General features: G+C 46.1%; 3 protein-coding genes across 4 annotated transcripts; 2 read left to right on the forward strand and 1 right to left on the reverse strand.

The window, feature by feature from the left end:
• The first annotated feature begins 31,665 nt into the window (after positions 1-31,665).
• On the forward strand, positions 31,666-35,739 carry LOC101782467 (protein SMAX1-like). The gene is made up of 3 exons (XM_004973027.3): positions 31,666-33,094; positions 33,397-33,673; positions 33,760-35,739. Exons 1-3 carry the CDS (start codon positions 31,866-31,868, stop codon positions 35,338-35,340), a joined length of 3,087 nt encoding a protein of 1,028 aa, XP_004973084.1. The 5' UTR covers positions 31,666-31,865; the 3' UTR covers positions 35,341-35,739.
• Positions 35,740-50,346: 14,607 nt separating this feature from the next.
• On the reverse strand, positions 50,347-59,889 carry LOC101782873 (thioredoxin domain-containing protein 9 homolog). Of its 2 annotated transcripts, XM_004973028.2 has the most exons (4): positions 59,744-59,889; positions 59,377-59,649; positions 50,902-51,060; positions 50,347-50,821 (listed from the first exon to the last, which is right to left on the reverse strand). In XM_004973028.2, exons 1-4 carry the CDS (start codon positions 59,762-59,764, stop codon positions 50,636-50,638), a joined length of 639 nt encoding a protein of 212 aa, XP_004973085.1. In that variant the 5' UTR covers positions 59,765-59,889; the 3' UTR covers positions 50,347-50,635. The 2 variants fall into 2 exon arrangements, with proteins under 2 accessions (XP_004973085.1, XP_004973086.1); XM_004973029.3 differs by lacking the exons at positions 50,347-50,821; positions 50,902-51,060 and adding an exon at positions 56,791-58,912.
• Positions 59,890-67,057: 7,168 nt separating this feature from the next.
• On the forward strand, positions 67,058-70,587 carry LOC111257690. Its single transcript, XM_022827729.1, has 2 exons — positions 67,058-67,441; positions 70,564-70,587. The coding sequence occupies exons 1-2, from the start codon at positions 67,058-67,060 to the stop codon at positions 70,585-70,587; spliced, it is 408 nt and encodes a 135-aa protein (XP_022683464.1).
• Positions 70,588-72,089: the final 1,502 nt, after the last annotated feature.

Raw genomic sequence — 72,089 nt, forward strand, 5'->3', positions numbered from 1 at the left:
TACTTCCTCTCCCCGTAGGCAACTTTGACCAATGAACAAGAAATGTGCTAGCAGAACGACGACAACAAATGCACTATATATTCAGTGCCAAAATCTTGTACTGATGGTGTACACGTACGGTGCTAGCCAACAAAATTAGATATACAATAAACTGCAAGGTCTTATGCAAACGTCAACAAAACAGTAGTCGACATTGTTATGTGCCTTACACGAGCATCAAAGTCAACGCACTATATCGAGTGATGCAACATACTTAAACCCATACTTTGTCCACTCGTACAGCCCCGTTATTTCAACGAAATGTATTGCGTCGTTGAAATTCTTTTCCCGCCTCAACGAATCCGTTTCCCGCGTACTGCCAAAGACGACCTTCACAGTTTCACGGTATCATTGGCCTATTATTGCGCATATTTGCTGATGCAATGACCAATTTATTCGCCGGAGAGAGGGAGGGAGACCAGAGACCAATGCCAATCGATGAGGCAACAATGTGCATGAGGTCAGTCTCAATGATGTTTCATGTGAGTTTGATGAGCATTAAATTTGTTGCCATATCAGTAAAATTGCTAACTTGGCAAGGTCATTATGATGAAGAGTTTCATCAAATGATAGAGGAGTTTCGTCTCCATGACACTGAGCAGGTACAGTTACCAAATTCTCAATCTTGGATAATAGTGTAATAAAACTATGCATTGAGACTGGCACGAGAAGATCTACTTATTACTTTTGCTATTCGTCGGGTTCCCGCTGTAACTTATCCCTTACCCATCTAGCCAAGCCAAAAAATTCTTTGGTGCCCTTGTTCATAATTCCATATGTTCACAATTATTACAAATAAGTACTTCCTGATGGTTCCGTAGGCAACTTTGACCATTCAACTAATATGCTAGTAACAACTATAACAAATACAATACGTAGTGTCAAATGAAGTAATTCGCATGGAATTTTTTCTTAAACAATGCTTCTCATTACAAACTATAGGTGCATCAACCGTGCCTTAATTAATGGTTCGGTATTGATGTCTAACTAGCTAAGTGCATGGTCCAAGCCTTTTGCAAGGGATGAGATCTGCGTACGGTGCTAGCCGACAGAGTTATGATTTCCAAAATAAACCGTACACTACAACGACTAGTCATAAACACATTTTTTTCATCATAAAATATGATTTATGACACAGGAGCGATGAAAACCTTTCATCATTAGTCGAGTGTTATAAACCGTAACTAGTGACGTTCCTTATTTGGGTGCGTCACTAAGATAATGACGAATGAAAATCTGTCCCACATATCGTTATAAACCTGTTTCAGAGGTTGCGCCACGTTGGACAAGAATCCAACGTGGCTCCGACATGCACTAGTGGAAATCCTAGCTTCGGTGACCAATAGTTTTCGTCAATGTGAAGGCCAAATTCGTCACAAAAGAAGTTTTGCGACGAATTTGTGATGAAATTCAGTCCGTCTAAAATGGAGCGTCAAGTTTGTACTTCCGTGACAAACTGCCCAAAAACATCATAGAACTGGTTCTATCCGTGATGAAAAATTTTCATCGCGGAACCATGTTTCATTCTATGACGGGTCATAAAAACGTCATTGATCTTTCAGATCCACGTGTCCCTGTCCATGCTGGCAGGTGACATGGCGCCATCCACGCTGGCAAGTGACATGTCCCGGACACGCTAGCAGATGACGTGTCGGGCCGCACGTGTCGCAAAGAGGACAGCCACATGGCTAGCTAGCATAAGACCACATGTCGAGACGACGCAAGTCCACGTGTCATTATTCTATTCACCCACATGTCGTCATCTCGTGTTGACATGTGTCGTCCTTTCAATTGGTCCACATGTCACTTTCTTAAGTGTCCACGTGTCATTTTTCTATGTGTCCACGTGTCACTGTCCCATTTGTCCATGTGTCCTTTCCCGGTTTGCCCACATGTCATTTTCATATTTGTCTACATGTCATGTTCCCGTTTGTCCACGTGTCCTTTCCTGTTTGCTCATGCATCTTATTTCTATTGGTCCATGTGTCCTTTCCCGGTTTGTCCACGTGTCATCTTCCTATTGGTCCATATGTCTTTTTTTTTTCCGGTTCCATGTGTCTATTCGTTAGCGTTACACGTGCCATTTTACTATTGGTCCACGTATCATTTCTGATGAGTCCAGGGTTTAGGGTTTGCAATTCTGTTTATGATGTGTTATTTTCTATTTGGTCCACGTGTCAGTTACTGATTAGTACACGTATCAGTTTCTTATTGGACCACCACGTTCCGTTATCTACATGTTACACGTGTCCATATCATACAGGTCCACGTTCGTATAGAACCATTTCATCACAGACACCAAATGATACAACATAATTCATAGAAAGTTCACCACAATGTAGTTACAACCAAATAAGTTCATGACACCACCACAATTAGTTCATTGACAGTCCAGAACCACATAAGTTCATAACACAAGTACCAGAGGTCACGACGGAATAACAAGTGCTAACAACAGTTCCACACACATAGGATTAGGGCTAAGAAAAGATACCAAGGGCGTTCAGGTTCAAGATCTTCATAAGGATGAACTATCCAGGGGCTGAGAAGCGATACCAGGGGCATTTAGCAACAGGTTCTACTCGCATAGTTTCCATTGACGTCTAGAACATCAAAAAATGAACTATTAGTTTACTAATTATAGTAAAAAAAGGATTATATTCAACAATCTGGGAACAAAGGCAGATTGGATAACTGCTACTAAATAGTGTTAAAATAACACACCACTGAAAGCCAGGGCAGCCATGAATGTTAAAACTATGTGATGTAGCATGTAAAGAGAAGTATTGGAGAAATAACAAAAGTCTTGAAGAAGGAATTGCTAAATGGTTTAAGAATCATGTAAGTTTGGCTGCATAAAGAGAAACCTAATGAACATGGATAGAATTGTAGGGAAACATGTATATTATATGGATGCAGGTGAAATGACCACGTAGAGATTCAATGCTGGTACGGACTTGTTGAGCATGGCAACCAACATAAATTAAAATTCAAAATATCGAGCAAATTAGCTAATTACTGGAAAAGCAAATAAGCATGTACCGGGACTTACAACTGCTTCTTCCTCAATTTGACCGTCAACCTATTCCTATAGTTCTTGTTCTTATTATGGATGCTTCTTCTTGTTCTGGACTTGATATACCAAAATGATGGTCCTGAGACATTCCGACTGGTCTCATCTCCACTATTATTTTCTGCAATTGGTGGCAATTCTTCCTGCACAACATTGTCATCATCAATATTGTTTTTTGCAACTGGTGGCAATTCTTCCTGCACATGCTTTTCACATGGTCCTAATGTTTGCAGCCTTTTCAGTAACCTTGTTGAAGCTCAAGGAGTGACATCTGTTCACGGGATTGACCTCACCCTATTAGAATGTCTACCTCCAGGAGCCATGGCACCACTTGTTTTCCTCTTCTTCGCACAAACTTTCCTACACCCAGTCCGCACAGGGCCCTATAGATTTCAAAAAGAAGAAGTTGTAACATGTGAACAAATTAAAAGAACTTCTAAGCATTGGAGATATGTAGTCCCTACATCGGAAATATCTAGTGCTCCTTCTAAGCATTGGAAATATCTAGTGCTCCTTCAAAGCATCCCTCACCCCCGGCCAAGATAGAAGATGCACCTCAATTGCTAGGGTTGTCAGCTCCTCTAAGTCTGTACCATCGGGCATGTTCGCTACTGCTTTTTTGCAGCAGCTTCAGCTGCAGCTGCAAGCCCAAGCAGCTAGAGCTGCTGCCCAGCTGAATAGCTGTTTGAGTACCTATAACTTAATCAATTATTACTTCATTTATATTGGATCCTGCTATCTTTTCTTAATTGATGCAACAATCGAAATGCTACTGTGTGGGCCAAGTTAAGAGCTGATGATAAACCTCACTTGTTTTGAAGGTTCTAACATGTGTAAACATATTTGAAGTATTAGTGACCTAGGTTGATTACATATTTGTGACTGGAATTAGAATACAGACCCACTGCAACCTTCAACCCTGAACCATGGACGAATGTGTCACTACCAAGAACCCCAGAAGGTAGATGGATTTTGCATACCTCTTTCTACGGGGCGTCAACGTCTGACCATTGCTAATCGTCAGGGTAGCTGCTTGTTGAGGATGGTGAGGCTACTACAATATGGCAGTCGTCGTCGACGTTGTAGCAGATCTGGTGCGACGGGCGTCATAAAGGGTAGCAGATCCGGTGCAGCGATGGTCGTCGATGGGGTAGCAGATCCAGTGCAGCGGGTGTTGTCGATGGGGAAGCAGAGTCAAAGGGGTAGCAGATCCGGTGTGGCGGTAGTGTCCGACGGGGATGCAGATCCAATGTGGCGGTAGTGGCCGACGGGGAAGCAGCTCCGGTGCGCTCAGCAGTTTCGACGAGGTTGATGCTCCGATGCGGTGGCCTTCGGTGGAGCGTAGGGGTTGAGTGCCGGCGCGTTGGAGCCTGCTGGCGTAGAGTTGAAAGGCGAAAGTTGGAGGGGAAATGTGAGAGCTGGAGGCAGATCTGTGCAAAGGGATAGAGATATGGGGTGCGGGGGGAGATTGTCACATATACCCTTGATGGATGGGGTAGCGGTGTGTCTTTTGCTTGAGGGTACACGGAACATTTCGCGGGAAATGTTTTTGGCTTCGGTGGCAAAGTTGGCGCCCGGTAAAAATTTCGGACCGTGATGTCCAACTGACCCATGAACCCCACATGTTGGTGATCTTAGAATTCCTTAAGAAAAAAATGAGCCTACTGCTCCACGTGGTAGCACGTGATTGGCTCAGAGGCATAAGAACTCATAAATAGTCCAACTTCTCTTTTTAATCTGGAATTAAAACTTATAACTGGTATTTCTCCCTTATAGGAACTCCGAATTTGATGATTCTTTTTCCTAATTTTATCTAAATCACACTCTTCCATTTAGTTACTATTTCTAAGATCTTTTACATATCGCTTAGTTTCTTACACCTAAGCAGAAAAATAAACAAATGATTTTGCATAACAATTGCAAATATAACTTCATATTTTCTCATACTAAGGTAAATATGAGGTTGTGTCCAAATTTGAGGTGTATATGAGTTCAAAGTATTTTGAGCTATGCAAACTTGAAAGATTGACTTAAGTTATTGGAAACTATGTGGGAGACCAATGTATAGCCCCACTTTATTAAAACCATTTGAATTTTTTTATGACAAGCTTATGGAACTAAAATATGTTGTTGTGTTAGTTTGTAGAATTTCCTAACAAAATTTAGATATTATTATAATTATTTTGTAGTAGCTTAGACTTGGATGGTTGAATTATCCATATCAAATAATTGAATTTTGCATCTATCTCTAGGACTTGAGCTATGATGGTATATATGAGCCTAAATATATTTCTTATGTAAATTTTTGAATCTTATTGGAGGCAGCTGTAGTTCAATTTGAAATACTTTTGAAAATGTGATAAAGACGATGAATGTTTCTGTTAGATGGGTCAAAAAACTTACCGTGGGCCTTTTCCTACTAAAGCCTGATTCCTCCTAGCCGTTCATCTGCACACCAACGATTCAAATCCACTATTCGATACCATGGCCTCCGGCGGTTGCCATCCCGGTTCCTGTTCCTGCGCACATTATTCGAGGAGCTGGTTGCCATCCCCGAGAGGCACCAGTTGCCTTCCTAGGGAAGCCGGTGAAACTTCCCATGGAAGGCGAGCAAATCTTTATTTAATTACCATTTCCCCCACCATTTACGTTGTCACCAGTTCCACTACCATCTCGTCCCCGACGCGCGCGCCTCACACCTGCAGCACCACCAACACCATGAACCGATCCATCTCCCTCTCGACCCCCGCCTCTCCCGGCTCCCCGTCATGCCGTTGTCTTTCCCCCACCGGCTCTGCCTCGTGCATCAAGCGATCCTCCAACGCGTCCTCCTCATTGTCGTGCTCCAGTGGAGGTTTCTCATCGTGCTCCTGCCACGCCGGCCGCAACTTCTTGGCGTCGTGCTACGATGAAGCCATCGACGTAGCGCGGTCATCCTGCTATAGAGGCAGCTCCGCGTCGGGATCGCGCTCCAATGCTGTTGACCTCAATCCGCCAGCTTCACCCACGGATGGTCGCTGCGGAGCCGCTAGGGCTCACCGGCCCGTTCCCAGCCTGCTCCGGTGGTGAGGGTGGCTTCCACCACCCCCGCGCTCTTGTCGCCACACCGGAAGTTGACTTTTACGGTGAACCTTCCAGTTGGTGTGATCGACTCCGACTCCGAGTCCCAGACTGAGACGGACTCGTCTGATGATCGTCGCCGTGGCTCATGCCCTTCTGCTAGGGCGACACTCTGCATATCTTCCGCAACGCTGACAACACCTTTGCATGCCCCGTTTGCCCTGCCAAGAGGCACCTGTGGAGGATCCTGAATGAGGTCAAGGACCACGACGTGGGAATGGCAATGTCCGGGCCCCCGAGGAAGGACAACAAGAAGAAGTAGAGCCGCCACCACATCATGGCCAGAATGAGGAGTGGATGTGTGCGAGCTATGCTGCGCCCAACTGTGCCTCACTGCCGCACCGTGTCATCGTCATCGTCGTCGATTGCCATTGTGTGGAAACCTACCGCACTCCACGTGTGCTAATTAAGTTCACACGGGAGCTAATTTTAGTTGAAGTAGTACTATGTATATAGTTGCAGTGGGATGGCACTCTACCTGTGTTTATGTACTCGATCCAGATGTGGAACTTGTGCTCTATTCGTTTAATTGTTTGTTTTTGGTGTTTAATTTGTTCTATGTTTCCGTGTTTCTGCATTGTGGCATGCGTCATTGTTCGATTACTTTGGTGATGGCGTCATCATCATCGGAGACCAAAGGACAATGCAACGGCACGTGCTGCTAGCGGGCCTCCACCGTGCTGGTCAGAGGGGTCCGAATCGCTAGAGTACCCCACAAATTAGATGGGTAGGGCTTTGTTATGACGAAGGGGATCGGAGGAAGGCGAGGGTTTTCTTACAAGGATGGTGAGGGTTTTCTCGTGAGGAAGGCGAGGAATTTCTTGTGCACCCCTTGGAGGATTCTAAGACCTTGGATCCTAACCCAATGGCGACGATCCCAGACAACCACTTGTGGTTTGGTTGACCCAATCCCAGTCAAGCAAAGGCCAGCATGTCCCAGTCAGCCAACCACATGGTAGCGCGTGATTGGCTGAGAGGCATAAGAACGCGTAAATAGTCCATGTTTCTCATTTTAATTCGGCACTAAAACTTGTAACTGGTATTTCTCCCTCATAAGAACTCCAAATTTGATGATTCTTTTTCCTAATTTTATCTAAAATCACACTCTTCCATTTAATGGTGTTTGTTTGAAAGTTAGGTACTATTTTTAAGATATTTTACATATCGCTTAGTTTCTTACACCTAAGTAGAAAAATAAACAAATGATTTTGCATAACAATTGCAAATATAATTTCATATTTCTAATACTAAGGTAAATATGAGGTTGTATCCAAATTTGAGGTCTATATAAGTTCAAAAGTATTTTGAGCTATGCAAACGTGTTAGATGTGCCGAAAAGCTTACCCGGGGCCTATTTCTACTGAAGCTTGATTCCTTCTAGCCGTTCATATGCACATTGACAATTCAAATCAACTATTAGATGCCACGGCCTCCGGTAGGTTGCCATCCTGTCACAGATGAAGGTGTAGTTTGTAGGTCTTCAAATCCCCATTCGTACTCGGCGACAGGCAGATCCCAGTTGATGATACCGGGGAGGTGTCCTGGTGTCCCCGACGCCTTAGTAGGAGACATCTACAAGCCCCCCCTTTCCTTGTCGCCACTAGTACACTGTGCAGGCGTGCAGCGTGGAGGCCTCCTCCAGCGGTTCCAATCCGGCCACTCCCTCATCCGCCCTCCAAGAAGTAAGTACCTCTTCCCCAACCATAAAAATCTGATTCCATAGATAGATCTAAATTTAGTCACATGAAATTAGTTTTTCATATGTTAGTTTTGAATAGAAGTTTGGATCGATGGATTGAAGTTGGATAACTAATGGGAGAAAATTCACACCTTCCTACACCCATGGAGTGGAGAAATTCATGGAGTTTGTTAAGCAACGATTCACCGAACACATCCATATACCTTGCCCATGCACCCGATGTCTTAACTAGAGTGAATCGGCTCAGGCTGATGTTCATGACCACCTTTTCTGTTTGGAATATCAGCTTCATATACAATGTGGACTCATCATGGGGAATCTGCAAATGTTGCGATTTGAGTCTTCAGAGCAGGTGCATGGACATGAATCTGATTATGGGTTTGGGTTTGAAGAAAATGAATCTGACCATGATGATGGGATCGATGTGGATGAGCAAGACAATAATGATGAAGAAATGCAAGATTTGGAGATGATAACAGAATTGTACACAGCCGTAGAGGAGAATGGACAGGAGCCAAAGTTTACTAGAGTGCTCCAATATTTGAAGTGGACTCTCTACCCAGGATCTAGGAACTCAAGATTGTCCTTTGTTGTGAGGTTGCTCCGTATCTAGTCACGCTCTGGAATCAATAATACAACATTCAATGCAATATTGAAGCTAATGTCCTTATCATTCCCTCAGTCCCAATTACCTTCAACATATAATGAGGCAAAGAAATATATTCATGAACTGGGCCTTGGATATGACATGATCCATGTGTGCTATAATAACTATATCTTGTTCATGAAGAAGTATGCTAAAATGGATGTCTGCCCAAAATGCAATGAATCTAGATGGGAAGATAAGGATGGCTACAAGCGTATTCCTCGTACGGTTTTGAGGCATTTCCCACTAATGCCAAGGTTGAAGAGGATGTTTGCTTCAAGCTGAACAGCTAAGGACGTGCAATGGCACAAGACGAGAAGGGCACCGATTGATGTCGAAATGAGCCATCCAGCAGATGGGAAGGCATGGAGGCACTTCGACTACAAGTATAAAGAATTTGCAAGGGATGCAAGGAACTTGAGACTTGCCATCGCAACAGATGGTTTCAATCCATTTGGCAACTTTAGCATGACATATAGCTTGTGGCCAGTGCTTGTTATGCCCATAAATCTTCCACCATGGCAATGTGTCGATCCTTCAATCTGCTTCATGTCTTTACTGATCCCAAGTCTAAGATCTCTAGGAAACAATTTTGATTTATTCCTGCAGCCTCTTATAGAAGAACTTCTTGACCTCTGGAGTGGTGTCAGTACATATGATGCTCTCAGACGTTCAAAGTTCAATCTACATGCAGCTATGCTTTGAAGCATAAATGACTATCCAGCATTAAGCACCTTGTCAAGTTGAACTACAAAAGGTTATTATGCATGTATTAATTCTGACAAAAACCCATTGTCACGGCTACTAAGGAATAAGTTAGGCTACATTGGCCACCGTCGCTACCTTCCAATGACACATGCTTGGTGGAGAAGCATAGCTTTTGATGGGAACCGTGAAAACTAGGAGGCACCAGGAAAGTTCACTGCAGATGAGGTCCTTGAGCAACTAGAGAGGGTCGGACATGTCGGTCCAAGTTTAAATGATGAAGGTAACAAGAGAAAGCATGGAGAGGATGGATAGCGAGTAATTTATAACCGCAAAGCTAGGTGGTGGAAGCTGCCCTATTGGAAAGACCTGTTGGTGCCCCCACAATCTTGATGTGATGCACACAGAGAAAACTACATGTGATAACCTTATTGGCACATTGCTAAAATTGGAGGGCAAGACAAAGGACACCATGAATGCTAGGCTAGATTTGGCTGATATGGGCATAAAACATTATTTGCACTGTTACCATGATGGTAACGTGGTGAAAACTCCATAAGCTTGCTATGTTTTGAAGCCTGCACAACGAAGTGTATTTGTAAGTTCCTCAAAGGTGTCAAGTTTCCAGATGAATATGCAGCCAACCTAGGAAGATACATTAGTCCAGATGGTTCAAAGGTTCAAGGCAAGCTGAAAACTCATTCTTGCCATGTCCTTCTACAAAGAATCATACCTGCCGGCTTAAGAGGGTTTGTGTGTGATGATGTATATGAAGCAGTTGCAGAGCTCGGGAACTTCTTTTTAGGAGCATTGTAGTAGAAATCTGAGGACAGTTGTCGTGGAACTCCTGAAAAAAGAGATCCCACTGATCATATGCAAGCTTAAGAAGATCTTTCCTCCTGCCATCTTTGATGTGATGGTGCACTTGGCAGTCCATCTGCCTGATGAGGCACTGCTTAGAGGTCCTGTACAGTATGGCTTGATGTATCCAATTGAACGGCGGCTTGGCACATTGAAGAATCTTGTAAGGAACAGGGCTAGGCCTGAAGGATCAATTGCTAAAGCCTACATAGAAAGTGAAGTCTTGGCATTTTGTTCTATGTACACGGACGATGTTGACACAAGTCCTAAATTTGATGGGCCATTAGATGGTGACACCACTATTTTCATGCATGGTGTTAAATTTATTGGCAAGGATCAGGTACAATTCATCCATAAAAAAAATCTTTCACAAGCTAGTTTGGTATGTACTAAAAAAATGTGATGATGTTGAGCCGTATTTGGAGTACACATCATTTACTTTGTGCCTATTTATATTTATATCTAGACACACAGATATATATATATACACACACATCTGTTTATTCCTAATGTTTAAACTTTTTCATGCAGCATGCACAGAGAATTGTTGGAGGATGAAGGGGGATGTGATGTTGACAAAAGGCAAGAGAAAAAATTTGCTTCATGGTTTAAGAATCATGGAAGTTAATGGCATATTATCATTTATGGAACTCACTGACATTGCACTATACTCAACTTTATATGTTTAGTTGTAGATCGTGAAGCTACGTAAACATAAACCTAATGAGGTTAGCGAAGGATTGTATGCACTCTCATGTGGTCCTGATCTCCGAGTCAAGATCTGTGCCGCTTCCAGTGTCAATGGAGTCCGCTATAGCACTGTTGACTTTGAGAAAAACCTAAAGACACAGAATAGTAGAGTCATGACCAAGGGGACACAAAGATGCACTATTGTACTGGAATTCATGAAATGTTGTTGAATTATTGATGATGACTGTTTTATTATATTTTATGCATGTTGTGTTGAAATTACTACTTTTTATGGTAACATAAGACCGACCTTCATTAATCATATATATATTTACATTGGCAATATATTGGCTACAGGGTCCGCCAACCAGTCCTGGACCTCATCAAGCAAAAGCAATAGAAAAGAAAAAGCTACACTAATTTACAGTTGCATGTAAAGAGTGAATTAGTTTCCTATTCCAATTGCCCATTAAAAAACTATTTCACGGCGAATCCTATAGTCCTCACTGCAAAACAAAGTCCTTTGTTCCCATCCTTTTGGAACACCACAGTAGCCGCCTGTGCATGGAAGATCACCGTGCACCGGTGCCAGCGGTAGCAGTTCGCCCCACTTGGACCATGTCGTTTGGTGGATCACGTTCACAGCCTGCTCGCGGCACAGCCGACACCCTTTGTTGGTTAGCATCCTTGTCCTTCGTGGTCCGCCGTTGCCGCTGCGGCCCACGATTCTTCCTCGCCCTTGACTCGTCTCATGTACCACCTCCCAGTGTCGTTATCACCAACGCCACCATTGTCCCTGTAGAGGAAGGGGGCAACCAGATTGGCCTCCACATTGTGCCCACCCGTGGCGGCGCATGCAAGATCGTCGAGGAACGATCGGGGGCTGCGGTTTTCCCCGAATACAACTTGTATCCCGGTGAGGAAACATGCCTCCAGGTTGTCAACTTAGGTCTTGCTAGCAAGGAGGACGCCATACCCGTCGGGCTCGTTCCACGACATTACGTGTCTGAACTGGTCTAGTGCCATGCACCGACTGACCGTGTGATCACTGCACAGGCAGCACATGAACGAAACCAAAGAAATCTCCCTTCGATTGGGTCTGCTTACTACTTATTATTCATCTGCACATTGGCAATCAATCATCATTTTTCCCGATTTGATTTGCTAACTACTAAATCATGCGTACATTAAAGATCGAACATCCTTCCCTTTGTTGCATGTGCTTACTTACACACATGTCAACATTGGAAACTAAAGAAATCTCCCTTTGATTGAGTGGGCTTACTACTTATTCATGTGCACATTGGCAATCAAACATCATTTTCCCCAATTGGATTTGCTAACTACTCAATCATGTGCACATTGGAGATCAAACATCCCTCCCTCCGATTAAATGGCTCCCTTGGATTAGGAGCTCCGGACATAGTTTTGGGTTACATTGAAGATTACAAATAAAAACACTATGAAGGTAATTTTGGGTTCCTTGTATCGATAGCATCACTCATTACATGATGGCGAGGTCGGAGAAGTCTCCTTTTTTGGTGGCAGAAGACTAGACCCTGTCAACTTGTATTCCCGCATGTATCAATAATCTTAATCCACTCCATCTGCAACTTGAAGACGACGTGCCAACCTATCCACTTGGTCATTCTACACCCCGTTGGTACCAAACGAGTTATAAGACTCATCCAACTTTGGTAAAACTCTACCAGATCACCAATAGTTAAAACCTAAGCACAAAGCCCAGGCAAATATTATTACAAGGCTCAATGAAATAGTTGGTTCGTACATGACAATGAAACATTTATTGTTCAAATCGAATACAACAATCAATGGCAATGAAAGAATTATTTAACATTCTACCTTTTGTCATCGGGGTTCAAAGAACATGCCGACATAGCAGGATTGGTTGACATAAGAAGGTCATCAAGATCTAGAGATACATGATTATTTGGAGGAGGAGGAGCAGTAGTAGCAGGTGCAACAGAGCCTTCCGATGTAGTTGGAGAAGGAGCTAGTGCAGCAGAGCCTTTCGACGTATTTGGAGCAGGAGTAGGTGCAGTTGAGCCTTACCACATAGTTCGACCAAGAGCAGGTGCAAGGGTGCCTTCCGACGTAGCAAGACCAGGAGCAGGTGCAGGAGAGCCTTCCGACGTAGCGAGACTAAGAGCAGGAGCCACAGTAGGATCTTCCTGAGCTTGCAAAGTAGTGAGACCAGGATCATCCTTAGCTTGCGAACTAGTGATACCAGGATCATCTAGAGTAGCACCGGTTGACACTTCACGATCATCCAGATCTGTAGTTGTTTCCACCACAAGATCTTCCTTTTGTTGTTGCGAGGTAGCAATATCAGATAGAACCATGAGTATTGATGCATTTGCTTCCTCACTGTTGCCACCCTTCTTTGCGGGAACAAGTGTGGAATTCCAGCTGAACTGTGATGCGGCAAAGAGACCTCAGAGGTTTTACCCGATTCAGTCGAAGGCATGATTAGAAGGGGGGTCTGACCAGCATGTAGGAGCTGAATTTGTGGTGGTAGTAACCCGACATGCTGGTGAAACTGATTGAGGACGGTAGAGATGGTGGTGAGCACCTGTTCATGTTTTGGTCTCCCCTCTGTGCCACCTGCTCTAGCTATGCGAATTGTCTCTCCTTCTGACGAACCATTCTCTCATCCAACAATTTCTGTAGCTCGGCCATACGGAGATTATTTTTGGCTTGTTTTGCCTAACCATCAACCAGTCTCTGAAGAATTAAGGCAAGCTCGATCGGCTGACTGGCTATTTCCAGAGTGACTAGTACTGTTTCTTTAGCAGATCGCGATGCACCTGCCTCCTGGTACATACGTATTTTCCTTCTCACTGCCTTCACTGTCTGAGCAATAGTTCTCATTTTTGTCCTCATCAGGAGATGGCTCATTCCTAGCCCTTAGGCCACGATGTCTATCTCCTGGTCTCGCTAGCTTGTATACCTTGAATTGTGTTTTGTCATTGCTGTACTCGTGTCGCCAATATTTGGGTCCGATTTGCACCTCTCTACCATTATCATCTTTTTTAGTAATATGACTCAGGATGATGGAGATCCACTAAGCATATGGCATTTGTCAGGCCATGATCAATACATCATGGATAACATCTTGAATCTCACAAAGAATAAACTCCACAATGTCGAATTCCTGGCCAGTCATGATGTGAAGAAGAAGTCACTGCTAAAGACTAGTGATGGACTCTGCATTGTTGATCCGTGGCAACAATGTCTTCATTAGTGCCCGGTGAACCACATTGGCCTCAAGGGTAAAGATGTCAGGCGTGCGATATGCTCGGCGAAAAGGGAACGGCTCCACAAAAAGTTCAGCCATATTCTCGTCTAAAGAGAACGATCCACCAAGCAAACTACGGCGAGGTGGTTCATCATCCCCATAGACAATGTAGTGTAGGGACACGTCACATGTATTGACTCCAAGACTATTAGCAATTTGGTGTTGCCAAATTCTATATGGAGCTCCCTGAAACATGACCTAAATGTACTCTCTGCTCTCAGGAAGGTACACCATAGCATAGAAAACTCGAACCCAATCCTCAATATGCTGATGACGCCCTGAGACCAAATCAGCCAATCCGGGTAGCTGATCGAAGTATCCCTTAATATTCTCTCCTCCCGCAGCCATATTCATATGATTCCAGTTTATATTCTTGTCCTCAAATAGTTTGGTGGACAACTTTTTTTAGTTATAGTAGAAAGTTTGTTGAATGACATTCCTAAATTTTGGTTCAACCCGTCTATCATGGGAGTTTTCAAACCACATATCCTCAGACACAAATCTAAGCCTTTTAATCATTTGGTAGCTATGCATGCTTAGGTCAATCATCCTTAGCGGCTCTTCTAGTGGAGGGTAAAGAGGTACCTCGTTATGCTCCCTAGGGTCGACATCACGTAGATTGTTGTCACCCAGAAGGCGCCAAGGTTGACCCACCCGTGTGCGGCAGGAAGGCGCCGAGGTTGACCCACCCCGTGTACGGTAGGATTGCGCCAAGGATGACACCGTGTACGGCGGAAATAGGTAGGGGAAGACTCCCGTGTAATGGACCTGCCCCTTTGCTATGTCTGAGCACCAGACGTGCCTGCAGAATTCGCCTGTGACTTCCTTTGTCGCTTCACCAGAGGCAGGTCAAGCACCTTTCCATTTGTCTTGCCACCATCTCGACCCATCTGCAAAATCTTTCTCGAATCAGCATCCTCAATGATCTCAAAAAATTTAACGAATCCCCCTTTCAACAATGAATACCTGTGAAATCGGGGTGAGCAGCGATGGATAGTGGTAGTGGTGGAGCGAGGCCGCGGTGGTGGGTGGTTGTAGCAGGCGACGGCGGCTAAACCCTAGCATGGGCGAGCGTCGCAAGTGACCTTGCAATAAATGGGGAATGGGAAATGGCGGGTCAGCAGGAGTGACACAATGTTGGATGAAGTCATAAAGGTATAGTGTGCACCAAGACAAAAAAAGATAACTAGGAGTTTATATTGGAATTTCTTAACGTTCATGAATAAATCCGCAAGCGTATGGATATACCGTTGTAGCACTTCACTAGGAGAGTATTCATGGTGTCAAAATGCTTGTTGGTATTTATTAATGTTCAGGAATAAATCCACAAGCGCATGGATATACTGTTGTAGCACTTCACCCCGAGAGTATTCAGGGTGTCGTATATTTCTGAGGGAACGGAGGTGCAAAGATCTTCTAACTAGTTTACCTAGAGAAAAGGAGAAAGATAGGTTGGCCTGGGTAGTGTGCTTGCCTAGGGGTAGAGACTCTTAATAAGGATAAACTCTGCTACTACTCCCTTACTTCAGGCATCAGTTTACAGCTAGTCTACCAAGTGTCTAGCTATTAGCTCAACGCCGAACCCAAACATGGTGGGATACAAGGGATGAACAAGGCTGTTGTAGGGTATTTTAGCGATGCGCAAAAGAATCCGCAAGCGCACGGATACCATTGTAGCTTTCACCTCAGAGTATTCCAAGGGTATCGAATCCAAGGAACGTGTGTGTATACCTATGACTCTATTATCCAAGGACAACCATGACATGGTAGGCAAAGGGTAGAGAGGATTCCTAAGATTAGTACTTGACGAAAGTTAAAGGTCGATATCTCGGTTAATGATACTTCCTTCACCGGCTTACTCCTGGTCTGCCAGGTGACTCCAGCTAGCAGCTCTATGCTATATCCGAATATGGAGGATTACAAAGGGCCAATAGGGCTATCACCACCTACGGCCGACCTCTACTAATCCATAGGATATAAGGCAAACGAAGGATAACCCCTAGCCTAGACACCACGTCTACACTATTGATTACTACCGTAGTCTAACTACATCTATCGACTAGTAGTAAACTACGATACTCTGTATAGAAACAGAGCGACAAACCCACAAGCAGAGAGACTAGATCTCACTTAGATATGAGTACTAAACTAGACAAGAAATCACGAATACTCACTTACTTTACTCAGAAGAACTCAGCACTCCGCCAATCTACTCTCCCTCTCTCTCTCCTTATACTAGAACTAGCCTAGATAAGGCTTCGCCATGGAGTGGATCTCTTCTCTTGATAGGAGTGAGGGACTTCACAAAGTGGAGGTGGAGTGGTTGTTGTCCTCAAATGAGACCCCTTCCCTCATATTTATAAGCACTTGGGGTTGGTTCCGAGTAGGAATATTCAGGAAATCTTCCACAACCGCCTTAGGGACACCATCAACTACCGCCACGCGTCAGCTGGGGATGAGAGAAGACAACAAGGGTTCAGCTGAACCAAGGGTTTGGCCAACCCCCAACAACCGCCTCTCGCATGGCCTTTCCTCTAGGTCACTCTTCCCTGTGGGTCCTTATGTGGGTACAGGGTGCTTGGCGGGGAATGTAGTCAGTTTCCTTCCAATTGTGGGCCCATGGATCCGTGTGCTTGCTCCTGATTGTTTGAGAGTGTGTTTCCTTGCTCTTGAGGTGTGTTTTCTCTCTTAATGGACTTGCATACAAATATTCACCAACACTTGTGGAATTCGTTAGTTATAACTCCTACCACTAATGCTGATGCTCATTCTTTATGTGTTTATGCAGGAGTTGACAGCCTAAATTTGGTACTTCAGAGCCATCAAGAACACCCCCACACTTAGCCTTTGCTCGTCCTCGAGTGAAGGAGAAAGGACTAAGGTGAAACATAACTTCCAGAGGTATGAAATGAGCATAAGAGATATTCTAAGCCATACCTTGCACTTATGAACTTTGATGTCTCTATCATGCCACCTTGGGTAGTTGAGGAATGGAACGGTTTTGAATCAAGTCACTTCCGCTCCTCATGTCAAGTAACTTGGGATTTTTTGATAAGTTTTCAAAATCAAGCCTTGCTTAGCTCCTCATTTGATTCTCTTGGATCACTCAATGTGTATATATCCTCACCAAGGCATTTGAATTACCTTTCTTCATCCTACTTCTAATGATGGTTGTATGTGAGCTCCAGGTAGGGTATGAAGGATAAGGCAGACTTGAATCACATATATTGCAAAATCAAAAAATTGGATTCAAGGAGAAAAGCAAGTCATACAATCAGATCGAGATGAAATGGAAACTCCCTTTTGTATAGTCTCTCTCCCTTTGTAAATCTTTTTGAGAAAATGGCTATCTTTCCCCCCTTTTTTTTCTTGGACCTTCATATGTCCAACTTTTTTTTCGATAGCCCATGTCTCTTTTGTAACAATAGTTGGAGAGAGAGAGACCAACACATATTGTGGAGCATTTATTTTGTGGAATGAATGGACGGTACAATGCTAACTCTCATATGAGCATAGCAAGGGGAATATGGTGTGCACATGAGTCTTGATCATGAAAGTATAAAAAGAATTCTTCCGAGGGTCACAACAATTTGATAAAGCCGAATGCAAAGACAAGCAGCATATGTGTATAAGGTTTTTAAGATAACTCTTCATATGGCCCTGGTAGGAGTTTTCAAATCAAAGAGGAGCTCGCAAAAAGGCTTTTTAAATTTTCAAATAAATTTTTCCAAGCACTTAAACATTAAGAGCAAAGATCATATCATCAAACCATATCACAAACATCATCTACTTAGATGAGCATGCTATCCTAAATATGTTTGTTCACAAGCATCAAGATGATAAGCATGGAATAAAACATATGCAAGATGACCTTAGAAAGTATGTAGAGCAAGTGGAGCAAGTTGATTCATTTTATTTGAGTTTGGTTTAGGGGATCAGAGTTAAACTTTATCAAAACTCAGGAATCAGAGAGATCAGAGATAAGGAGACACAAACCGACGCTATGGATGAGGATGGGCCTGAGTGGGCCACCCTTGGGTCGGCCGAAACCCCTGTGGGTCTGTGACATCCTGGCCCAAGGCTTAATAGGATTGATAGAATATTCATACCAACAAGTTGCAACTTCTTTTTCGGAAGCTCATCCTTAAAGAACTCCGGGGTTAAGCGTGCTTGGCCCGGAGCAATTTCGGGATGGGTGACCGACCGGGAAGTTCTTTCTCTGGGGTTAAGCGTGCTTGGCCCGGAGCAATTTCGGGATGGGTGACCGACCGGGAAGTTCTTCCCGGGTGCGCACGAGTGAGGACAAAGTGCACAGAAAAGACTTGTGTTGGTCTGTGAGGGAATTCTTGATATTCTAGAGAGCTGCCAGGTGTAAGCGGGCCCGGCCCCTGGGGGGCGGGACGCCACAGGGTCTAACTTTGGTTCCCCTTTCGCGTACGTGATGGTGCAGCGCGGTGTGCTTTGTTTGTGGGTGTTTGTGCATCATTTCAGCTCTAGAGAGGCTATGGCTCGCCCCCACACTTACTTGTACCTAGGTTCTTCTTCCAAAAGACAAGTAAATGATGCGGGGACTCTACCGGGTTGGATGACCGGTGAATCTACACTTTTTTAAAATCAAATTAGAGGAGCTTACAATTCTGAATTGGAAAATAAAATGAAGGGAAATAAATAAACCTATTCTAAAAGTGCCTAATGGGAAAGGATACAAGGGGCACGTCTATTGAGCTGCATCGTAGGGATCATCATGCCCCGTGGCCTTGTACAAACGCTTTATCTTAGCGCAAAGGCCATGGTGGAGAACATGGAAGTCATTCTTAGCGATGCGCGAATGAATCCGCAAGCGCAGAGATACCATTATAGCTTTCACCTTAGAGTATTCCAAGGGTATCGAATCCAAGGAACGTGTGTGTATACCTACGACTCTATTATCCAAGGACAACCATGACATGGTAGGCAAAGGGTAGAGAGGATTCCTAAGATTAGTACTTGAGGAAAGTTAAAGGTCAATCTCTCGGTTAATGATACTTTCTTCAGGCACCGGCTTACTCCTGGTCTGCCAGGTGACTCCGGCTAGTAGTTCTATGCTATATCCGAACGTGGAGGATTACAAAGGGCCAATAGGGCTATCACCACCTACGGCCTACCTCTAGTAATCCGTGGGATATAAGGCAAACGAAGGATAACCCCTAGCCTAGACACCACGTCTACGCTATTGATTACTACCGTAGTCTAACAACATCTGTCGACCAGTAGTAAACAATGGCACTCTGTATAGAAACAGAGCGACAAACCCGCAAGCAGAGAGAATAGATCTCACTTAGATATAAGTATTAAACTAGATAAGGAATCACGAATACTCACTTACTTAACTCAGAAGGAAGCTAGCATCCATAGAGGTACATGATTGGAGTGGAGTGCTGAAGAACTCAGCACTCCTCCAATCTACTCTCCCTCTCTCGCTCTATACTAAGAACTAGCCTAGATAGTGCTTCGCCATGGAGTTGAGCTCTTCTCTTGATAGGAGTGAGGGACTTCACAAAGTGGAGGTGGAGTGGTTGTTGTCCTCAAATGAGACCCCTTCCCTCATATTTATAAGCACTTGGGGTTGGTTTCGGGCAGGAATATTGAGGAAATCTTCCACAACTGTCTTAGGGACACCGTCAACTACCGCCACGCGTCAACTGGGATGAGAGGAGACAACAAGGGTTCGGCTGAACCCTTTGGCCGACCCCCAACAACTACCTCTCACACCGCCTTTGCTCTAGGTCGCTGCCCTATGGGTCCTCATGTGGGTAGAAGGTGCTTGGCGGTGAATGTAGTCGGTTTCCTTTCGATTATGGGCCCATGGATCCGTGTGCTTACTCCTGATTGGTTGAGAATGTGTTTCCTTACTCTTGAGGTGTGTTTTCTCTCTTAATGGACATGCATACAAATATTCACCAACACTTGTGGAATTCGTTAGTTATAACTCCTACCACCAATGTTGATACTCATTCTTTATGTGTTTATGCAGCAGTTGATGACCTAAATTTTTTACTTAAGAGCTGTCAGCAGCTGTCACCACCTGCCGCCTCACTCTCAAACCATGGGAAAAGGCAACAAAGAAAGGCAACCTCAAGCCTAGACACCATGTCTATCAATTACTGCTCTAGCTCCGACCAGACTACATCTAAAGACTCAAGCCCTTAAGCTAGAACACCCATTATAAGAACGGACGATGAACCCGCAAGCTAATACTACAAAAGCGTAACCTTACCAAGAACTCACCACCATAGACGAACCCGGATACTTACTAAAAGTATTCATATCCGCCGAGGTACTAGTAGAGGGAGGCCTACAAGTCCGACTCTCCTCTTGATCTTCTCCTCACACACTCCCTATCCTACTCTACAATAGTAGTCTAAAAGGTGGAGTCCTCCTTATCTTCTTCTTCTCTCTAATGTGTTCTGTTGTGAGAGGGGTATTCTCCTCCTTTTATAGGTGAGTAGGGGCAGTTCTGGAGAGAATATTTAGTGGAATCTTCTGCCACCGCCTTGGGGGAGTCACACGAGAGTGCCACATGGAGGATAGGATCAAGCAGGCACCTCCATGGTTCGGTCGTACCCCTAGTTCGGCCGACCCTAGTTGGCGTCTACTCGCCACCGCTTCCTCTGGTGAGATGATAGGTGGGCTCTTGTGCTAGGCCTCGGGGTCCTGCCTTGGTTTGGGCCGATTTATCCTATCATGTGGACCCTTCTTCCTCTTGGGCTTGTGTGGTTTGTTGACTAGTGTGTTTCTTCTTCATTCATGCCTATTTTCTCTCTTTATGCACCTATGGGTTCCTGCATACAACATTTCACCAAAGCTTGTGGAAATAGTTAGAGAAAAGCACCTATCTCTAAGTTTGGTGATTATTATAATATTTCTTGATACAAGAGTTGACGGTTGGTTTTGGTGATAAGGACCGTCAACAGTTTCCTACCCAACCTTGTTCTAGCATCAGGATGTAATGGTATCTGAGAATACACCGAACCCGATAAATAGCCAGCCAAATGGGCATTCGAAGGTTTTGAAAGTGGTCACATGATGTTCCCGTGTTTGACAATACACTGAAACGGATAAACAGCTAGCCAAATGGGCGTTCGAAGATTTTGAAGACATCACAAGATGTTCCGATGTTTGATAATACACTGAACCGGAAAATTTTCTCAAGCTTGCGCAAAATTATTCGGATATATGTTTTTAGTTTCTCCAAAACATTCAACTTTAGAGTTTTGCAATATAGTTGCCAAAAGAAGTTTCCTAATTCCGAAACAGCTGAGTATGTCTCTTTATCCATTAAACCTCGAAGTGAAGTAGGCAAAATCCTTTGGAGTAGGATATGACAATCATGAGTTTTCAGTCTTTGGAGTATTCATCCATCAGTGGCAATACATCTTGATAAGTTAGAAGTATATCCATCTGGGAACTTCACCTAACTTATAAAATAAAAGAACACATTTTGTTTCTTTTTACCCATTGTATATGGAGCTTCTGTTATTTTGCATGACTCCCCTTCCATAGTATTCAGCATGTGTAGATGTGTTCCAATGCCCATCTCTTCCAAATCAACCCTAGCAATGATCATGTCCTTTTGTCTTCACAGCAATTTTAAGCAACATTCGAATAAGGTTTTTGCATATGTTTTTCTCAATGTGCATGACATCAAGATTATGTGGCAGCTTCAAAGTTGTCCAATACAGCAAGTCAAACAAACAAACCCTTCAGCTCCAACAATGCCTAAGTTCCCGCTTCCTTTTCTGACCTTGAGGAGGCTTTCCTTGTCTAATGTGTTTAACCTTCTCCAGTTGCTGTTGAAGCTCCTCAATAGTAAATTGCTCTGGCCTCTCTCGGTTTTCACTATTACCATCAAACTCTGCTTTCTTTCTTCTCCATGGATGGTCAGTTGGAAGGAAACGATGATGGCCAATATAACATATCATGTTCTTCAATCTCCTTGAGCAAGGATCCTTGTCACAACACACACAGGCATAATAACCTTTCGTGACTTGCCCCGCCATGTGCTTAGTGCTGGATAATCATGTACGCACCAAATAATCGCAGCATGCAGTTTAAAGGATTGTTGAGTACAAGCATCGTATGCATTGACACCCTTCCAAAGGTCCAACAGCTCATCTACGAGAGGTCGCAAGAAAACATAAAAATCCTTTGATGGAGAACTTAGCCTAGGGACCAATAATGCCATCATGAAGTTTGATTCTTCCATACATACCCATGGTGGTCATCTTACCAAATGGATTGAAACCATCGGTTGCAAGGCCAAGTCTAATGTTCCTAGCATCGTTTGCAAATTTCGGCCAATTTTTATCGAAGTCTTTCTATGCCTCACCATCAGCTAGATGGCTAAGCTCATTGCCCACCGGTTGTCGCTTCAACATATTCCATTGTGCATCATTTGCAGTTTTTGATTAAAGAAACATCCTCTTCAGCCTTGAAACAAGCAAAAAATGCCTCAATACCTTATGAGAAACACGCTTGTTGCCTGCATCTTTCCATCTTGAATCCGCTTCACAACACACTGGACACACATCATGTTCTACTAGATCCTTACTAAACAATACACAATTATTCTTGCAAACATGGATAGATTCATAGCTGAGTCCTATGGCATGTATGTACTTCATTGCATCATCGTAAGATGTCGGAACACATGCTCCTGGGAAAGAAAGGGATACCACCTTCAGAATCGCATTGAATACGACATTGCTGATCCGATAGAAAGACTTGATATGAAGTAACTTCACAACAAATGTAAATTGTGTATATTTAGATCCTAGTGACACCTTACGGTTTATATGTTCCTTTATAAATTCTAACATTTTTCCTCCAAGCTCTTCAGTGTGGCACATGTCAGCTATCATTTCAGGAAGTCCATCTTCAGTGCCTTCATCCTCCTACATACCCGATATGTGTTCATTTTCCTGAACCATTTCTTGAACACCACCATCCTGCAGAACTGCATTATCCACAACCCCCTGATCCGACAGAATTGTAATTTTCTCAACCCCATCATCCTGCAAAATTGCATTTTCCTGAACCCCATTATCCTGTTGATTTGCAGTTTCCTCAACCCTATCCTTGAATGTTTCTCCATGATGGATCCACCTAGTGTAGGTGCTTGCCATCCCAGTCAGAAGTAAGTGTAGGTCCACCTCATCTACAGTACATCTAGACTAATTCAGGCATCCACGACACGGGCATGGTATTTGTTCATCATCAGAGTATCTACTCTTAACAAATTCCATGAAATCATTGACCCCTTTCTCATGCTCGGGGGTAAATAGTTGACAACCGTGTATCCAATGTCTATCCATCTAGGAAATTTTGGCGAATTCAACTCAAAATTGTTAAACAGATTGAAAGACATTAATGCGAAATGAAATTTTGATGAATTCAACTCAAAATTACTGACTAGATTGACACGTCGTAGCAGGAGGCACCAGATTTGTGCTGCCGTAGTGTCGGTATTTAAACCCGGCAACCTACCCAGGGGAGTACTCGGGATAGAGTTTTGTTGGTGGGTGTCACCAAAATTAGGAACTTGATGGTGTACGTAAGCACGCGATTTAGACAGGTTCGGGCTACTAGATTGTGTAATACCCTACGTCTTGTGTGTCGTTTTCTTGTATTGGATTGAACTTACTTGGAGGGAGTCCCTGCCCGCCCTTATATATCGGGGGAGCAGGGTTACAGGTCGGTTACTTACAGGAATACTAGTTGGATTCGACTAGAATGTCCTACTCTAACTGTTACGAGTAGTTTTTCGAGTCCTTGACTAGTTCCTGTCCTCCACATAGATTACGCCACCCTGCACCGTAGTCTCCATGTCTGACAAGTCTCGGTGCGCAGCCTTGTATATGGATCTGTCCAAACCCTCTGGTAGGTCCATAGATGTATGTACGACAGGTGGGCCCATAGATGTATGTACGATACGTAGGACTGAGCCGCCGCAGGGAGGCGCAAATCTCTGTCGGAGTGCTCCGTCCTAGCTACTTTTTCTCTATTCTTCTTTTTCCATATCGCGGGAGCACGGTAGTGGGAAAACTATTTTTTAGCTGCAACGCAGGCTTTTCTGCCACTAAATACCACACTTACCTGAAACTTACCTTACATGTGGGATCCGGTCACGGTAAAGACTTCCCATTCGATCGGTAATAGTTCGACCCACGGGAGTACATTTTCCATTTTATTTTACCGCCCTATTTATCAGCTTAAACTTACACGTGGGACCCTCGTTGGTTTATGACATTTTCGTAGAGTTTATATCGTCGCAAAACCACCATGTAAGAGCGAGTGACGATTTCTTACCACCATGTAAAAGCGAGTGACGATTTGTTTTTAGCTACAGTGGCAATTTCTGTAACTTTATCACTAAATTTGCTCGGATGTCAAACTTTATGATCTTTTCAGCCAGAAACGTCATAGATCTATGATGAGAACAAATATGTCATAAAATTTTTATCATAGTTCAACATATTTCTTGTAGTGATAAGTCCTAATATACTATACTAACAACAACAAAATAGCAGTCAAAATTGTTACGTGGCTTAAGCAAGCATCCAAGTGATCGGACTATATTTAGTTATGCAAAGAAGAAAAAAACATATGCGTTGAACCATATATATATATATATATATATATATATATATATATATATATATATATACATACACACACATGTCCATTAACGAGTATGGCTGCAAATCCCCGATATTTCAATGGAACGTATTATGCCGTTGAAATCCTTTCCCCACCTCAACGAATTCGTTTCCTGCATATTGCCAAAGGCCTTCAAGGTGTCACGGTATCATTGTCCTATTATTTCACATTTTTGCTGATGCAATAATTGATCATATATTCTCAAAAAGAGAGAAAATGAGTAAACAACGCCGATAGGAACGTGCATGAAACCACATTTCTATAGCTTAAAAAATAAAACCGAGGCAAACGTCATACGTCATTTGCCTTTCAGTCCGTCGATCTGCCCCCTCCTATCGGGGATAGATCCCTAGTACCCACAAGGAAGGAAAAAGGCAGACTCCTACTAGGATTCCCCTATAATCCTACTAGGACTCATACCTTGTAATCCTGCTAGGAATCCTCCTTGTAACCGACTAGTAATCCCACCCCTTGGAGCATATAAAGGAGGGCAAGGGTCCCTAAATCGGTAGGCGAAGACCTCCTAAAATCATAACAGAGGATCAAATCCTCAACACCAAACAACACCCAAGCGTCGGACGCAATATACAACACCCCAAACAACACGTAGAGTATTACGCTACTCTGGCGGTCCGAACTCGTATAAATCTGTCTCTTGTATCCTCGGTTTACCTTTGAGTTCCAGGTTTGACGATCCTCCACCAACCAATCTACTATCTCAAAATACCCCTCGGTAGGTTGTCGGGTATAAAACACCGACATCTGGCGCGCCAGGTAGGGGTGATCTTCGAGATCATCGGGCGAGCTTGAAGGACCTCATCATCAAGATCAATCTACTCGACAAGAAGCAAGTCATTGAGTCAGAGTTCCGAGCAGACAAATCTACATCGAGACAAAATTGATGCGCTCCGCGTTCCAATCAAAGGCCGAGTCGGTTTCCACCACAGGCTGCTACATACGCCTCATCGATCAAGTCACGCACAGATTGAGGCAAATAAATAAGTCTCTAACGACTACTTCGACTACTCATCTCGACTAGAAAACTAGTTAAGGACGGACTACTTTGACTACTCATCTTGACTAGAAAACTAGTCGAGGGCGGGTTCCACATGATCAACAACTAGTAAGAATCGACTCCGACTAGTTGGCTTCATCAACAATCGACACGGCTTCGTCAACAATCGTCCACGAATCGAGCTAAGTCACTTTTTAAATTATTTCATATAAATTGTTCGGCTTGTTTTCCTCATGCAGGGCAACATGCCAACTATTTATTTGTGTACGCCTCTCAACAGGAATTACCCTCCAGATCTACACTTTGTCAATTATTCCTAGGGCATGTTGACCAACAGCCATGGGCTTGGTACACCAAATTATTGAGGCTATCGCCATAGGTTTGGTGCACCGAGTTCCGTAAGATCCGCCACAGGCTTGGTACACCGAATTAGGAGGCTCTGCCACGAAGTTTGTTGCACTAAGTGCTGGAGGCTCGCAGCGGCTACACCCTAAGGAGGCACAAATCCTATGCGCGGCAACACACGCTCTTCTCGCCAAAAGGCAGAAAAGTCTCAACGACTACTTTAAGCATAATCACGCTCTCTTTTTGTCGCAATGCCAACTACTTATTTTAAATGTCTTCTCTTAGCGGTCGCCAATATCCTTGAGCAAAATACGCCTCAACTCGTGATAGCCTCGGATCTTCTGTCATGCCTAAATGCTAGGACGCGAGACAAACATCTCCGTAGCAGTAGTGCCAGTATGTGTACACGAGACAAAGATCTCACACACGCAATGGCAATGGCTAAACAGGGACTGAGAGTCTAAACGTAACAGGCTACTACTCGGGAAAAATATGGCCAAAATAAGAGCATGACACACAACATTTACATTATATTCATCACTGAATAAATTTCAGTAGTTTCAAATTGTACAAATATGCTACATAATGTATGCATTTCTTTTTTTAGGTCAAGTTTCGGTGACGACTCTCCAGGACGCTCAGCATACATATAATGGCTCCGCTAGCTCTCAGACTCGAGAGCTAAGCACCAATTACTACTCGAAATATCTCCAGTGGCTCGGCTAGCTTCCAAGCGGGGCCTAAGCGTCAAACAACTACTCGATGTGGCTTCTACAAGATCACCTGGCGCATAAGCTTGGGGGCTGGACGCCGCAATACAACTCGGATGATGACTTGCATGAAGATTAAAGATCCACGGATTGATTCATTAATCATTCCAAGGCTCGGGGGCTGATAAGCTACACCCAACAGTTGATTTTTTTTTTCAAGATGAAAAAAGAAGATTGAATATTTTATTGACCCTCAGCCTGATTCTTCGATTCAATCTAAGGCTCAGAGGCTACTCCATATGGAGTGCGACTTCCACCACCCTCCATATCACATTCCAAAGATAAAGATTATAAAATCAAGACGATCAAAGGTTTGATTTTAGGCAGTTAATGAAATGGATCAATATTGAACACAATATTATTCTAATTGTTTGGACACACTGTTGCATTCCAATTTGGTTTCCTTTTTCTTTTTTTAGCTGGTTTCTTTTTTTTCTTTTTTTAGCTGCCATACCCATAGCTCAGCTTCTTTTGACCTTTAAAAGAGTTGTTGTATTTGTTGCATCTACTCTGAACACCGTTCCTTTTCTAGAATATTTGTGCCAATGTGTACCTTGTAGCAGGGTGATACAAATTTGTGCATGTACCAACATAGTGGATTTATATATTTGTTTTGCCCATAGCAACGCACGGTCATGGCCTAGCTAGAAAAGATTAAATATAAATTTAATGTTTGTGCTTATTTTCATATTAATTATTGTCTTGTTGAAGCTATCTGTATTACCATACAAATATTTTGTTGCCCGTAGTAATGTACGGGCACGATCCTAGTTATGGGAAGAGGCTAAAATGATAACAAGTATATATAGAAAGGGAAATTGGAGTAAACGCTATTACACGGTGGGTACTTGTCGAGGGCCCCTGTTCCTGTGGAAACCGTGTGCCGGTGGGGATGGCTGGAAATTGGAAAGCCAACAAGCTCCTGTGTACCCGGCCGGAAAGCGGTTTTTGGCGGGCAGCAGCGAGAAGCGTGGGCGGTGGGCGTGGGAGGGATGTGGTGCGCAGCCAGCCGCCGTCGCGGGCGCGCGAGCGAAAGCTTGACGCCGACGCCCATGCCGACCTGCTTGACTTCGCCCGCGCCACGCCCAATCCACGGGATCCCCGGGCGTACGCCTACGTGCTTGTTGCTTTACCTAATATAATTGCGAGAACTTCAGTTTCGATAGTCCGTTCTTGAGGGTAAATTATGATGAGGAGAAGACCGAATACTGTGCTATAAAAGTGAAATTAATGGATACTAATATATTTCAACATGAGCCATTCTAACCGTGAAAGCATATTATGCCCTAGAATAATTAATCGGAAGATGTTATTCAATTAAATTTTCAGGATTAGTAATGTTAATTTCGATTGACTTTTCCACCCAACCATTGCCTTAGGTGGTAGGCCAAAGCTACCTGCCACTGGTGGATTAGTTAAAGCTGGGCTTCTTGTTATCCACAATTGATATTATAATATAAAAATAGGTAGCATATATATAACTTCCCACGTTAAATCACATTTAAGAATTTTCGAGCACTAGGACATAAAAGTATCAAGATTTTAATGCTACGAGAGAGTAATTAATGGTAAGAATCATGTGATGGAGGCAACGTCTAAAACACTAAATAATAGAAAGAACTGAAGGCAGACAGATAGTTACAAAGCAAGGCAATTCATTGCTATAGATGTGGATCTTTTCCCTGACCGAGAACATGATAACTTGAATTTTTTTTAAAAAATCTAAACTGGATGTTCCATGTCAACAGTGAAAAGCAATAGCAAAGTTTTCCAAAAGAATTCTTGAATTGTCCACTTTACAACTGTAGGGCAATTATGTTTCTCCATCTTCTAACAGTATTTTTTTTTTATAAAGGCTCTTCTAACAGTATTATTTTCCGTCACGATATGTACCATCAGATAAAATGAAGACTAGACTTCTGATTATCCTTTCACATAAGTGGCAACCCTGCATCCACGAATAAGTGAGCGGCTAATATGCAACCCTTGACAGCGATAGTGTTAAATATATCTTTGTTGAGATTTTGCTAATATTTTAGCAACCTACAAATGCTTTTGGTTTTTGTTGCTCATTAATCACATGACATGACTGCCTAACAACCTAGTAATGAATTGCACATTTCTAGAATAGTCTTTATATTTATGCGCGCAGTTCTTTTGAAGACCGGAGTCGATTGTGATATGTATCCAACCGCATTATATATGGATAGACCAAAACATTGAAAATGCAAATGATATACAGGGACATGAATTATGCAAGTGATAAATATAGAAAATGATATCCCGCAAACCTTTATCATTTCCCCTCCAATCAATGTAAAATGCATGGTTGAAAACTAGCAAATAGCGAATGATAGCAATAGACTACCAACATAAGAATGGATATTTGCGTTCTCAAGTAACAAATTTTTTTGCTAATAGATCCATGTTGTTTCACGTTAAGAATATTTATTTTTTGCGAAAGATAATGTAAATACTTTTGGGTACACAAAATTGCATTGTCAGCAGTCTGCTGTACTATATATATTTTCCCTTAACTATTTGAGACATTTTTACTTTTTCTCCCTGAAATTTAATTTCATTTAATAAACAATTTAGAGGTTGAGATTACCTTTGTGGTCAATTAACTGACATTTCAGCTTTAAGCCAAGCCAACCTGGAGATGACAGTGAACTCTGTCAAGTCAAGAAAGGATTAACTTTACTTTGCACTCCCCATGACTCCAATCCTATAATACTCTTCCAAAGTTATATAAATATACAAGAAATTCTACCATCGTTACAGCAGGGACGCTTTCCTGCCCAACTTTGATTAGTATTAGTGGCATGACAAAGCAAGTAGCGGCCAGATTATAATTAACGAACCGGAATGGAATGACGAAAGACGCCTTTTCGCAAACCAGGACAAGATTGGCAAGGAGCACCCTCGTTCATACCGGAATATTACTTTCAAGGACAGGTAGCCAGCTAGTGCTAAATACTTTTCAAGATGCGCCAAGAGGAGACCAAAAGAGATGCCATCCACAAGCTCCAAACTCCCCCTGCAGGCCACAGGATTCCAAATGAGTATGACAAATAGGATAGATAAGCTACCACCATGCATTTCTGTTATTATGAAAGCGTGTTTCTTTGTAATGAGCTCATATGTATGCATAACCCTTTTTATAATTTTGACACATGAATTCTGTAGAACATCTCCAGAGAAAAAAAGAATAAAAGAAACTATCGAAATTTCTATGCATAGTAGACACGTATTAAAGTTGGGGATGACTGTAATTACCATCAAGTGTTAACAAAACATGTTATGTACTAATTAGCTAGCACTACTGTGCGATATGTGTGATTGTGTGAATGTACACATCTTGGGTGTCCATGGTCAGTACTCATGGGGGTATTAATTATACTTCTAGTTAATTATACGTTCAGTAACAAAATATGGTAGATTATGAATTTGCATACTCGACGTGGGAGGATGCCAGCGAAGGTGTGCCGTTTAATTGGCTTTGAAGAGCTGACCACCACCTTGGCTTAGGTTAGTCCGGCGGCTAGGTAGTCATTAACGGTGATTGTTATATATCCATATCGAAGATATATAGGGAGAGATATAGAGATAGGTAATCATTATTGCGAAATTTCCTTCTGGAAATCATGGGTTGGGTCTATGTTCTTATGTGTTTTCAAAGGGTCGGTTGATTTTCTCTATTTTTGAAGATGTGTATCAAGATATACTCATCGTATTTTAGGCATGTACATATATACAAAAATATAAAAGTCGGCACCGGAAAAAAAAAGACAGTGCGAAGAATATATGCTTTTAAAAAAATCTTTACATGTACACTTATACTTTTTTGCCTAAACCCTTTTAAGAAAGTGGATTTTATGAGCATAGGAGCAGCTGCTCACCCTATGACGTGTCACACTCTTAGTCATCGAATCGGCACTAGAGGGTTGAGATTGAACCTTCTGGATTGAGGTGACACGGCCCAATCTAAGCCCTCCGATGCCGATCCGATGATTGAGAGTTCGGGTGGGCAGCTGCCCCTATGTTCACAAAGTATTTAACCACCCTTTTAAATTTGATCTGATTTCACCAAATGCAAATTTCGCCGCAGCAAGGGAGATCAACATATATTGGACCACCAAAGCTCTCTCTCGTTTCAAATCGGGTTCTTACAAAGAAGGTGGTTGAACAAGCACGGCCCATGTTTGTTTTAAACAGAGGATGGAGTTTAGCCGTCGACTCCACAAAACGACACCAGTTCCCTTTTGTCTTCCTTCAGATTTCTTAGGCCCGCTTCGTGCTATTATTGTAAATTTGGAAAATTTTTACTTGTGTGGATGAAATGAAGAGTAGTCACACTTTTTTCCTGCGGGTACAAGAGAAGTCACACTCCCTCCCTTCCAAATTTTCTAGACGTATATATGCATAATAATATTTATGCGGATCGAGTATATAGTATATGTGTATACATAATAAATAGAAAAAGGAAAAAAAGAAGAGGGGGAAAAAATTCTATTGACCTCCTTCCCTGGGCGCGCGGGTAACTAGGGGAGAAATGCGGCGACGACGAGTAGTAGGAGACGAAGATTCTATTCGCCTCCCCTCCTCTCTCTCCGCTCCTCTGCTCTTATACTACTCCAGTTCTCACCTCCTCTCTCTGCCCTCACCTGACTCCCTCCTCCCTGCTCCCTCCCCTCTCGATACCTCCGCCTCCGCTCCCCTCCAAGCCTCCCCTTTTTCCATCCACCCTCCGCCGCCTCCCGGGGGCGCCGACGGGCCAGGTAGTAGGTATACTACTAGTTTACTTAACCCGGCGAGCCAAAGGAGGATTCTTTTTTTCTTTCCCGGTGTCCCCTGATCGATTGATGAGCGGCGCGCGGCGGCGATGAGGGCGGATCTCAGCACCATCCAGCAGACGCTTATGCCAGAGGCGGCGGCGGCGCTGGCGCGGGCCATCGACGAGGCCGCGCGACGGAGGCACGGCCAGACCACGCCGCTCCACGTCGCCGCCGCGCTCCTCGCCGCGCCGGCGGGGCTGCTGCGACAGGCCTGCGCCCGCGCCGCCGCCGCCGCTGCGGGGGCCGGCCCTGGCGCCGCCGGTGGCGGTGGCGCCGGCGCGCACCCGCTGCAGTGCCGCGCGCTCGAGCTCTGCTTCTCGGTGGCGCTCGACAGGCTGCCGGCCGCGGCATCGGCGGCCGCCGCGGCGGCGCAGGGGGCGGGGCCGCCGGTGTCCAACGCGCTCGTCGCGGCGCTCAAGCGCGCGCAGGCGCAGCAGCGGCGGGGGTGCCCCGAGGCGGCGCAGCAGCCGCTGCTCGCCGTCAAGGTCGAGCTCGAGCAGCTCGTGCTATCCATCCTCGACGACCCCTCCGTCAGCCGCGTCATGCGCGAGGCATCCTTCTCCTCCTCCGCCGTCAAGTCCACCATCGAGCAGTCGCTCTCCTCGCCCTCGCCGGCGGCGCCCTCCGCAGCCGCGGTCTCCGCCCCGACGGTCGCCGCAGCCACGCCCCTCTCCCCGTCCCCCTCTCCGCTCCCTCGCCTCGGCGTTCCCAACGCCTACATCAACCCACGCCTGGCAGCCGCCGGCGGCGGTGGCGGGGACGACGCGCGCAAGGTGCTCGACGTCATGCTCAAGCCGGCGCGCCGGAACCCAGTGCTCGTGGGCGACGCCGGGCCGGACGCGGTGCTGAAGGAGGCGGTCAGGAGGATCCCGACGGCAGGGTCCCCTGTCCTCGCCGGAGCCAAGGTCCTGCCGCTCGAGGGGGAGCTCGCCAAGCTCGCCGACGACAAGGCAGCCTTGGCGGCGAGGATCGGAAACCTGGCCGCGGTTGTTGAGAGGCTCGTCGCGGACCACGGCGCCGTGGTTCTTGATCTTGGAGACCTTAAGTGGCTGGTGGACGGGCCGGCAGCTGCGGCGTCGGATGGGGGCAAGGCGGTGGTGTCAGAGATGGCACGGTTGCTGAGGCGGTTCGGGGCCGGCAAGGTCTGGGCCGTCGGTACAGCTGCGTGCGCCACCTACCTCCGCTGCAAGGTCTACCACCCAACCATGGAGGCCGAGTGGGACCTCCAGGCCGTGCCCATCGCCCGCGGGGCACCGCTCGCTGGTGCTGCTCTCAGGTGTGTTTTTCCTCGCCTTTTCTTCTTGGTTGTTGGATTTACCATGTGTTGTGATGTTCTTGTTGTTGTTATTTCTAGTTATTCAGATTTCATATGATTCTTTTCGTGTTATTGGACCAGATGAGGAAAAGGATAACTGTAGTTTGCTTGATAACCAAAATTTTACTACAGTTGAATAGTTGATATGATTTGTGCAACTCCAAAAAGTGTGTTGCCTTTTTCTGGTGTATAAGTAGACTTCTAGTTTGTACTATAGGATGGGTTTAGTTCCAGTCAATCTGATCAATTATTGAAATTTGTAGGCCTGCAGGCACTGGACTTCTCGGCAACTCGGTGGGGATGTTATCGCCTACCCTTCGGCCTGTGCCGGTGACACCAACGGCGCCCCGATGGCCACCAGGGGCAGGGACTGACCAGCCTCTCATGGCTAGGCCGGCCATGTGCCTACTTTGCAAGGGTAGCTACGATCGTGAGCTTGCCAAGCTTGCAGCGGAGCGGAAGGAGAAGCCGGCATCGCGCCCTGAGGCTGCTAAGCCCGGTTTGCCACACTGGCTGCAGCCAAGCAGTGATCAGACACAGGTTTGTGTCTTTTCTCTATGTGAACATGTAAAATAAGCATTGTTCTAATGAAATGGTGAATTACATAGTCCTTTATTCTCTTACAGACCAAGGAGCAAGAGTTGAAATGGAAGGAGACTGCCCAAGAGCTTGAGAAGAAATGGCGTGAGACTTGCGCCCGTACCCACGGCACCCGTGCTGGAGCACCAGCTCTCTCCATGCCGTTGGCTGCCTTCGGCCCACGCCCGCCCATTGAGCCCAAACTACAACTTGCCAGGGGTGCCATTCCCACCCTTAAAATGAACACCAATTGGGAGAAGGCAGAGGGTACCCCTACGTCCGAGCTTCGTAAGAGTCCGCCAGGCAGCCCAGTGAAGACCGACCTTGTGCTTGGTCCCTTGGACCCGGGTGCTACTGTGGATAAAGACCAGAAGGAAAATTACACAGAGGGACTAACTGCCATGCAAAAGGCTAAGATATCTGGAATTTCTGACATCGAGTCCTTCAAGAGGCTCCTCAAGGGGCTTACAGAGAAGGTCAGCTGGCAATCAGATGCTGCTTCAGCAATCGCTGCTGTTGTAATACAATGCAGATCTGGCAGTGGGAAGCGGCGAAAAATCGGGACAAGGGGTGACATGTGGCTCCTGTTTGTTGGTCCTGACCAAGCAGGCAAGAGGAAGATGGTGAATGCATTGTCTGAGCTGATGGTAAACACGCAACCAGTGGTTGTAAACTTTGGTGGCGATTCCCGGCTGGCCAAGGATGGTAATAGACTCAATGCAGGTTTCTGGGGGAAAACCTCACTTGACCGGATCACTGAGGCAGTTCGGCAAAATCCATTCTCAGTTATTGTTCTTGAGGGTATTGATCAAGTGGATGCTGTTGTGCGAGGAAAGATCAAGCGAGCAATGGAAACTGGTCGTCTGCCAGACTCCCGGGGCCGTGAGGTAAGCCTTGGCAACGTCATCTTTGTTCTCACCACAAATTGGTTACCCGAGGAACTCAAGGGACCAAAATTCGAAACATTGCTCCAAGATGAAGGAAGGATGTTCGAGGTAGCAAACTCTAATTGGCAGCTTGAGCTCTCTATTGGTGACAAGCAGGTCAAGCACCGAGCAGATTGGTTGTGTGATGATGCTCGCCCAGCGAAGTTAGCCAAAGAATTATCCAGTGGGCATGGTCTATCTCTTGACCTTAATTTAGCTGTTGGGGCATTGGATGACACTGAGAGCTCACGGAATTCCAGCGATCTCTCTGTTGAACAAGAACAGGAGAAAGGGCACCTTTCAGTCAAGTGTATAACACCAGCCCCTGACTCTGATCTATTGAATCTCGTTGACGATGCCATCGTGTTCCGGCCAGTTGACTTTGGACCATTTAGGAAGAATGTCACAGATTGCATGGCGGCGAAGTTTGAATCACTCATTGGGAGCAGCAACTCATTCAGAATCGATGAAGATGCCATTGACCGGATGGCTGGTAGCGTCTGGCTCACTGACGAGAAGCTAGAGGACTGGGCTGAGAAAGTGCTCATGCCCAGTATAGAACGATTGTGGCGCAACATGAAGCATCACAATGGCCGTGCTGTTGTCCGTCTTGCAGCAGTCGCAGACAAGGCATTGCCAAGGTGGGGAGGGGGGCGAGAAGGGCTACCAGCAACGGTACCGATCGCCATTGATGGCATGTAGAGAGGGAATTTGGGGGGAGTACATTCTTTTGTATGGTAGATATGTAAATATTGGGGAGAACTCCCTTGTTATAAGCTTAGGGAGGTTACTATATGAAGCACATAGGAGGGGAGGGAGAAAATCCTTTTGACTACCAAATAGGCATGGAGGTTATAGATCTTATAACAACAAATGTGATCTATAGTTTTGATAATATATGTAGCTATGTTCCTTGAAACAAAAAAAAATTCTCTTTTGCACTTCCTAATGTTGCAAGGATTGATGGTGTAGAGGAAGTAAATAATGATGTAGCCCTCAATCAAATTCGACTCCGATCAGATCAGTTGTTGCCATTTGCATAAACTATTGAGTACGCATCAAGTGGCAAAGATTTGACATGTGAATGTATCATTTCTTTTTGCTAGCTCTGTACAGTTGTTTGATGTGAATGTATCAATACATCTTCCTCTGCTTCTTGAATGTTTCGGCAATTCTATTGAAGGATACGGTCGAAAAATGATAGTATTCTTTGAGCTGTCTATAAACTAGCTCCAAATTGGTTGAAAATGAAGAAACACGTGTGGTCCTCTTTTTTTTAAAAAAAATTATTGCTAGTGCCGACTTCTTATGTATTTTGCTTATTTTCCCATTTTTCACGTCGTTTTCAAGGCTGAGTTGAATGATGAATCTTAGCCATACCACTGTCCATGTCGAACCCTACTTTCATAATTTTCCAGAAAAGAAGTTTTGAAAATGAGAATATAAAGGTATTCCCAGTTTCTCACTACTTTGCATGTGACAACACAACATTTCTCCTTTATTCTTTTGGAGAGGTTAAAGGTTGACCACACAGATCAATATCACTTTCTGCTATGCTTTGTCTTTTTACATCTCTTGCTTCCTTTGCTCTTTACTTGGGTTATCTAATTTCCAGAAATAAAACCATCAGAGATTTTGTTTTATGTTTTGTGTGTCATGTGACTAATTAACCAATTAGGTGATGCCCTGCCAGTGAGTTTAGCCACACCTAAAACTATTTAATGTGTGTTGGTTATGTGGCATGTTTTGATCCACCAGCACAACACTTATTTGGAACTAAAGCATCTTGTTGTTTTCTCCATGGAAAAATCCTCCTGATCCAAACCAAATGGCCACTTTTTGGCCTAATTGCGGGCCCACACTGATGTGGCAGATCACCAACTCGAATCAACTTGGAAACATTCTATGCTTGTTTATATTAATGTTAAGTGCTCATTACAGGGCTGCATGCATGAGGTGCCCCAAGGAATTGTACCCCTGAAACTCACGGCAGCAAAATAGTCTATGAATCACTAGCTCATCTAGCATTTGTCAGTGACTCATAACAAGGGTTCCAAGCGCATATTGCGAGTACGTGTAGCGGTGGCGATTTCTTTAATCATTCATCAAGTTGGCTCTATTATTAACTTTAACCTGTACTTTGCATCCCTCCCTCAGTTTGTTTATTTGATCATGCTGGGGTCACTCAACCTTTGCAAAAAGGTGTGTGCAATTGTTTAAAGTGCCTTTTCCATGTGGCAAAAGATAAGGCCATGCACCGTTTTTGTCTCATATCGACGTGGAGGAGTGCTGGTCTGTTGGATCCACATCCTGAAGGCAGATAAACTTGGCTTTCAGGGGGTCCACTTGTCACTGGGTGATTGGTTCACATTCACATACCGCTGTTGCTGCACCAGAGCTCGTAGGTGATACGTTTTAGTCAGTCACCATGCTCGGGAAAAAGGTAGCTGTGACTTGGGGGGCACTGCCGGTTGCCTTTTCCCCAGGCTTAGTTGCTAATGCGCTCATGCGTCTCCCTCGCTTTTTATTGATCTCGCAATCACTTGTGTGTGACTTCAGCTTTCTGGACCCTCTTTGTCCCATGTGGAGTGAAAGTGATCATCATGGAGCAACTTGGCTTTGAAATGGTATTCTTCCCCTGCTTTCAACTGTAGATTGAAAGTTGGAGGATGGAGCTAGTGAAAAGATTTTGGCTCTCCTTTTTAACCTGATGGTTTGGTTTCGAAGGTTCTGTGCCAGCAGAATCATGGTAAAACAGTTTAGAAGGCAAAATCAACGCTTAAGTCTTCTCATAAAGCATATTTAGGTCACTCTCAATGAAAGTTTCACTCTCATTAAATATAGTCAGCATTTTTAATGATGTGGTAAAGAGTTAATGAAGAGAAGTAAAATGAGTTTCACGGTGATGAAACTATGTATACATTGTTCGCATCATAGTTTGTGTCTTGCATGTAGCCTGCGGAAACAACAATGAATGAAATAATACATTGTATGAAACTATTTCAACTATGTACTAAATTTTTTCTTGAAGGAAACATAAACATGAAAGTCCCTCGTTGAGAATGGTCCTTGTTCTTGGGTACTTGTCCCATAGAGGTTGGAGAGGAACAGTGCAAAAAAACACAAAGCAACAAGCATGGACAGGAACAGGATCTTGCTACAAAGTACAATTTACACTACAAAGGAATATACTATACACAATGCACACAATGCGCAGTAGCTCTGACTTGATCACCAGGCATTCACGCACAACAACACAAGCTTTTCAGTTTTCACACTGGGAGCAGAGACACTCACAGCCGGTGCGTGACTGATGGCAGGCTCTCACATCGTTGCAATGGCAGCCCCACCGAGACGGCCGGGGGGCGTGCGCAGTAAAGGCCGTCTTTCAGTGCCGCCACAGCCCTTGTCGATCAAATTCGATCTCCTGCACTGCACCCTGTGATGATGGAGGAGTGAATACTGAATGGGTAGGCAGGGCAGGGAGAGGTGCGTGCGTGAGAACGGGCGCAGAGATGACAGATTCTGCCTGCGTGCAAGATCCAAGGAGACAAAGGCGGACGCGCCTGGCCCTGCCCTGCCTTTTCGCGAGCACACACATTCATGTCCGGCCAGGCCCCGGACCCTCAATCATGCGTGCGTGTGCTGTTGCTGCTCGTCAGCCACAACAAAGTCCTGTTACCTTGTTGCTTGTGCACGAGGGGTGGTACCCTGGGCCTTTTCTGAAGAAAGAAAAAAAATTCCTTGGCTTGTTTAAAGATCACAGAATAAAATATGCATATTGAAAGTTCTATGTGATGATGAAAAGAGTAAGAAGGTTTATTGTTTATCAGGCCAAGAGGATAGTAGGTGTTTTCGCCCCCTAGGTTGAGTTTTGACAGCTATATATTGAACGATGCCAACCGGGAATGCGTCTTGCAATGACTCTCGCTGTGGGTCGATATGGACATCACTCGTAAAAGAAAAAAAAGATCGATATGCACATGCTTCATTTTCGCCGTGGCAACGATTATCCTCGACTCATCATTATGATTTGAGTTAGCATTATTATGTCTCTATCTATTCTCAGCATTATAAGGTGGGGATATGCCATATTCTCTCGCTCTCGCAACGCCTTTTCTGCAATCGAAAAAGTGAGTATAATTGGCAGCCGTGTTTCTAGTTTCCTCTCTTTATATGTTCCCTAGCATTAGTGACAAAGTGGTTCCACTTGGACCACACCTTTTTCTAGTTCTCAACGTGACTTGGCCACCTATGACCACTATCTTTTAAATTCAATGGTGCCCCAGGCACAGCTCCCAACTATAGCTACAAAACTGAAACATGTGCACTGATCCAAAGTTGGAATCAAATCCGCCCCCAGAGCAAATCATGCCAAGGTTGAATGCCTCTTTTTTAATGCTTAACAGATGATTCAGTCAACTAGAGGATCATCAGCCTCTGGCACAAATAAAAGAGGCCACTTGGGAGGTTGGCCACAATGGATGGTAACTCAAGAGCCGTTTCTTAGAAGGCATCCCCAGCCAGGCCAAGCCAAATGGGATCACAAGAAAAAGAAGTCCAAAAAGATGGATGGCTGAAAGATACATGCCTTTACAGGTTCATAGAATCAAACAAGAAAGGACATGAGAGACTTTAAACTGAAAAGGAGAGTGGGACCCACACCCACCCACGGAGGCCCCCTCCCCTCTCCAACTGCATTTCCATGTGCATCCATTTATTTGCTTTTGCTCCAGACCTAACTCTGGTCTGCTTGCTGGTTTGGGTTGGTTTGGTCATGTGGTGTGTGATCGATCTCTCCTCCATCTTTCTCCTTTAGCTAGCTCCTCATGAACATCATCCTCCCATCCATGCATGCTTTTCAACTTGCTTATCGTCAACAATGGGAATGGTTGAATTGACCTGATCAGATGACTTGTGGAAAAAGTCCAAGGAGAACTCATAATAATTCTGAAAAATACTGTGATTTTCTTGGCCGCTTTTTGTGAAAAGAGTGTCAAGTGCGTACGGAAAATAGTTTTTGCACCATCAACAATTGGTACCCCTGTTTTCATAGTAATTGAATTATATATGCAATTAGAATAAATGTTAGAATTAGACTAGTGATGTTGCAAACTAGTAATCCCTCCGTTCCAAATTGTAGGTCGTTTTGGCTTTTCTAGGTGCATAGATATTATTATGCATCTAGATATAGTGTATGTCTAGATGCATAATAATATCTATGAACCTAGAAAAGTCAAAACCACCTACAATTTGGAACGGATGGAGTACGAGTAACACCTAAATTCAACAATTACGTGGATGCATAGTTTCAGTACTGTTCAACTGGTACGGGTTCTCTGGATCTGAGTATATATATGAAATAAATGTAGTGAAAAGTACATAACACAAGCATGAAGCATGCCCATGCTGTCAAAGAGAAAGTGAAAATGCCCATAGGGTTGAAGAAAATATGATCACTTTCTGTTAGATCCTGACTGGGACTTGCAATTAACTTGCAAGTAGTGCATGAAGAAACGGAACTGGGAAAAGCAAGTCATCTTTTCCAGAAGGAAAAATGGAGCCAAAAAGGTGAGTGCAATCAGGAGAACCTTGACCAAGTTGCTTGTGGCCATGGATTCCTTGAGGGCACAAGGAAACAACTTTGTCAAACAAGAAACTGTTGGCCCACTAACTAGGACAATGTCACTGCTGCATTATGTCATCTCATATCTGTACACGTTCGCGCAGGAAACATGTCCGGTGCATAATCCAACACATTCAGTTGATCAGTTCCTCCCGTACCAAAACCTAGCTTTCCGAATTTCAGTGGATCGGATGACAAATTACACTATCTTATAAACAGAAGTATTAGATCCATCCACTTGGTGCAATTCTTGAAATTTTTTGTTCAAATATAGCAGTGTATATCGTTCATAGTCTATGCAAAAATTGGCCTTGATATATACAATCACATTAATTCCCATTTCTTGTGTCTTTTAGTTGAATCTGGAAATTATGTTTTGGAGGATGTATGATGGATCAATGCTATCAGCAGAATGGCAAAGAATTGAACAAGGAGGAGCATGACAGATTGGCAAATGTATCATGCAGCTTGAGAATCTCCTCCCAACCCTATCCGATCCCATCAGTAGCTAGAGCAGCATGGGTTCAATCGATCAGAGCGTGAGTGATCCATCCATAAAGGCAGAAAGGTGCCTGCTGCATTCCTGATCGATGAGATGCATGAGGAGACCTACTAGCCTTGTCTTGTTGGCACTAGCAGCTGCCTGACTGCCGGCCTGCCAATAACCCACCATGATCATCAGAGAGACCCATGGCACGAAATTATGGGGAGGCCGAAAAGGCCATGGGGGCCAGATGCCATGATGCTCCATCGATCGCCAGCTTCACTTTTCCACATCTCGTCGCCTCTTCCAAAAAGGCTCCATGGCCAAAAGGTGGCAGCTGCAGAAAGGCAGCGAGCAAAGAAAATGCTACTTGCAAAGGTGACCATGACTGCTGTCTCTTCTTGTGCTGCCGAATCTAGTGTGTGTGTGCTGTTGCATCTCTTTTGTGCGCGTGCATGGCATGGTTGGGTGAAAGTGAGGAGGATGCTTGCAGCAATAGCAATGTAACTTTAACCCACTTTGCTGCAGGAACCCTATTTTTTCTTTTGTTGGTGGGAATGGAATGGGGATTCGACCCCCCCCCCCCCCCCCCCCCCCCCAAAGTTTTATGCATGTGGCAGTGTGTTTTTGCTGGGGGCTCGGGGCACCACGGATGCGCATATACAAGTGTGAAAGTTGCGTGGCTGGGGTATTTCGGATCTTTGGATCTTTCCGGGTCGTCTCCGGAAGAATAAAAATTCTTCAGTGGCTCACAATTGGTAGTCCAGCTGGTGAAGTGTCGGGTCCGCCTTTGCGATGTAGATCCCGATTGCTTTTTTGAAGAATTTTATGAATTATTGTTAGGTTGGTTGCTGTCCTAATCATATCACTTTTCAGGGTTTTTGCAACTTATTGTTAGGTTTATTTTGTGGAAGCGGCTTAATTAGCGATATAAATCCTGTCTCTTTTGATACACACACACAATCTTGGCAACACAAACCATGTGATTTTGAGAATATCATAAGATTGTAAACCCTTAGGTTTATTTTGCCTTAGCATGGCATGAATTATGTCACTTTTGAGTCAAAGCATTGTAACAACGTAAATTCTATCTCTTTCAAGAATTGCTGAAGATTACTATTAAGTTATTTTGAATTTTCGGGTTCCACGATGCACAATCCATGCATGTGAAAATGGCACAATATTTTAGTTCTTTTGGTCTTTTGGATCGTCTCCGGAAGAATAAAAATCCTTTGGTTGCTGGCAATTGGTAGTCCAGCTGGTGAGGTGACGGATCCGCCTTTGCGATGTAGATCACGGTCGCCTTTTTGAGGAATTTTGTGAATTATTGTTAGGCTTAGGGCTTGTTTGGATACCTCATGTTAAAGTTTAACAAGTGTTAAAATTTTAACACTTTCAAATGGAGTACTAAAGTTTAACACATTGGAGTGTTTGGATGGTGTGTTAAACTTTAACACCTTTGATGAGAAATGACTCTATTGCCCCCTCATTTATGGCCGGCGGAGACAGAGGGAGGAGAGAGAAGGGGGCAATGGTGGGAAAAAGTGAAGAGGGGGACCACTTTTAACAAGTTTAACAACTTTTAACACCCCCTTGAGGTGTTTATGAAATTGGGGGTGTTAAACTTTAACACATCCCTTTTAACACATGTGTTTGGGAGGCAATGTGATAAAAAGGTATTAAAAGTGGGGTGTTAAACTTTAACACTCCCTATCCAAACAGGGCCTTATTGTTGTCCTAATCATGTCACTCTTAGGGTTGTGTAATTTATTGTTAGTTTTATTATGTGGAAGCGACTTATTTAGCAACATAATAAATCCTATCTCTTTTGAGATATACACCATTTTAGCAACATAAATCATGTTTCTTTTGTAAAGTTTGTCGATTATATATCCTTTGGTTTATTTTGCCTTATCATGGTGTGAATTATGTCGCTATTATGGAGTCCAACCATCATAGCAATGAAATTCTCTCACTTTTGAGAACTGTTCTAGATTACCATTAAGAAATTCTTTTCCATAATGCACAATCCATGCATGTGAAGTGGCATAATATTTAAGATCTTTCTATCCTTTTGGATCATCTCCGGAAGAATAAAAATCCTTTGGTGGCTGACAATTGGTAGTCTAGCTGATGAGGTCTCGGTTCCGCCTTTGTGACATAGATCCCGGTCGTTTTTTTGAGGAATTTTGTGAATTATTGTTTGATTTGTTGTTGTCCTAATCATGTCACTTTTCCAAAAAAAAATTAAACTTATTGTTAGGTTTATTATGTGGATTTCACATAAATTCTATCTCTTTTAAGATATATACACCATTTTCAAAACACAAATCATGTTTATTTTGAGAATACTGTCGATTATATATCCTTAGATTTACTTTTCCTTTATCATGGTGTGAATTATATCGCTATTAAGGAATCCAAACCATCGTAGCAGTGGAATTCTCTCACTTTTGTTCCCTTTCGCAAAAAAATAAAATTCTCTCACTTTTGCAAACTGTTCTAGGTTACTGTTAAGTTTTTCTAAACATTTCAAATTTAAGTGTGCTCCATGGATGTGCAATCCACGCATGTGAAAGTTGTATGAAATGGCATATTTAATATATCTTTTGTCTTTCAGAGTCCTCTAGAAGGATAAAATTCTTTAATGGTTGCCGGTGCCTTGTCCGCCTTGTGAAGAAAATATGGTCCCTTTTCCGTTGTTTTGTAAATCTTCCCGGCCATGTGCATAATGTTGTTTTTGAGAATTTTGGTTAGTTACCATTAGTTTAACTTTTATTTTGTTAAAAATGAAATTTGTGTCACATTTATGGCGGATAGACCATCTTATCTACGTAAATTCTATCACTTTTAAGAACTGTTAATAATTATCATTAGGTAAATTTTGCGTTAGCAAGACGTGAACTTTGTCACCTTTTTTCGTGCCCAAACTTTCCTTGCTATGCGAATTCTATTACTTTTGATAATCGTCATAGACTACAGTTAGGTTATTTTTTTATTTTTCATGTTTCTAGATCATCTTTAGAAGAATAAAATCCTATATGTGGTGGCTATAGCCATTGGTAATCCAACCAGTGCCGCGGCCTTTGCGATGTAAATCCCATTGCTTTTTTTCAGAAGTCCTTATTAGGTCTATTTTAACTGAATTGGAGATGTGATTGTGCCATTGTTGAGAATTTTGTAGCTTTTATTGTTTAGAGATTAGAGATATAAATCATGTCGCTTTTTGCAGTGTCCATACAGTCTTGGAGACAAAAAATCATTTCACTTCTGTGAACCTTTTTAGATTATAGTTAGGTTTGTTGTCCTAGCATTATTCAAATTTATCGCTTCTGAGGTCTCTGAGATCATCCTTGTCTTAGAGCATCAAATCATATTACTTTTGGAAAATGGTATAGACTATGTTAGATTTATTACGAGTCAGTCCCATTGATCTACTTCGGAATCTTTGAAAATTTAACTATGTGTTCTAACAATCTAGCATTGTACTCTTAAGGTAACTATACTCAACCTATGAAATATTTATTATTTAATGAGAAATTTTAGAATAATTTTAAAAAATGAGAGCCGTCTATAATTTTTTATAGCTAAAATGCTACTCCGATCCAATCATATCACAAGTTCAACCCAAGGTGCCTAAATGACGCAAGACCTAGATCGTTCGATCGTTCCCAGCATAGTATATGGACAATTCTTTCCAATGATGCTTTCCAACAACTCCTCAGCTCCTAGTCCAATTCCTTTCTGTCGCCTCCTGCTTGTGATCTTCTTCTCGAGACCATGTCAAGGTCGTCGTCTGAGTCAGAACTAATACCACCTTTTTGTTAGTCCGGCTGACGCGTATCTTTTTGCGGTTACATCAGCCATTAGGTGTCCTACTAAGCAAAGGGACTTAAACCCTAGTTTATTTATTGGCCGGCCAGAGTAGATTAATGTGACAAAAGTGCCGTCATGTCGTGTTGCATCATGGGGTTAAAGTAATTGACAAACAAAAGTCCCAAGTATTGTAGACGTCTCCTTGTTGGATCTAGTCAATAGGCCAGAGTCAGGTGGGTCCTAATTGGACTCAATAATTCATTGGTATTGGAAATTTCAACTGGATGATCGACTTCTAAATACCGCTCGGTAACCCCCTCAGTACCGGACGTTCAACCGATATCGCTCGTTATTTAGTATCGGTCAACCCAACCGGTACTAAATGCGCCATTTAGTACCGGTCGGTAACTGCGAGCCACGTCACGCTATTGCGGACGGCAGTTAGTACTAACCGGTACTAAAGTTTATTTCTTTTCTTTTTTTACCCTTTTATTTTAATTCGTATTCGTATCCGACGGAGCTTTTACTAATAATATTACGTTAATATATCAACCCATTCAAATCCAAGTATCACAAGTATCAATCCATTCAAATCATTAACACTCAATAGTTCGTACATCAATACTTAAGGTCCTAGAGATGACAAGTTCAAATCCATAAGAAAAGGGTACGTTAGGAGTCCATGCATGCTACACATTTAATAATACGCTTCGCTTATGTAAATATGCCACATAGCTTAAGTCTCTAATCGTAAAGCCTAGAACTTCATCAATATAAGTTAGATCATGAATTAGTGCACTCTCTAGCGCTTCACAAGGACGGTCACATGCACTACCATAAATCTCGAACAATGAAGATGACGTCAACTGAAATGACATGTAGAAAGTGAGATAAGCCTGGAGCTTGAAATCCCTGGTGCGTATCAGGTTTCCATCGGTGTAACTATAATTCAACACATCCAAGACTTGAGTCAGAATCGCATGAAAGCTCATTGCTGTCAAGGTTTGACCAAAGACATCCTAAAAGAAGAGAATAACGTGATGAAATTTAAAATATGTAACATAATTAAACATAAAATGATGATTAGATATGTTCCATACCATGTCATGTTGATTCAGCTAACAAAACATCTCAATAGTCCTAGTCACATTGCTTTCTCCCTCCTCCAGCGCTTTTATTCGAAAATACGAGAAGTCTGGCACAAAGTACCCATGATCATTAAACTATTGTAGGCAGGTCTCCATGACGGTCCTTTCAAAAGTTACCCTACTTGGTGCTAATTGAGCCCATGCGGCAATTGAAACCATCAGGATGGGCTGTCCTAGTACTCTCATCCGGTTAGCCTGTGTTTCTCGAACAGATACTTAAAAAGAGATTTTTACTCTTTTAAAATTCCATGGACCTAACTATCTCAGATTGCACTAAAGCAGAAGTACCACCTAGAGCTTCGACAACATCTTTCAGCCATCTAATATTGTCAATAAGCTACATTGTATGTAAGTAATTTAGGAATTATTCATATGTAGTAAAAAATCAATTACAAGAAGGAAAGAATATTACTATGTTGGGAATTACTCCTCTACTTCCATCGCCTTTTAGCAAGTCAATGATGCGATTAGGAAAGTGAATTCCTGGAGGATGAGCCAACGGTGGCTCCTCGAAAATGTAGTGTCCACGGCCGCCACCACCATGGTGGCCACCTCCACGGCCGCCACCACCACGGCGAGAAAAACTTCCACTTACCATAGTTAGCCCAAACTGTCCAAATAAAATTGTGATAAGATAATTTGCCACCATTTTTCTTAACTAATCAACTTTGCCACCAATAATACATTGTCATATATGCACATCATATGCATTGAAATAAATCTAGACCATTATTTCATAGCCATTCAAAATTCTATCACAATGCTATTCGTGAATATCTACGTGTCCTCTAAGAGATATAGCCTTATGCCATAATTGTATCAAAAAAATAATTACTTAGCATCCAATACAAATTGGTATCCAATTCAAGGAAAAAGCATAGCTATTTTAATCCAATATGGGTAGCAAAATCATTTTAATGCATCCAAATCAAAATTATCAAAAAAAAACTAACCGGGGAGGGCATGTGAGGGAGGCACGGCGGCGCGTGGGGGAGGCTGGGGAGAGAGAGGCGCGGCGGCAGCCCATGGGGGAGGCGGGGAAGGGAGAGGTGCGGCAGCGGGGACGGGGTGGTGGTGGTCGGGGATAGGGCGACGGGGAACACGGGTGACGGAGCTGGGGACGGGGTGACGGAGATGGCGATGGAGCCAAGGACGAGGTGATGGGCGACGACGATGGGGACGGCAGCCGGGGACGGGGTGGCGGCGGTCGGGGATGGGGTGACGACGATGGTGATGGAGATGGGGATGGGGACCGGATAGGGTGGCGGCAATGGCGATGGAGACGGGGATAGGACCAGCGCGGCGGCGGTGGGCGACGACGATGGCAACAGCGACGGGGACAGGGCGGCGGCGGTGGGCGAGGGCGATGGGGACGGGACCGGTGCAGCGCAAAGCGAGGAACTGCTAATTTTTGGAAACTGTTAAGTATTTGGAAAAGATTAAGTATTTGTAGGTGGGATACTTTAGTACCGGTGCTAGCCTTTGCCCGGTACTAAATTCCTCCATTTAGTACCAGGCAGGACTCCCAACCGGTACTAAAGTTGCTAAATGGCAGGATCTTAAATTAGGGGCATTTAGTACCGGTTCCAGCCTTTGCCCGGTACTAAATTCCTCCATTTAGTACCGAGCATGCTTCCAACCGGTACTAAAGTTGCCAAATTGGCGGGAGCTAAAACTGTCCGCCTCCAGCAGTTTTCTTTCCCGTGCACACTATCTTAATTCTAATAAAATATTTCAATCATTACGATAAGGTTGTCACATGTATATATGTATATATATGAAATAGTAGAGATAAAAATTCATCACAACTATTAAATAGAGTACATTACATATGAACTTCATCGTACATATTAAATCTTACATTAAATGAGATACTTAGAACCTAGAATCGTCCACGTCGTGACCGTTAATCATCACAACATACAAACTATGATTTATATCGATGATGTCAATTCCTAAGAACCTATCGATATAATTTAGCTCATATATGTATGCACTATCCCTAGCCTTGTAGGGCATGTGAAATGTCTCTCCAAATATTCTCACCGAAGTCGTGGATGATGATAAAGTAATGTCAGCTTGCCAACCGCCACGTACTTGACCCCGCGTAGGACTTCTTTTAGACCTTCGTCGGCGTGCATGAAGCCATGCTACTACCGGTTGAACATACCAGAGTATTAACTACGAGTCCTCATGACATACATAGAGTATTAACTAGAGTAAATTATATATATGAAATAGTAGAGATAAAAATTCATCATACATATTAAGTTTTACATAAATAATATATTTAGAACATAGGATTGCCCACATCACGACTGTTAATTTGGGAGACAAAAAGATACACCAGTCCTAAAATAATGGTACAACATGAGATCTACGAGTCCACCTACTTTGGCTGAATATCATAAAGGAATCTTGAAATAATTGTCCAAACGTCTTTTGGAGCAAGTGCCATATTTTCATAATAGAAGTATGGTGGCCCAATAGTCTGTCCAGGTAAAAGACATGTTCACTGAGTATGGTCCATTTTGGCAATCCAAAACCAACCATAAGTTGATGGGTCAAGGTCAGTGAATAAATCTCTGTCTGAACTGGCTATTGGCCACCATACTTCTATTATGAAAATCTAACTCCAAAAGGTATTTGGAAAACTATTTCAAGATTTTTTTTATGATGTTCCGCCAGAGTTTGTGGACTCGAAGTTCTTCTGTTCTCTGTTCTCTGGTATTGGAGGAGCGAAGGTATTACATCTATTGCCGGTCCATTTGCATCGTATTACGTGAAAAATTGGACATAAAGCTTCGTATTAGATAAAGAACTTGATCAATTTTAGGTAGAGGAAAGATAGAGTAAATGTGTTTATAATATTTAATCCTCGTTCTAAAAGATCAACAAGTACTCTATTTTGTAACATAAAACTCATTCTAAAAAACTCTCCATTCTACTCACTCTAAAAAACTCTCCATTCTCCTCGTTCTAAAAGATCAACAAGCTAGTACTCCATTTGTAACATAAAACTCATTTAAAAAACTTCCCATTCACCTCACTCGAAAAAACTCTCCATTCTCCTCGTTCTAAAAGATCAACAAGGTAGTACTCCATTTGTAACATAAAACTCATTTAAAAAACTCCCCATTCACCTCACTCTAAAAAACTCTCCATTCTTCTCGTTCTAAAAGATCAACAAGTACTCCATTTGTAACATAAAACTCATTCTAAAAAACTCTCCATTCTCCTCATTCTAAAAGATCAACAAGCCAGTACTCCATTTGTAACATAAAACTCATTCTAAAAAACTCTCCATTCTCCTCATTCTAATAAAGCAACAAGTACTCCATTTGTATCATAAAACTAGCTCATTCAAAAAAACCTAGAATACTATGACCAGAGGAGGGAGAATGAAGTCGCTAACCGGTCTAGCGAAGAAGCTGGTCGAGTGAAGAAAAACGAAGCCCAAGCAAATGGTTGAGCTTGCTTGAGGAGGAAGCTAAGGAAGCAGCTCATTTATATATAGAGAAAATGGTTCACATTAGTACCGGCTGGTAGCTTCAACCTGTACTAAATGGCATTCTCACCATTTAGTACCGGCTGATGGTTTCCTGGGAAATCTAGCTGTTGGCCACATGGTCCACGTGCCGCCATTTAGTAACGGCTGAGGCTCCAAACCGGTACTATAGGGTTTCTGGTAGCACTGTGCGTGATGACCGGTACTAGTACCGGATGAAAACATGTTGGACAAATACCGGACGAAAACGTGTTGGACGAATGCTTAGTTTCCAGTAGTGTTAGGAACCTGTATATGTTCTCTGTTGATTCTTTGGCATCTTGGTGAGGAAAAAGACTGAAGTTGCAACAATCATATAGAAACTTCGCCTCACACGCTAAAGATAATTGTGTACACATTATTGATGCGTACCAAAAGTTGGAATAAAATCCTTGTAGCTCCTTCCAACACTCAATCCTGCGTCTGATACAACTACCCACCAGGCCACCACAACCTAACCGATAACCATCCATCTGAATTCTCTACATATTTTGTTACATCTTCAACAACCTAGTTTCGGAGCATCCCTCTGCTCTCTTTCAGCCAAACTAGCTTCGAATTTGAGCTCCACGCTCCGCCACCGCCGTACCAGATATTCAAAGAGAACTAAACAAGCAGGTGGTACTGAAACCTGCACCGTGTCGTCCAACGATACCAATACAAACATTTCTAGCACACCCAATAAAATCGTCCCAGAAAAGGCACATTCATACTGCCATACCAACCGACCGATCTGAAACTGCAATTGAATCCAGTCCAATTGAATCGAGCCCTAAATTTGCCGGCATTCAAGCTGCCGTCAGGGTTGTACGAGTACCGTCAGGCACAATCTGCGTTTGGATGCGTCAGTGACCTGTTACCCTTCTCCTTTTGATCTGAAATCTCAGTGCAGAGGATGCTCAATGATGGGCACATGGGGAAATCAGTGAGCCGCAGATGAAAAGGTGACACAGAATCTATTGAAGCTGCAGCAATGCTGTACAGAGATGCAGATGAGGACGATGAGACAATCAGCCGGACCACATGGCTGGATGGCTCCTAGATTGAGACCGCTCATTCATGGCATCATGATCATGCACACTACTCGCAATAGCAAAGTTTCTGTCAGCTTTATCGTTCAAGAGTTGTTCTGGTGATACAGGGGAGGAACCACTCAAAACAAAACCAACCAGATGTGATCAACAAGGCGTCACTATACAACAGCTCAGGCACAAATTCTTTGTAGATTCAGATCTTAAGAATCTAAGGTACATATATCAACCATGTTAAACTTCAAAACTTGACCAAAGTTCACTTGTCCTGCTAAGGATAACACAGCAGGTTGGCATGAAAGCCAACTAACCTGAGGTATACCCATTTTAGATACAGTGGACGAGCTATTCGGAGTCTGATGAGTCGCCAGTGCCTGATTGCCGGACACTTCGTTTGGAGGCAGCGGCGGCCTGCTTCGACACAAACGCAGACCCTTCTCCGTCGAGGAAGATCACTTGGGATTTCGCGAGGCGTTCCTCCAGATCCTCAGTGCTGAAGTCATCTTTGCCACCAAGCTCATCGAAGCCAACCTTGTGATACCAGAAGAAAGAAAAATGATTGTATGTTAAATACAAAGCTAACGAATCAGCTAACAATAGTGTTCACTTACCACATAATCCTCAACCTTGGCATTCTTTACTATAGCAAGGGTTGGAAGGACGACGATCTTGAGCTTCTCCGTCAGGAATGGAGCCTTCTCAGCATGAACCTTAATAAACCGTGTCTCTACATGCTGTTTCGCAAGAATTGACAAATGTTTGTCCAAAACCTGCAGACCAAGAGTGAGATGTGATAAAAATTTTGGATAGTGCAGCATTGAACATGGCATCGCTGGTACCAGAAATGCAAATAACCAAAAGAATTAATAGATCATAACTGCACTAAAAAGGGTGAAGAAAAAAACATAAGTAATAATATCTCTGAAATTATAATGGAAAAGTAGTCGATGGAGGTTAAGTTTGTGACTTTTCCTATACAGAATGTCATCCATGCAACCCAAACCGCACTCATAGTGCAAATACATATATCTACATTTTAAGTTCACAATGCTCCATAAGAGAGCAGAATGTCATACAAGGAAGATGGAACACATTCACGATGGAACTCATGAACCCAAATCCGGTGAAAACGCCTCAGTTTGTTGTAATATTTTACCCTAAAAATGGAAGAACCACGTGCATCTGGTGGCCCACAACTAAATTTACATTCATGGAAGAGATGGTCCACTACAAACTAACGGCTGGGTGACAAGCAAAAAAAAAAAAATGCTATCGAGAGTCTGCACATGACGAAATGCAGTGAAGTTGCTGAACCAACCCTCTTCTATTGATTGCTACCATCAAAGCTTAGCCCTGTACAGCTAACTCATTATTCCACCATGCACTCGAACTCATTATAATTCTTCTCAGAAGCCTAGAATGTAAGTAAGGAATCACAAGTCATTTATCTGAATGGCTGGCGTTTGTAGGGGACTAAGAATCAACATTTGTTGGAGGTAGCATGTTTTGGTATGTAGAGGACTAAGAATGGTTTGTCAATCAAATACTGTATAATACTTGGTATGAAGTCCCCAAGATTGGCTTCTATTAGGCCAAAGGGAGTTCAAGATGTCACAAGTGTTTGGATTTTGCATGCGCAGATGGCAAGACCAAAAGATGTTGAGGTGGAGGAGGCAACAAAGGGAGTGAAGGTGTATAACACAGGAAGGTTAGAACTTAAGCTGAGTTGGCGGCACACCAGAAGCAATTGAGAAAGAGCAGATACAACGTCTTAGTATACTACATGCTCCATTCCTAAACCTTTCTTGGATGCCTCCCCAACCCAAATACCATGTCTACTGAATCAAGTCATATCTTCTAATATTGAGCATTACAAAATCCATGTCATTCACCTGTATTCACCTGCGAATAAAATATTTATTGCGTTCAAAAATACAAGTGTTGTCTAAGATTAGCAAGTTGCTAAGCAGGCAAGTATGTTTAAAAAAGCACCTTCGCACTCTTGCGATGAAGAAAAAAATAAAAGCCTATTTAACTTCTCACATGGATGATAGAAGCAGGATGCGAATAGGTGCTACCATGAACCAAACTCCTAAAGGCAAGGTTGGTTCCAAAAGGTTATATGGGCTATTGCATTCTTGCCCCTATTTTTTTGAACTCTAATTATGATTTTACCCTCGGTTTTGTTCACTGTGTGATTTCACCGTTACTTTTTGAATTTGAAGAGAGAGTTTACCCCTACTCCGTGAACAGCACATAACGGTGTCAAATAAGTTGAAGGAAGACAAATTTGACCTTATAAATATGCCCCTACTTTGTTGTCTCAACATAGCAGGTCTCGAGCCCTGGGAAAGGAGGAGGGTTGTGATAGGCTTGGCGAGCCAACGTTAAACCTAGCCAGTCTAACGGAGATGAAACCCAAGAGAAATCCGTTGGGGCATAACCCTCCTAGCGACGCGCTATATCAGAACCCAGGTATGGTGTTAAATGGGCAAGGGCCGGGTCGCCTCCCCCTTGGTGACGCGTCGTGTCGCGATCTGGGCATGGTGTCAATTAAGCAAGGATCGGGTCGTCGTTTCCTTAGTGGCGCGCTACATCGGCGCCCGGGTGTAGTGAAAAATGAGCAAGGGTCTTCACATCTCTCTCGACAGGTGCGAGGGGCAAGGAAGCTAGTCGAACCAACTAGGATTCGTGTAGGTAGTTGCAACTAGGAGGCGTGTAAATATCTTATGCGTTCAAGAGACTAAATGGAAGGGCCAGAAGGCGAAGGAGGTGGACAATACCGGTTTCAAGCTTTGGTACACAGGGACAGCTGCAAATAGAAATTGAGTGAGAGTTTTGATTGACAAGAGTCTCAAGGATGGAGTGGTGAACGTGAGAAGGCAAGGGGATAGGATTATCCTTGTTAGGCTTGTCGTTGGTGATATGGTCCTAAACGTAATTAGTGCATATGTCCCCCAAGTAGGCCACGATAAGAGTGCTAAGAGGCTTTTCTGGGAAGATTTAGATAGCCTGGTTAGAACTGTACCTTCTAGCAAGAAGCTTTTCATAGGAGATCTTAATGGGCATGTAGGTACAACAAGTGCAGGCTTCAAGGCGGTTCATGGAGGTTTTGGGTATGGTAGTAGGAATCAGGAGGAAGTCTTGGACTTTGCAGTAGCTTTTGACTTGATGATAGCGAACACTTTCTTTAGGAAGAGACGGTCCCATTTAGAGACTTTTAGTAGTGGCCAACACTATAGCCAGATTGACTTTATCCTCACAAGAAGAGGATAAACGGGCATGCTTGGATTGCAAGGTGATACAAGGGGAATGTGTTGTTTGTCAACATAAGCTTGTGGTGGTGGACTTTCATTTTCAGATGTACGCACGCAGGGACAAACAAGCCAAGATTGCAAGAACAAAGTGGTGGAACCTGAAAGAGGAGATGTCAGAGGTCTTCAAGGAAAGGGTAATAAAAGCGGACCCTTGGAAGGAAGGAGAGGAGGCAAACAACATGTGAGAGACGATGGCAAACTGCATTCGGAAGGTGGCCTTGAAGGTGCTTGAAGTGACCAGGGGGGTAGAGGCATAGATAAAGATACTTGGTAGTGGAATGAGGAAGTCCAAAGGACTATTAAGGAGAAGAAAGAATACTATAGGCGCTTGTTCCATGACAGGAGTGTGGACAACATAGAGAAGTACGAGGCAATAAGTGTGGCAAAGGGTAGGGCGTATGAGGATATTTACCAACAATTAGGTACGAAGGAAGGAGAGAAGGACATCTATAGGATGGCTAAGGTTCGTGAGAGAAAGACGAGGGACTCCAACCAAGTTAAGTGAATTAAGGATGAAATAGAGAACATCTTGGTAAAGGAGGATGAGATCAAACATAGATGGCAAGAGTATTTTGACAAATTGTTCAATGGTGAGAATGAGAACACAACCTTGCAGTTGGATGACTTTTTTGATGACACCAACAGGCACTTTGCGCAGAAGATCCAAGAATCTGAGGTCGGAGAGGCGTTGAAAAGGATGAAAAGTGGTAAGGCGATGGGCCCGGATGGTATCCCAATTAAAGTGTGGAGATGCCTCGGGGACATAGCCATAGTATGGCTAACCAAGTTGTTAAACCATATCTTTCGGTCAAACAAGATGCCGAAAGAGTGAAGGAGAAGTATACTGGTACCAATATACAAGAATAAGGGAGATATTCAAAGTTGTACTAATTACCGAGGAATTAAGTTGATGAGCCATACTATGAAGCTATGGGAGAGTTATCGAGCATCGTTTGAGAAGGATAACACGGATCTCTATGAACTAATTTGGTTTCATGCCTAGAAGGTCAACCATGGAAGCTATTTTCTTAATAAGACAAGTTATGGAGCGGTATAGGGAGAAGAAGAAGAACCTCCACATGGTTTTCATTGACTTGGAGAAGGCATATGACAAAATACCAAGGAATTTTATGTGGTGGGCTTTGGACAATATAAAGTCCCAACAAAGTACGTTGGACTGATTAAGGACATGTACAACAATGTTGTAACTAGAGCCCGTATAAGTGATGGCGACACAAATGACAAACATAAAGTCCCAACAAAGTACGTTGGACTGATTAAGGACTGAATAGGACTGCATCGCGGGGCTACTTTTGAGCCCTTATCTATTTGCCTTGGTGATGGATGAGGTAACAAGGGATATTTTCAAGCGGATATCCCTTCGTGTATGCTCTTCACGGATGATGTAGTGCTAGTTGACGAAAGTCGAGCAGGAGTAAATAGTAAACTGGAGTTGTGGCGGGAGACCCTAGAGTCAAAAGGTTTAGACTCAGCAGAACTAAAACTGAATATATGAGATGTGACTTTAGCACTACTACACATGAGGAGGGAGATGTCAATTTGGAAAGCCAAGTAGTGCCCAGGAAGGATACATTTCGATATTTGGGATCAATGCTACAACAAGATGGGGATATTGATGAGGATGTTAGTCATATAATCAAAGCAGGGAGGATGAAGTGGCGCCAAGCATCAGGAATTTTATATCACAAGAGGGTTCCATTGAAGCTAAAAGGCAAGTTTTATAGGACGGCGATTAGACCTGCAATGTTGTATGGTGCCAAATGTTGGCCTACAAAAAGACGACATGACTAGCAGATAAGTGTTGCGGAAATGCGTATGTTGCTTTGGATTTGTAGTCATACAAGGGATCGAGTCCGGAATAAGGATATGCGTGATAGGTTAGGGGTAGCACCAATTGAAGAAAAGCTTATCCAACACCGGCTGTGGTTTGGACATGTCCAACGAAGGCCTCTGGAGGCACCGGTACGTAGTGGAACCCTAAGACGTGATAGTAATGTGAAGAGAAGCAGAGGAAGACCAAAATTGACATGGGAAGAGGCAATAAAAGGAGATTTGAAGGGATAGAATATACCCAAAGATTTAGCCCTGGATAGGAGTGCTTGGAAAACAGCTATTCATGTGCCCGAACCCTAATTTGTGGCTCTTGTTGGGTTTCAACTCTAGCCTACCCCAACTTCCTTGGGACTGAAAAGCTATGTTGTTGTTGTTGTTGTTGAAATATGCCCCTAATTTTTTGAGAAATTACTGATTTCGCCCCTATTTCCTTAAACTCCGTCCCTTGGGAATAAATTACTCCATGGTGGCCACCAGGATTGTAACAGGATTCCATTTGTCTCTTTTACTCAATACAATCTGAAACCCATTAGGGAATAATTAGTAAGTTGTTGTTCCAAAAGGTATAATCCATTCCTTTCAATGAAACAAGGAAAATGAGGACAGTGAGGTTAGTTTTTTAGCTAGGCGCCCTTCTCTTTGCTTTACGAATCTGCTCCTATTTCAACTAGGGTAATAATCTTTTAACCTGCTAGAATCTCCGTTATTTCCTTGTGCTCTGCCCGCAGGCTGCACCAACTGAGCAGCAGCCTACCAATGCAAGGTGCAAGAGGCTGGAGCAGGACTGCAGCTCTGATCCACAGGCGCTGGAGATGGAACTGCATCTCTGAGGGAGTCGAACTCGCTCCTGCCTACAGGAGATCTCGAGGCCCCAAGAGGAGGCTGAACGCGCCGTCACCGAGAAACGGGAGCTGCGGGAAGCTGACGTGAGGTGCTAGAGGCCGAAGGACTAGCCGCCGCTCGCCGAAGATGACTAGCCGCCCGTTGCCGCTCGCTTGGCTCCCGCACGAGGCCACACCCGTGCCCACGCCGCAGGCCAGCGCGCCTGCCCGCCCACCGCCACCGGACATCATCACCTACCGCATGCTGGAGTTAGGAGAGATACTGAGAGGAGAACGGTGAAGGCCTAAAGGTATGAAGGGATAAGGGATATTTTTTGTCTTATCACCATACTATGAAGGGTTATTTTTTAATTCATTTATTCTGGATCCAACTAACAGAGTTAGGAATAAGGGTAAACAGAGTCTTCTAATTCAAAAAGTAGGGGTAAAATTATAAAGTGAACAAAACAAAAATGAGGGTAAAACCACAATTGGAGTTCAGAGTAGGGGCAAGAACGCAATACTCCCAAGGTTATAATAAAGCACATGTAAGAAACTGTAATGATACATTTGCATAAGTGGTAAGGATAAACAATGATAAGAATATCGATTTGTGCATCCTCAACTTTGAGCGGTTCCTTCAATAGTTGGATGCGAAGGATATTTTCCTCCATGGTGATTTACATGAAGAGATCTACCTGGAATTCTGGATATCCCTTCTGGATATGGAAATAGAAAGGTTGTTATCAGGGTTGCAAACTCAAGAAGTCAATCTATGGCCTATAGCAATATCCAGAAGCATGATTCAACAGATTCACACAAATGATTAGTAGCATGGGCTACTTTTACAACCAACCATAATACTTATTAGCCATTTAAAAAAATGTTATTTGTGCAAATTGTCAGTTTTAGCCTTCACAAGTCATCATCTTCTCCCACTGACACCCACTTGTCGATAATCCTCCCACAGCCACCTCCCCATCTACTAACCTACCACGTAACACTCTCCAACTGCTTCTAAGACTAACACATTTCCTAGAGACTTGCCCCCAAACTTGACATTTGCATCGGAAATAGAGCTGGCACAAAAAAAGGAAAGAAAAAAGAAAAGAGAGAGGGAGAGAGAGGAAGCTAGCTTCCAAACCGTCCATCAGCTTTGAAAAACTTATTTAGGGGGAAAACACATAAAGAGAGGGGAATATAGAACTTTCTAGGGGGATACCCACACAACCTGGAAGTACTCGGAACCCAGGTGGCCATCCTCTCTAGTGGAGGCTCTACAAACTGTCTCAATGCAGATAACATCAGTGCAAACCTTTGGCTTATGCTACGTATCAAGTATCTTCCAATTGAAGAAATGCTGAAATGCTAAATAAAATGTGCAGTACAACAAAATCCCACTTAAAATACAGGTGCAGTACGTGCACTCACTCAAATGAGGGGCTGAAAAAATAAAGCTTGAGCAGCAGCATTGCAACAACTGGGACATTAGCACTTCAAGTCTAAGAACATGCCTCTGGTGCGGGACGCGTCTACCAGTGGCACATAAACTGGTAAGTGATAACATTCGCTCACAAAGAAACTGGCAAGTGATAACATAATATCTGTGCCATCCTTCGGTGAGTTCCTAGTGAATATAAGTCTTTTGTGAATGTTTCTTACGTGGTGCCATAGTGCCAAAAGTGGCCGAGATGTGAAAGAACAATTATCCAAAACAACACTTGATAGCTCATACTGATAAATCCTAACAATACATTATCATTATTTTGGGGATATTTTGCTAAAGGCACAGACCTGACATACATTTGAATGGGTTGATAAAAAATAATCCAGCATATATCTACTTGAAAGCCCCTTTAAGTGTGCAAGTATTTTGAGTTGATCAACGCACTAGTCAAGTACAAATCCTTTTCAGATAGGGTCAGCTTCAAACTTTTGGCTGACCCTCCAAATCAGTATTCTAAACAGAGATTGCTAAGAGAAATTTCTGTAAGATGCAAGTAAAGATTAACACAACAGGTTGAATGTTGGATATTTTGTGATCTTCTCGGATAACAACTGAGAGGAACTTGTCGCGCAAGTTCTCCACCTAAACTCGCATCAAATTAGTTGCTGTGCTGTGATCGGCAAGCACACATAACATAATCTAGGACTCGGCCCCAGTCCCTCTTGCACCTCTTTTTTTTTTGGAACGAATGGCAACAGATTGCGCCATTTCTATTGATATAGAAGAGATTTACAAGTAACTGGCCCCAGCAGACTGGTGATCAAAGAAAATTGGAGCTCAAAAAAGGAGAGCTGAAAAACAAAAACCAGGCAGGAGGCTGCCCGAACTGTACACAACAAGAGACCTAAATCTCTCCCAACAGGCCGGCCAGGTGCTTCGCGCCGGCCATCTCCCAAGCACGATCCTCTTCTTTGATCTGTAGCATTAAAACATGAGCCGGGCGTTCTTTTCTTTGGAAGGTTCTAGCGTTTCTCTCTAGCCACAACTGCCAAGAGACGAGCAATAGTAGGGAGTGGAGTCCTTTCTTGGGGACCCCCGCCAGGGCGCCCATGTGCATCCACCATTCCTTTACAGTCACCGATTGCTCCCACTGTGCCGGGTTTAACTGGGCATAACTATGGTCCTGCACTCAACTATGAGGTGTTTAAATGCCTGAAATGCAAGTTCTGATCACATTGTTTTGTGGGGCCAAATAAACTATGCTAAGCAACTATAGGCATTGAACTTCTTGGGTGATATTCTAGAGCTTTTGGATTAACTGGCAGCATAATGCAAAATGTGTGTCTAAGTTCCATTTAATTCATCAGGAGAAAGAGCTTATGTTAGATTATCAACAAATCGATGACAGTAAGTTAAACAGAAAGACTAAATCTGTAGAATGGAGCTGCTGTCACTAAATCTTGCGGATGACTCTGCTACATGCAACACGAACAATACTAGGACGAGAATGGGATGACCTAATCTTGATCTACTCAAATCACAGCACAACACAAATACAATCCCCAACGGGACTCACAGAATTCACCACGAGATCCGCATCCGGACCAAGCCAAGCCATAGCGCAGCAATGAGAGAGAAGTCCCGAACCTTGCATGGCCAGTTGTCGCGGTAGAAGTGGCATACGAGGCGCTCGCTGGCCTTGGCGGCGGAGAAGAACTCCTTCTCGGGGACCTCGGCGTACTCCCCGTGCCCCTGCGCGCGCCACTTGGCGCGGCGCTCGGCGGCGCGGCGCATCTGCTGGATCCGGCGCTCCCGCAGGGCCTCGATGTCGTCGGGGTCGAGGCGGTCGAGCGCGGAGATCTCCTCGTCGAGCTTGTCCTCCACGGCCTTCGCGGCCGTCAGCACCTGCTTCTCCAGGATCTGCAGGCAACCAGCCCGGCCGCCGCCGCCGCGTCAGGGAGAGCGAACAGAGAGCAAGAGAGGGTGGGTTGAGGAGGAGCCGATGGATGGTTACCTGGCTGACGACTTCGTCCATGGCGGCGCAGTAGGAGGGAGGTGACGCCGGCGGCTGGCCGAGATCGGATTTGGGAAGCGAACGCCGGAGAGTGAGGAGTGGGGAGCGAGAGGGACGGAGGTGGTTGTTGGGAATGTTGCGAGTGATGGGCCTCCAACGGGGATTTGTGCGAAGAAGTTGGGCTTCCAAATTGGTATTACGGCCCAGCTTGCAGATTTTCCCACGTCACGTCCCTGTCACCTTTTCGGTGGTAAAATGAGGCCTGGATTGGTTCTTTGCTTATTTTTAAGCACCCGTCACATCGAATGTTTAGATACTAATTAGGAGTATTAAATGTAGACTATTTACAAAATCGATTACATAAGTGGAGGCTAAACGGCGAGACGAATCTATTAAGCCTAATTAGTCCATGATTTGACAGTGTGTCCTACAGTAAACATTTGCTAATGATGGATTAATTAGGCTTAATAGGTTCGTCTCGCTGTTTAGCCTCCACTTATGTAATGGCTTTTGTAAATAGGCTACGTTTAATACTTCTAATTAGTATCTAAACATTGATGTGACACTTGCTTAAAAATAAGCAAAGGGAACCAAACGCCCCCTGAATTTTCGCGGGCTATTAGAATATTTTCACCAAGCGCCTTTTTTATCCGAGAGCTAAATTTTAGCTCTGCACTTTTAGCCTAAAATTTAGCTCTTGGGATCCAATCTAGCCCAAAATTTAGCTCTTGGGATCCAATTAGGTGGGCAAAACGTGGCAAAGAGCTAAAATTTGGACTAAAACTTTTAGATCCCAAAGAGAACCTAAAAAGGCCTAAAAGTGTTCCTCCCCACCATTTTCCACCCCCTGCCCTCCTTTCCTCTCTCTCCTCAGCCTCCCACCCGCCGACACCCTCCCGTCCGTCGCCGCCCACCCCCACCCGCCGACCTCCCTCGCCGCCCGCCCGCCCGTCCCCTTCCTCACGCGGAGATCTGTCGACGCCGGCCCCCGGATCTCGCCGCAACGGGCCGCGGCGAGTCCGCGGGAGACCCCGGCCTCCGCCGCAGTCACCGGCGACGACGATGACCGCGCCACCGCCTCGCCTTCCGCCACCTCCTCCTCCGCCTCCGCCTCACCCCCGCCGCCACCTCGTCCTCCGCCTCCTCCTCCGCTTCCGCCTCGACCTCGCCGCCGGCGACCACGATGCCGCCGGTCGCTGGATCTGGGGGCCGCGGCCGCCGGCGGGGAGGAGAGCGCCGCGACCACTGGCAGGAGGGAGGACGATGAGGACAAGCTCGCCACCCCTCTCGCTGCCCGATCTCACTGGAGGTGATGCGGGCGGCCTCCCGCCCGACCCCCGCCGCCTTCGCCGTCGCCACCCCTTTCCCTCGCCCGGCTCCCACCGTGGGCGCGGCTGGTGGGGAGGGGAGGGCCGCGGCTGGAGGAGCGAGTGGGCGAGGGAGCGAGTAATGATGAAGGCTAGAGAGGGCTGGAGTGGGGTCATTAATGAAGGGGCAAATCAGTCATTGTTTGATGAGAGACTAAAGTTTAGCTCATGGATCCAAATACCCCAACAGTAAAGTTTAGGGGCTAAAATTTAGTCCATGAACTAGTGATCCAAACACTACCCAAGTCTTCTTACATTTTATTTTGATTGAGATAGAGTCATTTCTGACTTTTGCCCACGTCTCGGTGCACACAGATATACATAAACAGATAAAAAGAGAAAAAAAAAAGAAAAAGAAAGAGGTTTCCACGATCCTAAATCATCATGACCTCTGCTGGTATATCAAAAGCCTGCGTTAAAATCACCTTTTACCGATATGCCACCACCCGTAGGGTAATGTCGATGCAGCACCGAATCTGCCTTAAGAGCAGCCACAATGTACATGTAAAGGTAACATTAAGATTTAATGCAACTATAGGAGAGCACTAGAATCATTATGGGTAATGTTCTCATATTTTCTGTGAGTGTCAGAAGTTCTGACACCAGCCGGAAGTATTCAAAAACTTCCGACCATGAGTCCTCGGCCGATTTTATCTGACAGCATCGGAAGTTCCGATGATGTGTTGGAAGTTCCGATAACAGTCACCGGATGTTTTTTGAAACTTCCAAGGAGAGGCTCTCAGCCGTTTTAATCTAACTTTGTCGGAAGTTTCGACAAGCACATAAATGTATAGTAATAGCTAGTTTTGGGGGCTCGGATATAAATACCCCCTCAATCCCCCATTCATTATTGCTAAACAACTCGAGCTAAAACAACCCCAAGCATTAAATACTCCTCCCCCGCTCCTATTTGAGCTAAATCCTTAAGAGTTTGAGCTAGGGATTGGGTGAGAGCAAGATTGAAGGTGAGTCTTGAGAATTTGAGTGTGAGGTCCAACAAATTCATATCAAGAGCACTCCAAAGCATCTTTGACCATCGATTCGTGTTTGTTACTCTTGAAGCTTGCTTCTAGACAGCTAGGCGTCGCCCATTTGAGTGCCCTCTTTGTGTGGTGCACCCGGTAACGTTTGTATCACCCATCTTTCGTGGATTTATATTAAGTGACTCAATCCTCCTTTGTGGTTGATTGAGAGAGATAAAGGGTTAGTGAGGAACGGGCTCTTTGTGAGCTCCTCAACGGAGACGTAGCTTCCTTTGTGGAAGTGAATTTCGGTAAACAAATCCTTGTCTCTTGCGCTTATTGTGTTCTTCGTGTTCATATTGACCTAGAAGCTTGATTTAAGTTGATCTATAAATTTGTGTGGTTCCTTGCATATCTATCACCTGCAGTAGTCTTTACACTTCATTTATAATCTTTTGAGTCAAGCAGAATTGGCAGATTTAGGTTTCATTTTGAATTTCATTTAGCTCACTTTCTACTGTCGGAAGTTCCGACCCATCGAAAGTTCCAGCACAACGCCGGAAGTTTCGACATATCTAATACCGCTGCGAAGTTTTTCAGGAAAAATTTGAAGTGAGCCTATTCACCTCCCCTCTAGGTATCACGAGATCCTTTCACCAACGCATTGAATATTATTTCCTTTTTCAAAGTGGGTCCTACAACCACGTTAGTTAATGTGAAGATTCTCTGTTCTCTCCGTGAATAGTAGTATGTACTATTCTTTGATTCATTCTCCTTTCTATGACAATGGGCCATTGCATGCAACTTTTTTCTTTGCACCGGATGCCCAAGTTAGCTTCTAGTTCCAAGCTAGCACCTCCAGCAAAATTTGCTCCAGTGATTAGCTAGGGTGCTATCTCCTTCTCTTTCCTCTTCGCACCCTAAAAACACCACACTGGAGCTGCCCTTAGGCTTGTGGTGTACCACAAACGAATATCCAGGACATCCCCCGAGCAAGGGGTGAGAAGGGACGGGTCCGCTAGCGACCAATACCCAGGCGAGCGAAAGCCAAGGGCGCCCCAACCTCACGTTCGAGTCCCGCCCGGTACAAAGTTCATGGTTTTTCCACGGGGAAAGGCAACGAGCCCCCAGATCCGGTCGAACGGGTCCGGGAACTATATGAATTGGCTGGCGGGAAATTGGAGTACGCCACCAGCTTGGCCCGAGCCGGACCCCCCCGAACGGGGACCGGGACTCCACTCGAGCTTACCCGTTTGCAGCTCAAACGAGCACCACGGTTCGTCCAACGCGGATAACGTGGCCCGGCTCAACCCCTCCGTCCTAGCGAACGGACGCTTGAGGGGCAACGATCAAAAAGTCAACCTAGCCTCCCGATCGGTTTCCTGCAACGAGTAGGAGCTCGGGGGCTAGTCTCGCAACCAACTACCACGCGTATGGTCACAAATCGCAGGTTTCCCCCAGCCAGGCTGAAACAAAGCAAGCGCGCCATAACACAGAGCCCGCGGCGAAACAGCGAAGAAGCCTCCGGAGGAGCACCCCTGCTCCACCACAGGCTCGGGGGCTACTGTTGGGGGGAAATATTAACGATCCCCTAAGACACCATTTAAGGAAGCAAACGCAGAAGGCCCAGGCCCACCAAGACGTAATCAAAACTCCGCCTCGCCTGATCAAGACGCCAGGATCGGGAACGGCCGACCCCCCTCCGCAAGGTTTCCGCCTCGCCCGACCGCGACCCCAGGGTCGGGGGCGCCCGACCCTGTGCCACGGAAGTTCCGCCTCGTCCGACCCCAAGCGAAGGAGTCGGGCACACTGGGGCCTCCGGGGCCGGGATCCCCCTCGGATGCGGTCCACATGGGCAAGACAGACAGAATCCTGTGGGTCCCCCCGTCGGCCTCGCCATAAATGCGCCGCAGATCTGGCAGAGGGCAGGGCGACCGCGCCCCTCACGCAACCCGGCGCAAGTACCCGTGCACGACCGCCCTGCGCAGGCTACAGTGCCGGTGGCCGGCTCCCATTCGCCGCAGGGTACTCATGGCCTGCGCCGACCGGAGCAAAGGAGAGAGCGGTCTATCCTCGGGCCCCACACACCCTCGGGTCCCGCGTACCCAGCAGCGCGGATGTGACGCTCTCCCTCTCAGCAGCCATCGCCTGAGCAGCGGCATCCACCGTCCTCCCTAACGGACGCCGGGGAAACGACGGAACGCCCTCATCATGATCTGACACCTACGAAGCATCGAAGTAGCTATCTGCAGGGGACAACAACACTTGGCACGCGGCGACCTCCCCCTCCAGCATGCGCACCGGCACCCGTCCCGGGCCAGCAGAGGCATCGGACGCCTAGGATCTTGCCCCTCCTTCCTGCCGTACCTTTTTACCATTCTACGCTTTACTCTCACAGTTCTTTTTACCCGATCCCAATTGTAACTCTGGCCACCCCCTTGCGATATAAAAGGAGGAACCCGAGGCCGGAGTGGGGGTCGATCGATCGGCTTCTTCTCCCATAAGCGATAGCACACAATGACTCTCCCCGAGAGCACAAGCACCAAAGAGACTTGGGACCAGTCCCTCTCTCGTCCATCTGTAACCCCCTACTACAGAACCCCCGCGTGGGCAACACGAGCATCCTCGATACTGGACGTAGGGATTCCTTTGCCCGAACCAGTCTAAACCCGTGACTCCCACGCAACCACCTGAGGCTTACGCGCATAAAAGAAATTTACTAGTCTAAGTCTTAATCCGCTGATCTTGACAACGACAGTTGGCGCGCCAGGTAGGGGACCTTTGCGCGTACATCTCCAGCCTCAGATGGCCAATCGCGATAGCGGCTTTGCTCCGGGCTCCCTGATCCGTTTCGGGAGCCTAGACTTCCCGGCCACCGGGGAAGGGATCGAGCTGATCCCTGTCCTCGTCTTGCCCGCTCGTCCCGCTGCCCTCGGCCCCGCCGCCAGGACGGCGGCGAGCGGCCGGTCGCCTACCAGAAGGACCTCACCAGAGGGACAGCTCTTCGGGCTACGCAACGCCACGGGGGCTTACGGTCGCCTCCTAGCGCGGTCCTTGACCATGTCGCCCACGAACAACGAGCTCGTGGGCGTGGCGAGGACAATCTCCGACACCGGCTCCAGTAACGGGAGTCCCCGCCCCTTGCGCGAGTGCCTTATGGTTGACGCGCACTCCGAGGGGTCCAACGGCGATGGTGCCGAGGGGAGGCAATGGGCTCCCCCCTCGCGCGCCGTAGCTACAACTGGGGCCTTACCCAGGGCCCTAGAGTGCTCTCAGCAACCGGAAGCGCACGTAGGCGCTCGCCAAGGAGTAGAGCACCCCCACCACGAGGGGGGAGCGCGCCAACGGGCGCGCGACGTCCAGGAACGCATCTGTGCGGACGGAGAGCGTCCGCCGCTCTTTGCCCGCGCTAGCCAGAACGTCGCCGCCGCGGCGGTGTTGCTCCGACAGCTCCCCGAGCCAGCGACGCCCGAGGAGCGACGGGCACGCCAAGAGATGCGCAACCTGCTCGAGTGCGCTGCCATCCAGCAGGCGGAAAGTTCAGCGTCTCGGCGACGCGGGTAGAACGCCAGCCGGGCAACGCATGGCGCACCCCCGGAACGGCGGGGGGAGTCTGTCCATCAACCCCCTCCGGGGGCAAATCAGCCCGCGTCCGCCCGACGAACTCCGCCACCCGCGGTAGGCGAGGCTCGATCCGTCCACCAGCGCGTCGGTCCCGTCCGCGATGCCCGCGACACCCTGAACGCGCGGAGACGCTCCCGCGCGGACGGGGGGACGGGGCAGATCGAGGCTACCACGTTCACCGTGGCGGGCGCTATGACAGCGGGGAAGACCGCAGCCCGAGCCCCGGAGCGGCAGGGCCTCGGGCCTTCTCCGCGCGCATCCTAAATGCGCCCTTTCCGTCACACTTCAGGCAACCCATGAGTGTAGCAAAATACTCGGGGGAGACAAATCCTGGAGTATGGCTCAGCGATTACCGGCTTGCATGTCAAGCCGGCGGGGCGGACGATGACCTGTTTACCATCCGCAATCTACCCCTTTTTCTGGCAGACTCCACGCGAGCCTGGCTAGAACATATCCCTTCAGGACGCATCCGCAACTGGAATGACCTGAAAGAAGTTTTCGTAGGAAACTTCCAAGGGACGTACACGCGCCCTGGCAACTCCTGGGATCTCCGGAGCTGCCGCCAGGGGGCGGACGAGTCCCTCCGGGATAACATCCGGCGTTTCTCCAGAAAGCGCACCGAGCTCTCCAACATCGCCGACGCCGACGTCATAGGAGCCTTCCTAGCAGGGACCTCTTGCCGGCCCCTCGTCCACGAGCTAGGGCGCCGAGGCCCGCGAACCACGGAAGAGCTCCTCAACATCGCCACTAGCTACGCCTCTGGCGAAGAGGCTGTCGGAGCGATCTTCGATCGTTCCAAGGGCAAGGCGAAACGGGAGGAGGACGCCGACGAAGGCACCTCCAACCGCCAGTAGAAGAAGAAGAGCAAGCAGCGGCGCGAGGCCCCCCTCGTGGCCGCAGTCGAGCGCAAGCGGGGGCAGCCGCCCCCCGAAGGCGCTCCTGGCTTCTTCGACAAGTTGCTCGAGGGACCGTGCCCGAACCACGAGTTCCCCGTCAAGCACGCCTACAAAGACTGTAACCTCATGAAGAGGTACTTTGTGGGCAACCCGGTGAAAGGTGACCGGAAGTGGAAACCCGACGAGGAAAAGAAGGGCGACGAAGAGAAGGAAGACGGCTTTCCTAAGGTCGACGGCTGCTTCATGATCTTCGGGGGCTCCGCGGCGTACGACACCAAGCGCCAGCAAAAGCTGGAGCGCCGGGAGGTCTACGCGGCCGAGCCTGCGACCCCGGCTTTCCTCGATTGGTCCGGACCGGCCATCACCTTCGATAGGTCCGACCACCCGGGACGCGTCCGGCATCCGGGGCGTTACCCTCTCGTCGTCGACCCCATCGTCGGCACGACGCGCCTCACCAAGGTACTCATGGACGGGGGCAGCGGCCTCAATCTCCTTTACCCCGAGACCCTCGACGCTATGGGGATCGATTGCTCCCGCCTCCGTCCCAGCATGGCACCCTTCCATGGTGTTGTGCCAGGGAAGCAGGCGACGCCTCTTGGGCAGATCGACCTGCCCGTCACGTTCGGGACCCCTTCCAACTATAGGAAGGAGGTCCTCACCTTCGAGGTGGTAGGGTTTCGCGGAACCTACCATGCCATCTTGGGACGGCCATGCTACGCGAAGTTCATGGCAATCCCCAACTACACCTACCTCAAGCTCAAGCTGCCAGGGCCCAACGGGGTCATCACCGTCGGCACAACCTTCCAGAAGGCATACGAGTGCGACGTCGAGTGCTGTGAGTACGCCGCGGCCATCACCGTCTCGGGCGACATGACGGTCCAGCTTGCGGAGGCGATCGAAGACCAGCCCGACGCCAAGCAGTCAGGTACCTCCTTTGAGCCCACCGAAGGCATCAAAGAAGTCCCTCTCGATCCCGGCTGTTCCAATGGTGGGGTTGTGCGGATCAGCGCGGCCCTATCCCCCAAATAGGAAAGCGCGCTCGTCGACTTCCTTCGCGCGAACAGCGACGTCTTCGCGTGGAAGCCCTCGGACATGCCAGGCATCCCGAGAGAAGTCGCCGAGCATTCCTTGAACATCAGGGCCGGCTCCAAACCAGTGAAGCAAGGCTTGCGCCGTTTCGAAGAAGAAAGGCGCAGGGCCATTGGCGAAGAGCTCCAGAAGCTCCTGGCGGCCGGGTTCATCAAGGAAGTGTGCCACCCCGAGTGGCTGGCTAATCCCGTTCTTGTACCGAAAAAGAATGGGAAATGGAGGATGTGTGTCGATTATACCGATCTCAACAAAGCGTGTCCGAAGGATCCGTTTCCTTTGCCACGCATAGATCAAATAGTCGACTCAACCGCCGGGTGCGAAACCCTCAGCTTCCTCGACGCATATTCCGGCTATCACCAGATCGCGATGAAAGAGGCCGACCAGCTCGCTACCTCCTTCATCACCCCCTTTGGTCCCTACTGCTACGTTAAGATGCCGTTCGGCCTCAAAAATGCGGGGGCTACCTTCCAGCGATGCATGCTGAAGTGCTTCGGAGATCTCATCGGGCGGACCGTTGAGGCCTACGTCGACGACATCGTTGTTAAATCCAGGAAGGGCGACCAGCTCGTTCCCGACCTGGAACTAGCCTTCGAAAGGCTGAGGGATAAGCGAATCAAGCTCAATCCCGAGAAATGTGTGTTCGGTGTCCCAAGGGGCATGCTGTTAGGCTTCATCGTCTCCGTGCGCGGCATCGAGGCGAACCCGGAGAAAATAGCGGCCATCAGCGACATAGGGCCGATTCGGAACATAAAGGGAGTACAGCGCGTCATGGGGTGCTTAGCATCCCTAAGCCGCTTCATCTCGCGCCTCGGCGAGCGAGGACTTCCTCTCTATCGGCTCCTGAAGAAATCCGACCGCTTCGAGTAGACCAGCGAGGCACAGGAGGCACTTGACCGACTCAAGGACCTCCTGACGAAGGCCCCAATTCTAGTTCCGCCGGCCGACGGCGAGACCCTTCTGCTCTACGTCGCGGCGACCACCCAGGTGGTCAGCGCGGCCCTAGTGGTGGAGCGAGAGGAGGAGGGGCACGCTCTTAAGGTACAACGCCCGGTGTACTTCATCAGTGAAGTCTTGTCCGAGTCCAAGTCACGATATCCGCAGATCCAGAAGCTCGTTTACGCCGTCCTCATCACGAAGAGGAAGCTGCGTCACTACTTCACCTCCCACCCGGTAACGGTCGTCTCTTCATTCCCGCTTGGAGAAGTAATCCGGAACCCAAATGCGATAGGAAGGATCGCGAAGTGGGCGCTTGAGCTTATGGACCAGGGTATCACCTACGTCCCCCACACCGCCATCAAGTCCCATGTACTTGCCGATTTCGTCGCCGAGTGGACAGAGGTACAAGCACCGTCGGCGACAGAGGAGAAGGAGTACTGGACGATGTACTTCGACGGGTCACTGATGAGGGCCCGCGCCGGAGCAGGCCTCGTCTTCGTCTCTCCGTTAGGCGTACGCATCAGGTACATGATCCGCCTCCATTTTCCTGCATCGAATAATGTCGCTGAGTACGAAGCCCTGCTCAACGGGCTCCGCATCGCCATCGAGCTGGGCATCCGTCGGCTAGATGTCTGGGGCGATTCCCAGCTGGTCGTCGAGCAAGTCATGAAGGAGTGGAGCTGCCACGACCCTAAAATGGCGTCTTACTGCAACGAGGTCCGCAAGCTCGAGGACAAGTTCGACGGGTTGGAGCTCAACCACGTCGCAAGGCGCTTCAACGAGGCCGCTGACGAGCTGGCGAAGGCGGCATCCGGCCGGATGCCCGTCCCCGACGGCGTTTTCATTAGCGACCAGCTGAAACCTTCAATCCGTTATCAGGAGCCAGCAGGGGTCGGCGAGGCATGCCCAGCCCTGGGGTTGGGACCCGAGCTGGGGGAGGTCGGCAGCGCGCCACCTGTCCCGGACTCGAGCACCGGCCTCGAGGAAATCAACGCTGCCTTGCCCGACCCGGCCCTGGAAGCCAAGCCATCCGACCCCATAGTTATGGAAATCGCGGCGGGCCCCGCGGCGGGGGCCGACCCCCCGGCCGACTGGAGAGCCCCGTACCTCGACTACCTTGTCCGCGACACGCTCCCGGCCGACAAGACAGAAGCCCGCAGGATCGCGCGCCGTGCGAAATCCTTCACCATCATTGACCAGGAGCTCTACAAGAGAAGCCACACTGGGATCCTCCAGCGCTGCATCCCGATCGAGCAGGGAAAGGCGCTGATCCAGGATATCCACGCCGGGGCTTGTGGTCACCACGCTGCGCCAAGGACGCTTGTTGGCAACGCCTTCCGACAAGGTTTTTACTGGCCAACCGCGGTCGCGGATGCTACCCAGGTAGTCCGCACCTGTGAAGGATGCCAGTTCTTTGCCCGCCAAACTCACCTGCCCGCGCAGGCGTTGCAAACCATCCCCATCACGTGGTCGTTCGCGGTCTGGGGGCTGGATCTCGTCGGACCCTTTAAAAGGGCGCCCGGGGGCTTCACCCATCTGCTCGTCGCTGTCGACAAGTTCTCCAAATGGATCGAAGCAAGGCCAGTGGCTCAAAATCAGGTCTGAGCAAGCGGTACAGTTCTTCACCGACATCATCCACCGCTTCGGGATCCCAAACTCCATCATCACCGACAACGGCACGCAGTTCACCGGGAAGAGATTCCTCCAAATCTGCGACAACCACCACATTCGAGTGGATTGGGCGGCAGTGGCGCACCCCCGCACGAACGGGCAAGTCGAGCGAGCCAACGGCATGATACTTCAGGGTCTCAAGCCACGGATCTTCGACCGCCTTAAAAAGTTCGGCGGACGGTGGGATGCGGAGCTCCCAGCAGTCCTCTGGAGCTTGAGGACGACCCCTAGCCGGGCGACAGGGTTCACCCCGTTCTTCATGGTTTATGGGTCAGAGGCCATCCTGCCCACCGACCTAGAGTATGGGTTGCCGAGGGTCAAAGCATACGACGAACAGGGAAACCAGGCGTCACTCGAGGACGCACAAGATCAACTTGATGAGGCGCGAGATGTAGCCCTACTACACTCAGCTAAGTACCAGCAGGCCCTACGGCGTTACCATAGCCGCAGGATACAAGGCCGCGCCTTCAACGTCGGTGATTTAGTGCTCCGCCTCGTCCAAGATAACAGGGGTCAGCACAAGTTGACTCCCCCATGGGAAGGCCCGTTCATCGTCGCACAAGTGCTACGGCCAGGGACCTACAAGCTAGCAACTCCCGACGGGCAAATCTTTAGCAACGCCTGGAACATAGAACAGCTAAGGCGCTTCTACCCATAGCTTTCATTTCTAAGTTATGCATAGTCTTGCAATCTCTTCCGTTCTTTCGTTTAAGCTCAGGGGCATCCGACCCTGGCCTCGTTCCAGGGTTGCATACCCCTCGGGGGCTACCAGTTTTGTTCTTCTGCGAAAAAAGAAACCCTGAGCCACCTTGGCTCAGGTCCTTTCGTTTAAGCTCAGGGGCATCCGACCCTGGCCTCGTTCCAGGGTCGCATACCCCTCGGGGGCTACCAGTTTTGTTCTTCTGCGAAAAAAGAAGGCCTTTTCCTTTAAGCTCAGGGGTATCTGGCCCTGGCCTTGCTCCAGGACCACATACCCCTCGGGGGCTATCAGGGGTCCCGACCCCAGCCGCTAGGCGCCATCTAAAAAGAAAACGCCTTTTCCTTTTTCAAAACCGAACACTCCCTTTCGAAAACCTTTGGATGCAAAAAGATAAGGATGTGTGAACGGTACTCAGGCAAGTTGCGATCGGACCGCGAAAAAACCTACGCCCCAGCGGCTACAGTACCTTCGCTCATCAAAAACTTACTAACGCACCCGGCAACGCATCCTAAAGCTTTCAAGACCAAAGGAATAACAAAGGAAATCGGGTTCTTTTGCGCAAACAAAGAGTCATAAGAACAGGCCCGTATGGCCAAATGCGAAACGAGTTCAAAGGACTAACATAAGTACAAACTTTTTGGGCGCGAGCCCGGTACAGCTAATTCGCAGAAGGGTCGGCTGGAGCGGCGGCTTCGGGGTCGGCAGGAGCGGCGGCTTCGGGGTCGGCAGGAGCGGCGGCTTCAGGGTCGGCAGCGGCGGCGGCTTCAGGGTCGGCAGGAGCGGCCTCAGGGTCGGCAGGAGGGGCGGCTTCATCCTCCAAGAGCTTCGCGAGGGCCTCCGCCAGCGCGGTCACCCCGGCGTCGATCTCGTCCAGCTCGGCTTCGGTGTAGCCGGCACAGTACCCCTCACTCATCCCGACAAAGTTAATGCCGGAATAGTGAGAGCCGAAGACCCCGAAAGCGCGCCGCACGCCAAGGCGAAGCGCGTTCACGGCGATCTCGCGACGGCGACGGCGCACCTTGAGGACACGAGCCGGCAGAGAGCTCGATCCCTCCTCCGGAGCTACACCGAAGTCCTCGCAGATGACGCGGACCGCATCTC

This window comes from Setaria italica, chromosome VI (assembly GCF_000263155.2).
Source record: "Setaria italica strain Yugu1 chromosome VI, Setaria_italica_v2.0, whole genome shotgun sequence".
Classification (NCBI taxonomy): Eukaryota; Viridiplantae; Streptophyta; class Magnoliopsida; order Poales; family Poaceae; genus Setaria; species Setaria italica.

Excerpts from the sequence above, each read along its gene's own strand:
- LOC101782467 (XM_004973027.3), top strand. The coding sequence starts at position 31,866 with ATGAGGGCGGATCTCAGCACCATCCAGCAGACGCTTATGCCAGAGGCG. Across the intron at positions 33,095-33,396 it reads CTCGCTGGTGCTGCTCTCAG|GCCTGCAGGCACTGGACTTC; the intron begins GTGTGTTTTTCC and ends TGAAATTTGTAG. Across the intron at positions 33,674-33,759 it reads CAAGCAGTGATCAGACACAG|ACCAAGGAGCAAGAGTTGAA; the intron begins GTTTGTGTCTTT and ends ATTCTCTTACAG.
- LOC111257690 (XM_022827729.1), top strand. The coding sequence starts at position 67,058 with ATGGACGGGGGCAGCGGCCTCAATCTCCTTTACCCCGAGACCCTCGAC. Across the intron at positions 67,442-70,563 it reads AGTGCTGTGAGTACGCCGCG|AGGCCATCCTGCCCACCGAC; the intron begins GCCATCACCGTC and ends TTTATGGGTCAG.
- LOC101782873 (XM_004973028.2), bottom strand. The coding sequence starts at position 59,764 with ATGGACGAAGTCGTCAGCCAG. Across the intron at positions 59,650-59,743 it reads TGGACGAAGTCGTCAGCCAG|ATCCTGGAGAAGCAGGTGCT; the intron begins GTAACCATCCAT and ends GGTTGCCTGCAG. Across the intron at positions 51,061-59,376 it reads GCGACAACTGGCCATGCAAG|GTTTTGGACAAACATTTGTC; the intron begins GTTCGGGACTTC and ends CTTGGTCTGCAG.